General features: G+C 36.9%; 1 protein-coding gene across 1 annotated transcript; it reads left to right on the top strand.

Annotated features, from left to right (window-relative positions):
• The first annotated feature begins 3,288 nt into the window (after window positions 1–3,288).
• LOC121368846 (cadherin-23-like) lies at window positions 3,289–37,616 on the top strand. Its single transcript, XM_041493595.1, has 20 exons — window positions 3,289–3,346; window positions 7,250–7,381; window positions 7,904–8,140; window positions 8,999–9,228; window positions 10,922–11,096; window positions 12,137–12,702; window positions 13,808–13,904; window positions 15,027–15,271; window positions 16,095–16,215; window positions 16,982–18,590; window positions 20,196–20,484; window positions 21,931–22,629; window positions 23,408–23,660; window positions 25,221–25,545; window positions 26,401–26,552; window positions 31,216–31,393; window positions 32,423–32,493; window positions 32,961–33,034; window positions 34,541–34,682; window positions 36,177–37,616. The coding sequence occupies exons 1-20, from the start codon at window positions 3,289–3,291 to the stop codon at window positions 36,269–36,271; spliced, it is 5,748 nt and encodes a 1,915-aa protein (XP_041349529.1). The 3' UTR covers window positions 36,272–37,616.
• The last annotated feature ends 34,473 nt before the right edge of the window (window positions 37,617–72,089 follow it).

Genomic DNA, 72,089 nt, shown 5'->3' on the forward strand with positions numbered 1-72,089 from the left:
CACTGCACATCAGGCGAACGCTTTAACACCTACCGGAATACGAACCCAGTATAATGAATGAATGTATGAATAATAGATGAATGAATAATGGATGAATGAATGAATGACACCGGTCTGTACAAGTATTCAACCAAATGACACGACTGGTACATCAAAGGACGTGGTATGTGCTGTCCTGTCTATTGGATGGTGCATATAAAAGATCCTTTGCTGCTAATCGAAAAGAGAAGCCCATAAAGTGGCGACAGTGGATTTCCTCTCTATATATCTGTGTGGTTCTTAACCATATGTCTGACGTCATATAAACATAAGAATTTGGCTTAAAAGTAATGACATTGTTTTCTTTATCTGGAATGTTATTAACGTTTACTACAGTAGCCACTGCCTTTTAAAAAAACATCTACCCGTAATATCATCATAATTAAGACATAAAGATTATTTTGTGAATCTGCAAATTTACCAGTTTCTAACCTTAAAGACGCTACATATGATGTTGTGATGAAAACCAATGACGACAAAAAAAATGTCTAGCAACAGTGTTTTGTGCCATTCCAAACTTAAACATATCAATCGCTCGAAGACGTTCATCTTCTGAACGGTGTGGCATTACATTAATGATGATCATATATGTACAATAGTATATTTCTGAATGATGAGACTACATACAATCGTTTTGTGGTCCAATGATAAGAAAAATAACGCCAAACAGGAGCACGTGACCCGAAATGCGGGGAATGATAAACTATGCGCATGAAGCGTGAATAGCACGTGCTATTTTAAAAATAAAGTATAGCACGTGCAGTTGACAGAACGCCTCCGGAAGATCGAAGGGAATGGTTACATCAGGGCTCGAACTTAACGACGGCACCGACGGCAACTGCCGTAGCTGCGATATTAATTGCCGTAGGTCAGGGGCTTTACAGATGGCAGTTTTTTTGCCGCTTGGTGAGAAGTGTTGCCGTCATTTGAAGGGATTCATTTTGGTTTTCATATTTGTTATAAAAGTTACTGGTTTAAAACTGCCGTAGTGAGGCTCAAAATTGCCGTCGTTGAACATTTTACCTATGGTAGAAAACATTTCAAAATTGCCGTAGTTAATAAAATTCGAGCTCTGTTATGACAGCGTCAGACTACCAACTGCTAGCAAAACGTTGACCAACTCGACGGTTGCCTTAAAATTGCCTCAACTCCAGACTTACGACGGGTGCGCTCAGATTAAAAACGAATGGGTTATACGACGAGAATCTGCTGGCAGTTGGTAGTCTGATACTAGCATTACACGATAATTTCCAGAAATGTTCATCACCAGATGAAATTCTATATACATTTATTTGATACACACGAACCTTTTGCCACGAGTATATATATTACCACCAGAGGAATCGTCATTAAACACGCAAATTGGTATTGTACATTCTTGTGAAATAGCTTTTCTTTCTTGGCATGTAAATACGTTTTTTTAATTTTTTTAATTTTTTAATTTTTTTTTACAAACACTGACTAATTATAGGTATAATGTGTCCTCCATCATGGTAATTTGCTAAATAAACAACCAAACACTATTCGACACTACTTACGCAGCACACACTATACGTCTTGTAGTTTAAATTTAATTTTCTTAAAAAAATATTTAGCAGATCAAGGCCGTAAAGCCTTATTTGCTTTATATTCTAGGTGTAAAACTTTGAGTGAGAATTGTAAAACAATGCTAGACGTGTTAGGTACGTATGTCACCAGTATTTTATGTTATGCATGTGAAGTATGGGTTTTTAATAAAGGTAGTAAGGTAGAAAGGTTGCATTTAGAATTTTGTAAAAGGTTATTAGGTGTGAAGAAATCTACTTGTAATAGTATATTTTGAACTTGGAAGAATTCCAATTCAATATACTATATACGTCTTTTCGCATGGTAAAATACTGGTTTAAATTTTTTTTGTACTAATTAAAACCCGTATTTGTTATTAGACGAAGCAGTATTTATTAAGTTTATTTAATACTTCATCGAAGTGTATTTTATACAAGCATGTTGTTGGTAATTTGTGTTGACAGTATTATTTACAAATATATATATATTCCTAAACAAAAGCGTATTGTGCTAACTTAACTTAGGTTATTAATATACGTGTTGGCTGTGGAAACGGGAAGATATCGGAATATAGAAAGAACAAAAAGAATTTGTATTTGTTGTAATCTGAATTAAATTGAGGACAAATATATTTTGTTTTGTTAAAATGCCGTAGACATCAGTGGCGGATCCAGAAAATCCATTTAGAGGGGGCCCCAATGACACGAGGCGGAAATTAATATATAATAAAATTATAACTGTCGTAGAATTTAGGGGGGGGGGGGGGGGGGCCTGCCCCCTCAGACCCGCCTCTGGATATGTCAATTTAAGAAGTAAATATATCAACGTTTTACAGAAAAAAGACCGTCAGCCTATAAAGTTATCTTATATCTTGCTATTAAGTGTTGAAAATATTAAAGAACTAAATCAACTTAGTAAATATATATTTGAATGTTACAAAATACGAGCCACGTTATGTATATTATGATTAATCAGGATGATTAATTTAAATGTCTATGTATATATGCATATACTTATACTTATGTATGTGCATTTATGTGTATTTCGGGACGAGACGTAGCCCAGTGGTACAGCACTCGCTCGATGCGCGGTCGGTGTGGGATCGATCCCCGTCGGTGGGTCCATTGGGCTATTTCCTGTTCCAGCCAGTGCACCACGACTGGTATGTCAAAGGTCGTGGTATGTACTACCCTATCTGTGAGATTGTGCATATAAAAAGATCCCTTGCTGCTAATCGAAAAGAGTAGCCCATGAAGTGACGACAGCGGATTTCCTCTCTCAAAATCTGTGTGGTCCTTAACCATATGTCTGACACCATATAACCGTAAATAATGTGTTGAGTGCGTCGTTAAAAAACATTTCTTTCTTTCTTTTTATGTGTATTTCATAATGTGTTCTCCTTCACTACACTATATTGTGCAGTGATTGTAAGTAAGGTATGTGTTTTTGTACCGATGAACTGTAAAGCTCCAGGTCAAAAAGAATTGAATTGACAATTCACAGTTAACTACCGTATTGTTTCTAACATTGTGTACAGGTATGCAGCGAAAATTTCTTCGAGGCACATTATTGTAGAAAAAGTAACGGGAAAGAATTTGATTTTAAAAATAATTCTTGGAATAAATAAATGTATTTGTGTCTTAATTCGTGTGCTTCCTTGTAGATCTTGATTGAATACCTGCAAGAGAAGCCCCACAATCCGGAATGAGGAGTGTCATACTCCTCGGAGCAGTTCTGGGATTCATGGTTCTACAAACAGAGGGTCAGTATCTGCATTTGAAATCTTTTAAATTTACCATAATCTGTAAACAGTTCATCTCAAGTAAATGTACATACTTTCACCAGCCCGGAACAGACGGTTTAGCCAAATTAGTGGTATATGTCGCTAGTGTATTTGTCACTCCACCCATTAATTTGTCTGTCCATCCATCCGTCCGTCTCTTCCACCCTATGTTCCTCTTCGTGTTCTCTCTCTCTCTCTCTCTCTCTCTCTCTCTCTCTCTCTCTCTCTCTCTCTCTCTCTCTCTCTCTCTCTCTCTCTCTCTCTCTCTCTCTCCTCTCTATATATATATATATATATATATATATATATATATATCCATCCATCCATCCATATCTGTCTGTATGTCTGTGTGTATGTCTATATAATATGTATGCGTATTTGATCGTTTTTTCAGCATACCTCTCTCTCAGTACATCTGTTTCTCTATTTCTGTCTTTATGCCTATGATTCTCTCTAGTTCTATACACCCCCACCCCATCATTTATTTGGTTTATTCGTATAATCGTATTAGTGCATAGATTGTTGTTTCATTATTTAATAGTACTATCTGAAGACCAATCCCATACATAATATAAAATATGTTTTCAAAATGGTATTTAACTTTACCAAGACGAACGTTTCATGTTGATATGGGCAACACGTTAGCGAGCTCTGTCAAGACTTTCGATCCACTACTCATGTGGGAGAGAGAAAAAAATCTTCTTTAAATATTTTGATCGGATTGTGTCTGTAACCTCTTGAAATTGTCACTGATAAAGGGAGGCCAATCGGAATTCGACACTCGATACCCGCTTAATGACTCCCAAGTATGTACACACCCACTCCACTCACCCCTAAGGGTATGACCGAATTTTCTTCTTCCATTCTCCTAGAGTCAGGTCAGGTCAGGTCATAGGTCTTTACGTGCACATTCAGAGCAAGCTGTTATAGCGCACGCCTGTCCTGGGCACAAGAGCTGGCCTCGGTCGGCTCCTCCGTCCAGGACAAGGCATACGACTGGCTGCTCCTAGGTGATGACCAGGTCACCAATGCCATATATCCAGTAAAAAACCAGCGCGATGGAACTCGATTAAACTGTGACATATAGTTAACCTGACAATCAGGTGTCTGTGCCAGCTACAAGTGAAACGACTGTAAATAACTTTTAGTCGAAAAAGATGTTAAAATATGCTTAAAACCTGGTGTTTGAGGATATGTAAGAAATAGAATAATTCATCCGTGTCCGTTAGATACCATTATCTCACAACTCTTTGTTTAAAAACGTATCAAACTCGCTTTGGCTCGTTATACACATTTTAAAACAACTCGTTGTGAAATAAATGGTATCTAACGGCCACTCATGTATTATTCTCTATGACCCTGAAACTACATAATGCAAAATAACCTAAATAGGAACCAAAGGTATGAATGCTACACCACCTCACCCAAAGTTTTAACTACAGTAATTAAAAGTGTCAACTTTCATAGCTCATTTGCAAGATAACAGGATATTGTTACAACCACCGTTAATTCCGCATATAATTGTAGTGCCTAAAGTACTGTCGGAAATAGAATAAAAATGATTTTCGTCGATTATTTCTTTCATATTAAACAAGTAAATATTTTGTAAATACCCATTCAATGATACTTTACCTAATTTAGCATTTACTTGTTTGGGCTCTCATTGATGTACAAGGTAGTGTTTACTCTTGAAATTAAACTAAATATGTCAGTAACAGGTGATTTGTGACCTTTATTGGAACAGACTATAACACATTTTGATGGATATGTGTCCATTTCATTTACCCTTAAACAAACGTTTAATTTAAAACTGCAAGTTAACGGATTATTTTGAATTGCAGCATAAATTATTAATTATGACAAGCATATTTATTGAATATAAATTCAATATAAGTACATTAGAAATATACACAATCTTGCAACAATTTAAAGGTGCTATATAATGCGAGCTATGATAAAGATTCTCCAATAAAAAAGTATTTTCTACCAGTAGATAAAATTATTTCCTATAATCATTTATGGGCATATTATTAAAGGTGTCTTCTTTAAATGTTAAATCAAAAGTTAATTAAATAAAAATAAATAGATAAATAAAAAAAAGATGATTTGCTATAGCTGTCATTGGGTAATATTGACATAGCACCTTTAATGCCAGTATAATGGATCGTTATAATGGCTCTTGACAGTTTTGCTCAAAAGTTACTTATAAATGACTACAAATATTTAGTTTTGGAGAGGGATAGGGGCAAACCATCATCAGAAACAGTCCCTCGCATATTGTAACAGCAATGAAATTGACACATGTTGACCAAAATTTGTTATAGTCTGTTCCAATTAAGTGCACAAATCACCTGTTTACTGACATTTTTCTTTTAATTTCAAGAGTAAACACCACCTTGAACATCAATGAACGCATAAACAAGTAAATGCTAAATTAGGTAGACTATCATTAAATAGATATTTATAAAAAATTTACTTGTCAGTTTAATATGTAAGAAATAATCGACGAAAATCATTTTGATTCTATTTCCGACAGTACTTTAGTTTTACAGCGCCTTATATATCTTTCAAGCACAAGATTACTTGACACACTGTTGCTGGATCAAGCGCAATTGCTTGCATTTATTGTCTTGTTAAAACTATAGTGTATGATAGCAACCACTGTTGCATTTATCACCAGTGACAGGACTGACAGTATTAATTGCTTTGTTAAAAGTCTGGGTCACTTTGAACTTTGATACAGCCGAGATGCTATTTGGTTGAGTACCACCATTAATAATTCTAGATAACTAAGTGGTATATCCAGAACAGTATACTTGAATTTTAATGATATCTATATATCTATATTTATCTATATATCTATCTTTCTATCTATCTATCTATCTATATCTATATCTATCTATATCTATATATCTATATCTATATCTATATCTATAATTATAATATATATATGTTTGTATCTTTTAACGACACCACTAGAGCACGTTGATTTATTAATAATCGACTATTGGATGTCAAACATTTGGAAATTTCGACATATAGTCTTAGAGAGGAAACCCACCTCTTAATGATATATAACTATAAGCAAGAAAACAAATTCAAAGCAAAAAAAAAGAAGAGAAGATTAATGATAAAAATAAACAGTGGTTTGAACTACTGTACTACTCATTCACATCATCAGAGGGCGGGATGTTGCCCAGTGGTACAGCGCTCGCCTGATGCGCGATCGATCTAGGATCGATTCCCGTCGGTAGGCCCATTGGGCTATTTCTCCAGCCAATGCTCCACAACTGGTGTAATAAAGGCTGTGGTATGTACTATCCTGTCTGTGGGATGATGCATATAAAAGATCCCTTGCTGCTAGTCGAAAAGAGTAGCCCATGAAGTGGCGACAGCGGGTTTCCTCTCTCAATATTTGTGTGGTCCTTAACCATATGTCCGACGCCATATAACCGTAAACAAAATGTGTTGAGTGCATCGTTAAATGAAACATTTCCTTCCTTCACATCATCAGAGACAGCAACTGCATGTTAGGGTTTGTTTGCACTTAACACTGGACGTAACCTTTAAACAGCTAAAGATTACGATCCTAAGCACTGCTACTTGCGATACAAGTGAAAAACATGTAGGCACCGTCTACATAGCTAGCAAGTCTGTACCCTCCATTTCAAATACCATTCCCACGGGCCCAGGGCCGGATTTAGACTTAGGGGGCCCGGGGCACTTCAGGTTCGGGGGCCCCTCAATATAGAAATTAAAGAAATGTTTTGTTTAACTGGATACCAGTTAGGAAACGATCCTATAGGTCAGCCCATCCCAGGTTAGCGCTCTGCCGCTGACCTACGTTTGCATGTCTAAATATATTACACTCTCTGTTCACAGGAGCCGCGCCCGTTATTAGTGGCACGTACACGGCGTCTATGAACGAGGAGGAAGTTGTTGGAACCACTGTACCGTTTACCTTCACCGCCACTGATGCTGATGCCGGAGATATTTTGACGTATGCCTTGTCAGGTATGTTTCACTTTGAAAACAGGAACAGGTGAAATAGATCGATGGAGGAATGTTTAGTTAAAGCCTCAAATAACAATTTTAATACTTAACATGGTCTGTCGCCTTCTGTGACATACTGTTCATTGTTCCGTATTGGCCCTGATAATTTCTCTGTTTAAAAATATGTCCACATTTCACTGTATCTCCACAGTGTTGAACTGTAGACAAGATTTGTGGCAGCCTACCACAGCAATTTCCGACCTAAATACTGCGATAAAAACGATTCCCTATCTTTAGCTATAGAAGCATAGGTATTGTCAAAAATTGCTATGTTCCCATCACGTTTTACCTATGCAAAGCCCCCCACCGCCAAAAAACAACAACAACAAAACAATCCAACCCCCTCCCCCCTCCCACCCCGAAAGATAATAAATAAAAATAAAAGTAAAGAAAGAAAGTAGAGAAGAATAGATTAAGAAACAAAAGAAGAAAGAATGTGAATGTCTCGGATCATATACTAATGAACTCAATGTGTGATTTCAGGAGTGGACTCCGGTAAATTCGCCATCGACGGGTCTGGCGTTATAACAATATCGTCAGTCCTCAACTATGAGTCACAGACATCGTTCAGCATCACGCTGGAGGTGACCGACACGATCGCCACCACAACCACCGTCACCCAGGTCCTTACACTCACCCTGGTCGACATCAACGACAACTCACCAGTCTGCACTCCCAGCGTCATCTACTCCGGCGCCATCGCAGAAAACAACGGAGCAAGTGAGTTATCGCCCGTTGTCGCCCCTACAGTGTTGAAGTCATTGACGCGGTTTCTAGTATAGGCTTGCAAGCTTACTTAAACTCTATTAATGTGCGTATATCCACCTAGGGCCCCAACCTCTGGATACGTCAGGGCATTAGGGGGAGGGGTAAGTTTGAGGAGAGCGGAATTTGGAATACCAGAAAAAAAGTATATATATATTTGACTGCTAAGCCAAAAACAATGCAGATGATTCGAGCCATGTTCACGGGCTGCCAAAAATAAAGTGTTTCGGAACAAGCTGAAAGTCACCAGGGTCGTAAAACGTGTGATTCGTATTGAACATACAGAACGCTCTAGTTGCCACCATATTAATTTTTGAGATTTCTTGTTTGTTTTTTTCAAATCATATAATTAACAATTGCATTGCATTGCTTGTGTCTGAAAACCTATGTTTATACACTTTCCTTGCATTTATACTACATCTGGTTGCAACGATAATAGATAATGGCGGCCATTTTGGACGACACCTTAAATTCACGAGTTAGCTCTTCTTGGAATATCATACTCTGGGGTAACTTTTCTGAAAATTTCAGCTTATTACCAGATTGTTCCATGTTTGACCTAATGCTACTGGCCTAAACGTCTAAACGGACCCAGCATTTTGGATGCATAAAACTATTCATATTTGTTAGTACAGGGGAGGGTAAGTGGGTCAGATGGTGGTGTGCGAAGTTTTAAAAAGATTTGGGTCATTATATGCTCCCTCGCAAAATACATTAAAAAAGAAAAGTTTCTTGGAGCAGGGGTGTTCGACGCTCACTCCCCTAAAACACGCAACTGACAATCAGGAAATGAACGATCACACCTTGTTTCAGATGAAATCGCTACAACAATATCGTGTGCCGACGCTGACGGATCCAGCCCAAACAACGCCGTCACCATTTCCATACAGACTCCACCTGCAGAGTTTACGATGTCTGGGAACGATGTCGTCACAACTGGAACAGCTACCAACTACGAAGCTACACCGGCTTACACACTTATCATACACGCCGTAGACGGGGGAGGAACCCCAAACACTGGAACAGTCACGGTGTACATACAGGTACAGATCAGAGAGTAAAAAGAAAAAAGACAAAAAAAAAAAAGACAAACCCAACAACAAACAAACAACAACAAAAACTGTCTGCCAAGTCCGCACATTTTCAGACTAGTAATGCTAGCTCAGACTACCAACTGCCAACACAAAGTTGGCCTACTTCTTTTACGACTTCTACGACTGTCCAGTTGCTAGTCTAAGCTCTCTTACAACTCGCTTCTCGTCGTATTAGTTGTTAGTCTGAACGCACCCGTCGTAAGTCGGGAGTTAGGGGAAAATACAACGCAACCGTCGAGGTTGCCAACTTTCTCTCGGGTATGCGTTAATCGGCAGGTGTATGCCAATCATTACCATAACCCACTGCTGCTAATCAGTGTATAGCATGTGACAACAGCGTGTTTCCTCTACAGCTCGTGTGACCGGCCTCGGTGGCGTCGTGGTAGGCCATCGGTCTACAGGCTGGTAGGTACTGGGTTCGTATCCCAGTCGAGGCATGGGATTTGCAATCCAGATACCGACTCCAAACCCTGAGTGAGTGCTCCGCAAGGCTCAATGGGTAGGTGTAAACCACTTGCACCGACCAGTGATCCATAACTGGTTCAACAAAGGCCATGGTTTGTGCTATCATGCCTGTGGGAAGCGCAAATAAAGGATCCCTTGCCATGTAGTGGCGACAGCGGGTTTCCTCTCAAAACCTGTGTGGTCCTTAACCATATGTCTGACGCCATATAACCGTAAATAAAATGTGTTGAGTGCGTCGTTAAATAAAACATTTCTTTCTTTCTTTTTTTCTACAGCTCGTTGGACTAAGTGTTTCCCTAATGATATGCTTGTCTCCTCGTAACTCTTGAATAAACATTGCAGGCTTACTAAGTCGATGTTATTCTGAACGACAAAGCCGTATCTCTGTACAATGTAGAGTCGAATGGCCGTTTTGCAAACTAGTTGTTGATTCCATGAATCTCTATCTAGTGCCTCGTCTACAGGAGAACAGCCACTCCCGAAAACAGAAAAGAACAAAACTTTATTTGAAGTCAGATGACATAAAATGACACATGAACAAATAGCTTGCTCTGAATGTACATGTTAAACTCTGACCCGAGAGCTACTACTGCTTGTACAATACATATACAGCCCTACGTAATAAATAAATGAACAAATAAATGGATTAGCATGGAGATTTAAATGTTTTTAAAACATAGCCAATAAATTTACAGATATTATTTAGTAACTCAACATTCGTACTACAAATGAACTCACGGTATTTAACAATATTTGGTCTAATAAAGAAATACTTTGGTATGTAGATGCATCTTGCTTTATTGAGAAAAAAAATGCATTGAAACAAATAGTGATGTTCATCACCAACGACATCTTCATCACATAAACAACATTTATGTTAATTTTTAAGAATATTCTCCCACCTTCCGACTCCTGAACAAATAAATCTTTCTTGCACCGCCACAAAGAGGATTGCCACTCTGAGACTAGTTTACTAAACCAAAACCAGCACAGAACAGAGCTAATTGCAATAAATATAGCTGTGATGACATGCACTCATGAATCACCCTCAAAACAGTGATGATATCAGGTGTTCGCGAAAGGCGAGCATATCCTGTCCCACCGGTGGCACCCGCCATTAGTACTGCCACCAGAGATGAAAAAGTGAACAATAATTATCTTTTTTTCTGTTTTATAGATACAGCCAGTAAATGAGTTTACTCCCGGTTGGGGAACCTTCACCCCAGTCGGCTCGACCCACAACATTAACGAAGATTCCCCGCCTGGCACCTCCGTCGTTACAGTAGTTGCTACAGATTCAGATACCGGGAGCGATGGCACCGTCAGCTATTCCCTGGTGTCAACCGTGACAGGTATTGCCTTGTTATCACTAACATGGCCGCAATATTTTGAATTTATGATGCAACCATGCTTCCTGTTACCTAATAACCTCTACACGATAATTCGAATGTCACTGCCTGATAACACCCCCGTTGCTAGCATGATAACTTTGGCGTTGCTATGTGCTATCAGCTCACTAGGAAATGAATTCTGCGCATGGAGGATGTTTGCTCAATATTTAGGTGGGTCGTTTCCTCATTTTTCAAACATCCATTTACAGCAATAATTGTTTAATATAACATTTACACTTCCCGTAACATCAAATTATGTCTTATTTTTGAATTTTCCATTCTTCGCTCCCATGCGGAACTAGCCAGCGTTTTCTATTAAACATTTTGAATCAACAAAGCAAGTCTCTTCCTGCAAAGAATCTTTACATTGGAACAGCTGTTGACGTCACAGTCAATAGCAGCCAGTAATTTCGATTTTCTTCGGGTCACATATAAACTTTATTTTAACAGAAAAAGGTACAAAAATTATAATGTTGTGACACTACAGACTTTGAAATATAATCAAAGTAGTTTACTTAAAATTTGGAAACATAACGTTTTGGCTGGCTATGCCATTCCCAAGATGCTTTCGGGCACCTGCTATTATCCGACTTCCGGTAGTAATTTCTATACCGCTTTTGACTAAAACATATTACAAAAATAAAACTTAAAAGGGGTTGCATGATAAAACAAATATCAGGTTACTACGTTTTGATATCGTGGTTATTTGGCTCGGTTCTATAAAGGTGCAACAGGCTCGCCGAAGCTCGCCTGTTACACCGTTATCTAAACCTCGCCAAATAATAGGCTATTTCTCGTTCCAGCCAGTGCACGACGACTGGTATATCAAAGGTCGTGATATGTGCTATCCTATCTGTCGACCGCGTATCAGGCGAACGCTTTACCACTGGGCTACGTCCCGCCCACTTAATTCTTATAGATGTATATTCATTTATTAACAACATGCATGCAACTAACTATATATGATAGCGATGGTGTATTTGAATATTTGAATATTGCAGACGGAGGCTCATCCGTTGCTGGTATATTTAGCGTCGACGCCATATCTGGACAACTGACAACCATCACAAATATCGACCGAGAGACCCCGGTAGCCTTCTACACCGTCACCGCCAGGGCCTCCGATGGCGGAACACCTCCGAAGACCATCGATACAGTGCTTACGATAAACATAAACGACATCAACGACAACGCGCCAGTCTTTGGATCCACCAGCTACTCCGTGTCACTTCTGGAAACAGCCACTACAGCCGGAGCCAGCATCATAACCGTTGCCGCCACAGACAGTGATATCACTGCTGCAACTTTGACATACGTCATAGAGTTAGGTAACACCGGCAACAGGTTCGAGTTTGATGGAACGACCGCCGGTCTCCTGAAGCTGAAGGCGGGAGTGGCAATAGACCTGGACACTGGCACAGACCCCAGTTTCTACACACTGAGGGTCATAGTTAAGGACGGAGCGACGCCAGAGAAGACAGGGACTTCGTACGTGACGATCACGGTGAACGCAGTGAATGAAGCGCCGCCTGTGATAGGGGCCGTGACTCCAGCCTCACCAATTTCTGTAAGTGGCATATCCTAATAGAATAAATAGAGGATATTTCATGATTTTGTCAAATATGATTTATATCTCATCGAGTGAAGGTTGCAATCATAACTCACGAGTCGCGCTTGCGCGACGAGTATGATATGATTGCGAACATCACGAGATGAGATATAAATCATATTTGACAACAACAAAAACCATGAAATTTTCCATTTATTATATAACTTTTGGCAATTTACCTTTATTTTTAAAATGCCACCAGCAAAATAGTTCCGGTTTTTTTACAGTAAAAATAACACTTTCTATAGTGACGATAACACGTTTTAGAGTGAAATGGTGAAATGTTTACTCTAAAATGTGTTAGCCTCACTGATTGACTGATAACACTTTTTATTTCACTGATATTTTAAGATATTTCACTGAATGTTATATAATAAGAATAAGAAACGTATCAGTGACAAAATGAGATAACGTAAATGTGTAATTTATACAGTATAGATATTAGGCAATTTGAATGAATACATGTATATATGAACTAACGCAGTTTGTTACTTATATGGTTAAAATATCTTGGTATATATCAAAGTAATACAACTCAATTGGCGTTACGCCATGTGGGACGTAACACTTCGACGTCATCGAATGGCGTACTACAACCTAACAGGAATGTCAACCAAACGAGTTGAGTGATATAAATTAAGATCGACTATAGGTAGTAAATAGGATATTAAACTCGCCACCATTTCTTATCATGTTTATGTCCCTCGTAAAATAATTTTCATTGTCACTAACAATTTTCAAGTTAAACCGCAACAACAACCAAAAATACCCACCCGCCCCACAAAAACCCCGAAACCTCCTCCTCAACCTCCCCCCCCCCCAAAACAAATCCAAAAAAAGCCCAACAACAATAACAACAACAACAACACCAACACCAAAACAAAGAAACAAACAACCTTCCAAAAAATTCACACCACCCCCCCCCCCCCAAGAACCCCCCAAACCGACAACAAAAAACAACAAAAACAAAACAAAACAAAAAGCAAACAAAGAAACAACCAAAAATCAAGAAGCATGTATATTATGTTGACCATTAGTTCCATAAGACGCTGATCTGTTGCAGGTGAACGAAGACATCGGTATCGGGACGGTGATCGCCACGGTGCCGGCTACTGACACAGACTCGCTTTCCGGGGACACCATAACGTTCACCATCACCGGTAATTTATATGTTAACCATTGTATCCCGTCGTTTGAAGGGTTGGGTATAGACCATTTGTGGTGTGCTTTCATTAAAACACCTTTTTACGCACGTCTGTCATTGGCACAGTCTCTGACTTCGCCAGAGAGTTCTACTGCCCTCGGCAGGTTTGAAGGGTTTTAAATGGATCCAAAATATACCAGCCATTATGTGAATTTGGCACACACACCCCAAAACCCCCCCACAAAAAACCCAAAAAAAACCCACTAAACAAATTCTAATCATATTCAAGTTTGAGTTAGTAAAGTTCAAAATTAATAAATATTTTATTCAGCTTTCTAGATCTCCTTTAAGGTTTATCAAGAGGGCGGAACGTAGCCCATTGACAAAACACTCGCTCGATTCGCGGTCGGTCTGGGATCGATCCCCGTCGGTGGGCCCATTGGGCTATTTCTTACTCTAGCCAGTGCACCATGACTGGTGTATCAAAGGTCGTGATATGTGCTATCCTATCTGTGGGATGGTGCATATAAAAGATCCCTTGCTACTAATGGAACATTTTTGTGGGTTTCCTCGCTAAGACTCTATATCAAAATGACCTAATGTTTGACATCCAATAGCCGATGATGAATAGGTCAATGTGTCGTTAAACAAAACAAACAAACTTAAGGTTTAACGGTTCTAAAATATATCAAATGTAAAAACGCTTAAACGATATACAAAAAATATTCTTCTGTATATTTGCATAAGAATGAAAATAACAAGCATTTTTTGAGTAATATGAAGAAGGAAAACAAATCAAATTATATAATGAATGAAAGAATGAATGAATGAATGTTTAACGACACCCCAGCACGAAAAATACATCGGCTATTGGGTGTCAAACTATGGTTATTCAAACAAATAAAGTAATGATCAACATCAATATAAAAATTCAAGATTTAAATAAAAAAAACTGTGCAAAAAATACAAAATTCACAGATACATACTGACTTTTACTCAAAACCTTAATTTTATCCAGAAGAAAACAGGGGGATTTGTGCTGTATTGGCCATTCTCAAAGAGAATGTTACACCCCTGCACCACGGTGAGGTTACAGCACGCGCAGGGTCAAATTATATAATTTGTGCCTTTATTTCAGCGGGTAATACGAACTCTGATTTTGTTATTGATCCAAACACTGGGATCGTTCGCAACCAAAACCAACTAAACTATGAAGTAACCCCAACAACGTACACACTGACGGTCACTGCTACAGACAGTGGCGGGTTAACCGACACCGTAAACATCGTCGTCAACGTGCAGGACGTCAACGAGGCCTCACCGACCTGCCCGACTTACTACGTCTCCGCCACCGTCGTCGAACCAGCCACAGTTGGAGATGTGGTATGTGTGTAAAGGAAAGGAATATAAATAAACCTATACATGTATATGAAAATATATGCTAATTTGTATACAAAGTGGCTACAACGTTTAGAATTTGGCTAATAAAACTTTGTTTAAATTAGCAACTTTGTCCTAATTTTTAAATGAAATACTCTACATATTTGAAAATTGGCTAAGTCCTGTCATGGGTTAACTGAATATAACAATGATGATGGTGATGAGGTCAATGGAGATGTGACCACGATGACGATGACTATTATTATTTTTCCTGTTGTGTGTGTGCGTGTGTGTGTGTATGTATTATGTGTGTGCATGTGTATCATGTATGTCACTGTATGTCCGTGTGTGTGTGTGCCTGTGTGTGTGTGTGTGTGTGTGTGTGTGTGTGTGTGTGTGTATGTATGTATGTATGTGTGTGTGTGTGTGTATGTATGTATGTATGTATGTGTGTGTGTGTGTGTGTGTATATACGTGTGTGTGTGTGCACGCGCACACTCATGTGTATGTGCGTGTCTACATATTTGTATATATAGGTTTAATTACGTGTGTGAATGTTACATGTTTTATTTAATTTCCGTGCTTAAATTAAATTAAAGTCAAAGCACGCGCTTCTGGGCACCCATGCATACTTAAGTTATTTAGGATGGCTATTCAAGACAAGAGTTAATCATTAGTTACTGTGTGGTTGGTAGGAATCTGAAAAAAAAAGAGTGTAGTTACCTTACATCTCTCCAATGCGCCGACACCGGGATGCGATCCCAGGCCCATCAGCCTTATAGGTGTAGTATTTTTAGTTTAATACTTTTTTTTTCGTTTGACCCAGGTGACGACACTAGCCTGCACGGACGCCGATACGGCAGACACGTTAACGTTTACCATAACGACTGGTGACACCAGTGTCTTCTCAATGAGTTCCGCAACAAAGAAACTCACACTGCTTACCAGTAAGTATCAGAGTTATCACTCACCGGGTCCATTGTACACACGTATTACATTTTTTTTTTTTATCACATGACCTCTTACGTCCCTTTAGTTTGTAAGATTACATCCCCCTTAAAACACCCCAAACAAAACAAAAGATTCAAACAATAACAACAAACTATCAACGAACAACAAAACAAGACCAAAAAAGTTTTTGTTTTATTTTTAATTAAGAAAAAAGAAAAGAAAAGGAAAACCTACACACAGCCAAATAACAATTTAAAAAATCACACAAGAATGTAGGATTATAGTATTACCGAATAAGCCAGATCCTACCTCTCTTACTAAAGAGCAAAATGACATCAACTTATAACTCGTAATATTACAGTATCAAGCTATATAATGAACTTATAGTATGTCCCACTGGGAATGCCGTTTGTCATGCTAGCGAAATGATTACAAGTTATTTATTTCTGAGCAGATTTTTTAAATTGGACACAAAAATATTTTAATTTTTTTTTTGTTATATCCAAAACCTTTACTTGTCTTCTTACGTAAAAAAAAAAACCCTGAAATTATTTACCCCCCCCCCCCCCCCCCCCCCCCCCCCCCCCCCCCCCCCCCCCCCCCCCCCCCCCCCCCCCCCCCCCCCCCCCCATTTTTTGTAGGAACTATAAATACATTATCATTTGTATCTATATAGCATGCTGTATTTTCTCAAGTCGTTGTCACTACTATTTCTTTCGATCACAACGCGTCTCTTCATGTGTTCAAATTCCATTTTCGCAGCTCTGGACTACGAAGGAACCAAAAACTACCAACTCACCATCGAAGTGAAAGACTCCACTGCAACCATCCGAACAGCAACAGTGACGGTCACCGTACTTGTCTCCCCTTTCAACGAATCCCCACCGACCTTCACCTCTGCCCCTTACTCCGTATCAGTCGCCGAGAATATCGCCGTCGGGACCTCGGTTCAGCAAATCACCGCCAGCGACACAGACCAAGGTTTGCTCCACGGAACACTTCGTTACAGCATCACCGGAGGAAACGGTCTCGGTCACTTCACCATCGACAGCAATGGCCTCGTAACGACTGCACAGAGTCTGAACAGGGAGACGACATCAACGTACACTCTCGACATCTCCGTCGCCGACGATGTTACCGGAGCAGCCGAGGAGCACATCGTCACGACGACGGTGACGGTGACGGTGACCGACGTCAACGACAACGTCCCAGTGTTCAGTCCCGTGTTTTACACGGCGAGTCACGTGGAAACTACACCAGCGGCAACTCCTCTGGTTACAGTCACTGCCACAGACGGAGATGCTGGCGCAAACGCCATTCTTGTGTACTCGGTTTCATCGGGAGACATAGATAACATTTTCGAAATGTCTGGAACGAATCTACAGCTTCAGGCGGGAAAGTCGATGAACTACTTAACGAGACAGATCCACGATCTGGTTATAGAGGTCACAGACCAGGGTGCAACACCTCTTAAAGCTCAAGCCAGAATCGTCATCAACGTTCTTTCCGTGAACGCCAATCCTCCAGTGTTTGCTGGAGGAAGTGTGACTCTACCGGCGATAAGCGAAACCACGGCCATCGGAACAACAGTCTACCAAGCAGTCGCTACGGACAGCGACGGCGGCGCTAACGGGGCCATCACCTACTCCATCTACAGCGGTAACGTCCCGGCAGACTCCTACGCCATCGAAAGCAGCACAGGAAAAATCATCGTTTGGTCTCTACTGGATTTCGACACTCCGCCGGTCTCCTACACTTTGATAATCAAGGCCGAAGATGGCGGTGGAAAGAACGACACCATGTCGGTGATTATCCCCCTGAAAGACGAGAACGACAACGTCCCCAACTTTGGCGCGTCCATATTTAACGTGAACGTTGACGAAAACGTGGCCGTCGCCACAAATCTCGCTCCCGCCATCGCGGCGACCGACGGCGATTCAGGAGTCAACGGTCAAATCGCCTACTCTTTGGTCGGTGGCGACGGGACGTCGACGTTTTCCATCGACGCCACGACTGGCGTGATCGCGACCACGGTCGCAGTGGATTACGAGAGCAAGAAGCTCTACTCGCTGATTGTGCAGGCGGTGGATGCCGGAACTCCCGCCAACTCGGCCACGTGCCTCGTGCTGATAACCGTCAACGATTTGAACGACAACGCTCCCGTGTTCACGCCAGTGAACGTGACGATATCGGTGACGGAAGCAGCAACGGTCGGTACGTCCATCATCACGGTGGTTGCCAACGACGTCGATTCAGCAGGAAATCAGAATAACGCTATCACGTATGCATTGACCGATGCGTTTTTCCAAATCAACCCATCGACAGGGGAGATAACTACTACTGCAGCGTTGAATCGAGAGTCCATACCGAGGTAAAGATCACTGTTTTGTACCACTGTCAGTAGCGTCTGAAGCAATTAAAAGTTGATACGGTCATGGAAGCAATGTATATGATGAGATCTATACTATGCGAGTGCCATAGGAACAGAGAGAGAAAAAACCCGTTCCTGGCCCAGAGAGTGGTACAACCATGGCCGTACCACTTCCGACGCCGCTGATTATGGGTTATAGGTGTGGATGTTGGTACAAACAATTACATGTTTTATCAGACAACTTTTTTACCACCCGGTTTCGCCATAAAATTCGGTCCGTGGCTTGTGTACAGCTATTAAGATACAATTTCAGAATATTCACGAACTCTGGTATGATGTACCTCCTAAAATCAAACATTTAACATTTTAACCAGGTCACAGACTTTAGGTTCTGTTAGGTGGCCTTTATAATTAAGTTTTATGCACTTCCCACACAGACAGGATAGCACATACCACGACCTTTAATATACCGTTTGTGGAGCACTGGTTTGTATGTATGGGGGGGGGGGGGGAGATCCCAATCAGCGAATAGATCCACCAAGTGGATTCGATCCTACGACCCATGCATCACAGGTGAGCATTGTACTAGATCCTGTCCCCTTTGGTAAAGACTGCCTAGCGATACCATGACTGTTAGTATATTTGTGAATACTTTAGGTGTCCTGTTTTATAAGTTTCACCCTCTCCTTAAAAAAACATTGTGTTAGGTGTTGTTTATTAAAACAACTCTTTCACTTCCACCTTTTGTTTCTGTGGGCCCATTGGGCTATTTCTCTATTCCAGCCAGTGCATTACAACGGATATATCCTGTCTGTGGAATGGAATGAATGAATGAATGTTTAACGACACCCCAGCACGAAAAATACATCGGCTATTGGGTGTCAAACTATGGTAATGCAAATAAATAAAGTGATGATCAACATCAACATAAAAATTCAAGGTTTAAACAAAAACAGTGTAAAGAACTGTGCAAAAATACAAATACAAATATCACAGAATTTTACGGACACCGAATTTTACTCTAAACTTCAATTTGTGCTGTATTGGCCATTCTCAAAGAGAATGTTACACCCCTGCACCACGGTGAGGTTACAGCACGCGCAGGGGTGTCTGTGGAATGGAGCATATAAAAGACCCCAAGCTACTAATGGAAAAAAAGTAGCGTGTTGTTTTTTTTTACATCTAATAGCCGATGATTAATAAATCAATGTGCTCTAGTGGTGTTAAACAAAACAAACTTTAATTTTAACTAACCCAAACATAGTTTAATTCTTGCATGTAGTCTTCAGAGGAAACCCGATACATTTTTCCATTAGCGGCAAGGAATTTTCTTATAAGCGCGTCTCCATGAGCTTGACAGCACATACCACGGCTTTTGGTGTATCAATTAAGGGACAGGTTTGGACGGAAATAAAAAGGGGATTCGATCCTTCGACCCAAGCACTTCAAACGAGCATTCTAATAGATCATGCTCCTTTCATCTGTCTCATGCATGTTACCGTAGTATACTCGTGAATACTAAAAATTGTACTCCTCTGCATCCGCTCTTGTGTTAATAGGTGTTGTTTATTAAACACTTCGTACACTTCCTCCTTTTAATTCCAGCCACTATCTGACGGTGACAGCTTACGACCGCACTCTTGGGGGAGCTGGGTCGCTCACAGGGACGTCGGTGGTGACGGTTGACCTCAGTGACGTCAACGACAACGCCCCAGTGGTCTCGGGAACCCCGTACGACCTGAGCATCTCGGAGTCGCTGAGTCCAGTTAGCGTCGTCACCACCATCGCGGCGTCGGACGCAGACGCCGGCGACAACGCCAGGCTGAACTTCACCATAACAAACGGAAACACGAATAACGACTTCACCATTGAAATGAATTCTGGGATAATACAGGTTGATTTATTTATTAACTACTTCCAAACGCGTATGCAGGGGTGGGTGGGTACCGGGAGTCGAACACCTACTCTGCCTTGCTCAAAGTGATTATTTTAAATATATGTACATGTATATTGAAGAAGAAGTTTGCTTTGTTTAACGACACCACTTGAGCACATTAATTTGTTAATCATCGGCTATTGGATGTCAAACACATGGTCAGTTTTGACACAGTCATAGAGATGAAACCCGCTACATTTTTCCATTAGTACCAAGGGATCTTTTGTATGCACCATCCCACAGACAGGATAGCACATACCACGGCCTTTGATAGACCAGTCGTGGTGCACTGGCTGAGAAATAGCCCAATGGGCCCACCGATGGGGATGGATCCCAGACTGACCGCGCATCAATTTACCACTGGGCTACATCCTGCCTACATGTATAATGTATCATGTTTACAGATGTTGTGTTATACTGTATTGACCTCCCCCGCCCCCTGTCAAATATTCTTTTAAAGGCACTTTCTTTTACACCTAAGAAACCTTTTGCTAATAATTTAAGACAGAGAGAAAAAAACAAGAGTCAAAAGTAACATACCTAATTAACATGTAGGAATTCAAAGAAAAGCTCTCAGGGGTAGGGGTTTTTTTTAGTGTTTTTTTTTTTTACAATGAGTTTTGGTAAAATGTGTTATAGTGTCAGTTTTAACTGTATCGTCATTCAGAAAGAAATGAAAGAAAGAAAGAAATGTTTTATTTGACGACGCACTCAACACATTTTAGTATCGTCATTCAGAAGATTTGTTTTACATTGATGTTTTACATGTGTTTGTGTGTGCGAGTACGTGTTTGAACTACTGAATGCAAAGTCTGGCTTATATTATTACACCGAATCACAAGCGTACGAAACAGGTGGCGGGGGTGGGGGTGGTCAAGGGCAACTGCCCCCCTACCCCCCCCCCCCCCTAGTGCTGGAGCAAAAGTTCAAATTCGGAGGAAAATTATGTAGATATAACCTGAGACTTTTTTACCATGTATTTCCATCATTCTACCGTCAAAATTAGTTGTAAACCATGAAAAATGCTTATTTATTTATTTGCAACTCTATATAGCTGTTTGGTAGTAATGCTAATATGAATAAACGTTGTTATACAGATTCGGACATTTTCGTTTAATTCGGGCAAAAGTCAGCCTGCTCCTCCCACCCCACCCCTACAAACATGGGAGCCCGTACGCCTATGCACAGAATGTTGCTGAAGTCTGATGCTGATGGTACATATAAAAGATCCCTTGCTGCTAATCGAAAATAGTAGCCATACAGTGGCGACAGCGGGTTTCCTCCCTCAATATCTGTGTGGTCCTTAACCATATGTCCGACGCCATATAACCGTAAATAAAATGTGTTGAGTGCGTCGTTAAATAAACCATTTCCATTTTATATGATGCTCTTGTAATCTCACAGGTGGCCAATGCTCTGGACCGCGAAACCACTGCAGGCTACTTACTGGAAATCACCGTCACCGATTACGGAACACCGCCAAAGAGTGTCACAGTCACGTGCACTGTCACCATCCTCGACGCCAACGACAACACCCCTGCCTTCAGCCAACCCTCCTACAACTTCAGCATCGCCGAGAACGTCCCCCTGAACTCGTCCGCAGGTTTCCTGGCGGCTACCGATATCGACACTGGAGTAAACGGCGCACTGACCTTCGACTTTGTCACCTTCTGGGTTGGCGATTCCAGTCACTTCCTACTGAATCCGGCATCTGGCGAGATCATCAGCAACAGTAACCTGGACAGGGAGACCTTCAGCGTGTATGAGATCTGGTGTCGAGTGTCTGACGGCGGGACACCCAAACTGTCATCGGAAGTCAACGTCACCATCCACATCAATGATCTCAACGACAACAACCCGCTGTTCAGCGCCAACCTCTACACCGGCACAGTCGCCGAGAACAGCGCCGTCGGCACGACGATTCTCACCATGACGGTCATAGATCTCGACGTGGGCGTCAACGCCGCCATCACGCTGTCCATCAACACGACGGGAACGTCGGGAACGAACGCAGACACCTTCCTGGCGATTAATTCAGCAACAGGGGAGATAACTGTGAAAGCGAATATAGACAGGGAGGTTTATTCGTCATTTGTATTTGAGGTAAATGTAACAGTTTGTGTTATTTGTAATCAGGGCCGTACCCTCCGGGGGCGGGGGGGGGGGGGTAGGCTATTACCCCCCCCCCCCCCCCCCGAGAATCTCAGAAAATCTCCAGAAAATAGCATACACATATCAGGGTTTAATTTGTATAGCGTTTCATTTGTTTATAAAAAGTATTGCCCCCCCCCCCCACCCCACCCCATAGGATTTTGGTCAGGGTACGGCCCTTTTAATGAAAATGTACACCTTCCAGGCAATTAACTCAGCAACAGAGAAGATAACTGTAAAAGCGAATATGGACAGGGAGGTTTACTCATTGTTTGTATTTGAGGTAGACAGGTTTATGTTTTAGTAATAAAATGTATATATGATACTGTTAGATAAAATATACTGTACTATACATTGTAATTGGTTGATACCATAATGTTTATTACTCATTTAAAATGAAGCTAATTCTTATTTGTGAGGGTTATCTACCAAGCACAAAAGCGAACGCGACCCATTGAAAAATTCCAAATCGGTCAAGCCTTCTTTACGATTCTATTATTTTTAGTTTTTGTTTGTTTGTTTGGGGTTGTTTTTTTTTTTTTTTTTTTTTTTTAATATTCAAATGTACACTGACAAGGGTATACACATATTTTTTTAATTATTGTTATTATTATTATTATTATATTATTATTATTATTATTTGCTATTATCATTTTAATTGTTTTGAGGGTGTTGGTGGTGGTGATAAAAGGAATAATAAACGGACTGATATATTTCGATGTTGTTGTAGGTGATAGCAGTTGACGCCGGAACATCTCCACGCAGCTCATCAACGTCCGTTTCTATTGACGTTACCGACGTCAACGACAACACGCCAGTGTTCAGTCCCGTATTCTACAACACCGAGATCGCCTACACCGGGGAGTGCGACAACAGCATCACTACAGTGACGGCCACAGACGCGGACAGCGGGAGTAACGGGCAGGTGGACTACTACCTGGTACAGAGCACCTACCAGTACCTGTTCTCAATCGACTCTGCAGGTAATCATTATTACATGTGGCCATGCATTTGATTTGTCATGTTTGTTTTTTTCACAGGTGGGACTATAAATACAGGGCCATGTCTGGCGGTAAAGGGTGTCCTCCCATTTTGCCTACAACCCACTTTGCCTACACTCAGTTTGCTTACACTCGGTATGAAAAGCTGACATCCCCAGTTAAAAGTGGAACATTCCATATATGGTCCCTGTGTATAAAATAACATAACAAAATAATATAACAAACACATATTTTATTATAAAAACGATTAACATTACACAACAAAAACGATTAAACTATTAAAATGATCCAAAAATGTTAAACATATATTTCGTATAAAGTTCAGTCATATTTACAACTGCATTTTTAGCAAGTGGCTGGCAGCGTCTAAAAACTCTAAAGGAGTTGTGTGGCCTTGCTGAAGCTGATCCTTCAACCTCATAAGGCGTGTATTAACATCACGATACACCCTTTACCGTTGTACTGGAGCTGCCCCACGGTCAAGTTGGACCAGTGTTCTTTTGTTTTTATCTTCAAGAGCCGTCAGTTTATTTATGAACTCATAAATGTTAGGGTGAGCTTTTGCAAGAGAACAGTTCAGCTTGAAATGCCAACCTTCAAGCAACTGAGCTCCATTTACATTACTTATGTTCATTGTAATATTAATTGTTTATATAATACTGTGTTTATATGTTGGTTTGAGACACAAAATAATAGGGATTGTCCCACTATTAACTGGGGATGTCACTTTTTTATACTGTAGGCAAACTGAGAGTAGGCATACTGGGTTGTAGGCAAAATGAGTGTAGGCAAAGTGGGTTGTAGGCAAAATGAGTGTAGGCAAAGTGGGTTGTAGGCAAAATGAGTGTAGGCAAAGTGGAATGTAGGCAAAATAAGTGTAGGCAAAGTGGATTGTAGGCAAAATGAGTGTAGGCAAAGTGGATTGTAGGCAGAATGGGAGTGAACCCGGTAAAGAAGGGTAGATTCGTTTTTAATGGCATTTTTCCTTCATCAAATGTATTCGTTTTTAGTTTAGAAGTGTCCTTTTTAGTTTAAAAGTGTCCTTTTTAATGTCAAAATGGCATTTTTAGTTTAAAAGTGTGTTCAGTCTTTTGGGGTTAGAGGCCGTTTTGAATAGCTGAAGTAAGTTAAAGTTTGTTTTGTTAAACGACAGTTCTAGAACACATTGATTTATTCATCATCGGCTATTGGATGTCAATCATTAAATGGTTGATATCCAATAGCCGATACTGAATAAATCTGGTATAAAAATGGTACACCAGAAGCTGTGGTACGTACTGTCATGTCTATAAGAAAGTGCATATAAAAGGTTCTTTGCTACTTTATCAAAAGGAGTAGACTATGCAGCTGCAGCTGGTTTCCTGTTTCTCCATTGTCGAAATATCCACATGTTATATAACAAATAGCCGTAGTTTAAAATAAACTGAGATGTACTAAGCAACTACTCTTCCAAATAGCCGATGTATGTTTCGTGCTGGATTGTCGTTAAACATTCATTCATTCATTCATTCTATTCTTCCATTTTTTTTGTCTCTAAAACAGGAGTATTTTCTCTGCGCTATACGGCAACAGCTAACTTCAAATACACCATCGAGGCTGGCGCTAGGGATAACGGCGTCGCCGTCAGTACCGCCACCACGTCGGCGACTGTCAGAATCGACACGTTCGACCCCAACACGGTGATCGTCTCTTTCCGCCTCACCATCAGCAAGACTGATTTCCAAAGCCAGCAGACGACATTCCTGGACCAGGTCCAGACGCTCATCAGAGCCAAGTACCCGAACGCCGTCGTGCGTCTGTGGTGTATCGAAGAGAGATCCGGCACGGCCACGACTCCGTCGGGAAGACGACGTCTGCTACAGACAAGGTAAATATCAAGTCAGTGATTTATCAAAACTTAATAAATAAAGAGCATATCAGTATGGCCATGTCACGGTGGCAATGTCTTGAGATCGTGGACTGACAACGACGAATTTCATTTCAGTCGGTATATATTTACATGTATGTAAGTATGTATGTATGTATGTATGTATGTATGTATGTATGTATGTATGTATGTATATCAAAGGCCGTGGTATATACTGTCCACGCTGTTGGAAATTGTAGGTACAAGATCCCATGCTACCAATGGAAAAAGCGAGGTTTCTTTGAAGACTACATGCGGACATTTTCAAGTGTTTGACATTCTTAAATCGATGATTAATGAACACTAGTGGCTTCGTTAAACAGCATCAAAAATAAAGTAATATATGTATATAATATAAGATAAAAATAGAATGATTCGTATAAATCATGTACATGGTGAAAAGGTATCGGGTTAGCACATTTTGTATCATATTTGCCTGAATTTGATGTTTTGCTCCAGCACGTGTGTGTGTGGGGGGGGGGGGGGGGGGGGCAGTTGCCACCCCCTGCCCACCTGTCTCGTACGCTTATGATTATAGAGGAGAAATATTTAGAATGGGAAAGGAGAGGGACAAGGATAATGTGCAGGACCTTTTTAATGACCATTGATGCTAGCAATCGATTTTAGTATTGTTGCGATATTGATCAAAAGAGGGAGGAGGGAGAAACACACTTATTCTTTTCTGCCTGGTAGTTTTGCCTCATTGTCCCTTGTGGACACTTGGTTTAAATAAAGTTTCATTCTATAGGTGATGTGAATATTATTACTTTCCTTTGCACCTAGTATTATAATATTCAAAACGTATTGATACTGCAGTGCTCCTGTTACGGTTCACGTGTACACTGTCGCGGATAACACGACAGATTCGGCGGCAAACATTAACCAAGGGAAGACAATCCTTACTTCCGGTGAAACACTGACATTCCTTACGACAGATCCTAATGGTTCTCCGTCATCGGCTATCACAGGTACGTAATTACGCATAACTCATCACAGGGACGTACTCGTCACGTGTCATAAGCGAGTTAAAATACAAATTTCATACAAGTTAAAAAATTAATATCATTGTCAAGTTACCTCTGCCATGTAGTATGTGTAAATATAACAACTTAAATTACTGGTGATTGTCGCCAGAACCACAGTCATAAATATGCGTCTTTCTGTATTATAATATCAAATAATACACATTTTCTGTATTATAATATCAAAGAATACACAGTTTCTGTACTATAATATCAAATAATACACATTTTCTGTATTATAATATCAAAACATACATATTTACTGTATTATAATATCAACAAATACACATTTTTCTGTATATAAAAGAATATACATCTTCTGTATTAAAATCTCAATCAATACACATTTTTGTATTATAATATCAAAGAATAATGTATCAAAGAATATAACTCTTCTGTGTCATAATCTCAAAGAATACACATTTTCTATATTATGATATCAAATAATACATATTTTCTGTATTATGATATTGAAGAATATACATTTTCTGTATTATGATATCAAATAATACACATTTTCTGTCTTATAATATATAAAATATATATAAAAAATACATATTTACTGTATTATAATATCAACAAATACATATGTTTCTGTATAATATCAAACAATATACACCTTCTGTATAAAAAAAGTCAAATGATACATATTTTCTGTATTATAATATCAAGGAATACACATTTTCTATGTTACAGTATCAAAGAATAAATATTGTCTGTATCACAGAATGAAAGAATATAAATCTTCTGTATGAAAATGTCAAGAAATAAACATTTTGTGCATTATAATATCAAAGAATACTTTTTTTTATATCAAATAATACATATTTTCTGTATTATGATATCGAAGAATACACATTTTCTATATTATGATATCAAAGAATACACATTTTCTGTATTATAATATTAAAGAATATTCATCTTCGGTATTAAAATGACAAAGAATCAACATTTTCTATATTATAATACCACATAATACACATTTACTGTATTATAAATATAAAAGAATACACATTTACTGTATTATAATATCACAAATACACATTTTCTGAATTATAATGTCAAAGAATATACATCTTCGGTATTAAAATGACAAAGAATCAACATTTTCTATATTATAATACCACATAATACACATTTACTTTTTATAAATATAAAAGAATACGCATTTACTGTATTATAATATTAACAAATACACATTTTCTGTATTATAATATCAAAGAATATAATCTTCTCTATTCAAATGTCAAGAAATAGACATTTTGTGTATTATAATATAAAATAATATACATATTTTGTATTAAAATATGAAACAATACACATTTTGTGTATTATAATATCAACGAATATACATATGTATTAAAATGTAAAGGAATACACATTTTCTGTATTATAATATCAAAGAATACACATTTTCTATATTATAATATCACAGAATACACATTTTGTATATTATAATTCAAAGAATATATACCTTCTGCATTGAAATGACAAAGAATACACATTTTCTGTATTATAATATCAAAGAATACACATTTACTGTATTATAATGTCAAACAATACACATTTTCTGTATTATAACATCAAAGAATACATATTTTCAGTGTTATACTATCAAAGAATACACATGTTCTGTATTATTATATCAAAGAATACACATTTTCTGTATTATGATATCAAAGAATATACATATGTGTAAAAATTACAAAGAATCAACATTTTCTATATTATAATATTATAAGTTGTAGAAGCGTCACGAGGGATTTATGGATTTGTATACCCTCTGTATGTTGTTGTACCCTGAGCCGAAGGCCAGGAATACAAGAGTATACAGATGGTATAAAAATCCATAAACCCCTAGTAATGCCGACCTGTTTAATTACAAGATTTTCTTCAAACACATCCAGGTGCATTAATAATGTTAAAGAATAATAATAAAAATAAATAAATTCAATAGTAATGTCATGTACTAAGTTTAGTGTTATTGCAAGGAGATGTAAAGCGACGCCACTGGAATACTGTCGTCATTCAAATTCAAAATTAGCTGTATTATTACATTGCTTCGCCACATTAAAATGCTCACTTTTGTTCAATTTCATTTTCCGAGTGGTTGGTAAATCGTTTGACAGCCATGTTTTATTTACGTTGGTAACAGACGAACTTTTGCATGGCGCATTAATACAATAACAATAGTCTGATGTTACAGGTGGGGTATAAGAGACTCCACCCACGCGAGATATAAGATTTTTTTCCCAAGGCTAAATAACCAATGAAATTCGAGTATTTTACATGAAGGCGAGATAAAAAAACCCCACAAAAACATACATCTTTTGTATTAAAATGACAACGCATGAACATTTTCTATATTGTAATATCAAAGAATACACATTTACTGTATTATAATATACAAAAATACACATTTTCTGTGTTACTGTATCAAAGAATATACATCTTCTGTATTAAAATGTCAAAGAATACACATTTCTGTATTATAATATCAAGGAATACACATTTTCTGTGTTTGTAATACCAAAGAATAAATATTTTCTGTATTACAATATCCAAAAATATACATCTTTTGTATTAAAATATTAAAGAATACAAATAGTATGTATTATACTTTCCAAGAATACACATTTTGTGTATTATAATATCAAAGAATACACATTTTCTATATTTTGATATCAAAGAATATACATATGTAAACAAATGACAAAGAATCAAGATCTTTATTATAATATCAAAGAATATACATCTGTATTAAAAAGACAAAGAATAAACATTTTTATAATATAATATCAAAGAATACACGTTTACTGTATTATATAACATTAAATATACATCTTCTGTCGTACAATGTCAAAAAATACACATTTTCTATTTTATAATATCAAATACATCTTCTGTCGTACAATGTAAAATGAAAAAATACACATTTTCTATTTTATAATATCAAAAATACTATACATATCAAAGAATATTTTCCGTATTATAATATCAAAGAATACACATTTTTCTGTATTATAACATTTCTGTATTAAAAAGAATACACATTTTTCTGTTTTATAGTATCAATATCAAAATATTCATCTTCTGTGTTAAAATTTAAAAACAATTCACATCTTCTTTGCTCACAATATCAAAGAATAGCTATTTACTTTGCTGTAATATAGAAAAATATATATGATCTAGGTTACAATATCAATGAATATATGTTACAGAATGCAGGTCTCAAATAATACACATATTGTATCTTGTAGTATGAAATAATACACATATTGTATCTTGTAGTATGAAATAATACACATATTGTATCTTGTAGTATGAAATAATACACATATTGTATCTTGTAGTATGAAATAATACACATATTGTATCTTGTAGTATGAAATAATGTACATGTTCTAGATTACAATATTAAAGAATGTTTGTTTTCTTTGTAGCAATATACACAATACAGATCTCGATTACAATATAAAAACTACACATCTTCTCTGTTACAGTTTCAATTAATACACAGCTTCTATATTACAGTATCAAGGAATACACATATATGTTTCAGTATCAAAGGATACACCTCTTCCATATTACAATATCACATACTACACATATTTCATGTTATTGTAACAGACCAGTCGTTAGAGTGGTAGTCCTCCTGCAGACTGGTCAGTGAGGATGTTTCGTCTTGGAGAGTGGCAGTCCCCTTATAAACAAAACACATGACCATTGTTGCAGTCTCGACCTTGTCCAAACATCCATTAGACTCTGATTTGTGCAGAAAATGTTGATTATGACAACGGGTTTGTCGTTCAGTGTCAATATTTTCGAAGCTATCATAGGACTACGATATCGTAAAACCATTGTAAGTTATAACATATGTCGTAGTGACGTCGATGGTTTTACGATATCGTAGCGCTAAGAGAGCTTCGAATGGGGCGGGACATAGCCCAGACGTAAAGCATTCGCTTGATGCGCGGTCGGTCTGGGATCCCCGTCGGTGGGCCCATTGGGCTATTTCTCACTCCAGCCAGTGCACCACGACTGGTATATCAAAGGCTATGGTATGAGTTATCCTGTCTGCGGGATGGTGCATATAAAAGATCCCTTGCTGCTAATGGAAAATAGTAGCCAATGAAGTGGTGACAGCGGGTTTCTACTCTCAATATCTGTGTGTTCCTTAACCATATGTCCGATGCCATATAACCGTAAATAAAATGTGTTGAGTGCATCGTTAAATAAAACATTCCCTTTCCTTCCTTGCTTCGAAAATCTGTAGCCAGATTACAATATCAAAAACTATACGTCTTCTACATTACAACCTCGAGTACTTATAGGATATTAAACGAGCTTCCATTTCATATTATGTTTATGTCCCGAGTGAAATAATTTTGACAATGATAATTATTTCACGAGGGACATACACATGATATGAAATAGTAGCGAGTTTAATATGCAATTTATTACCCATAATCGACTCGTTTAATTGAGGTTCCTGTAAGGGTGTAGTGCGCCAATCGATGACTTGGCGTTCAAGTGGGACGTATCACTTTGATATGTACCAAAATATGTTTTACCATATGTGTAATAATAAGGCTTTCTCTCTACACAGGCCCGGCGTGGGACTACTTCGGTATCGAGACTGTGAAGCAGTACTACCAGACGACGACCCCGTGGGCGCAGACGACCGAGGGGATCGCCATCCTGGCCGTGGTCGCCATCGTCGTCGCGTTCCTCATCGCAGTCGCCATCGTCATCGCCTGCTGGCTGTACAGGAAGAGGAAAACACGGTGCGTTACACAGGAACAAATTCTTTGAATTAAGCATCTTGATGATATGATCGTATATTGTCACATTATTTTTTTTTTCAACTTATTTTTCGTGCTTATATCCAAGCACGCTGTCCTGAGCACACATCTCAGCTATCTGGGCTGTCTGTTCAGGACAGTGGGTTAGTTGTTAGATGTTTGTGGTCAGTGAGAGAGAAGAGGGTGTAGTGGTCTTACACCTACCCATTGAGTCGTTAAAACTCGATCTGAGTTGGAGCCGGTACCGGGCTGCGAACACAGTACCTACCAGCCTTATGTCCGATGGCTTAACCACGACACCACCGAGGCCGTACCTAGCATAACAAATAACTTTGGAGCGATATAGTAAAGAATGAATGAATGTTTAACGACACCCCAACACGAAAAATACATCGGCTATTGGGTGTCAAACTATGGTAATGCAAAGAAATAAAGTGATGATCAACATCAATATAAGAATTCAAGATTGAAATAAAAACAGTGTAAAGAGCTGTGCAAAAATACAAATATCACAGATAGATACTGACTTTTACTCAAAATTTCAATTTTGTGCTGTATTGGCCATTCTCAAAGAGAATGTTACACCCCTGCACCACGGTGAGGTTACAGCACGCGCAGGGGAATATAGTAAAGAAGCATGGCACAGCGATAGAGGGTCTCTTTCAGTGAGAGGGAAAAGGTCACTTTTAAACTTAAAAGGGTATTTTTAAGGATTTGTCTAGCCTGCCCACTACAGTATGGCCCTACATCCGTTTTAAGGGAGAGCAGTGACCGATATTGGCAGAAGATGGTCACGATTGACTCAATGGTAACCTTGGGAATACTTCCTAGTAGTCTTTAAATTCTGAAACATTTAAAATAAGCTTTTTAAAAATCATTTAAAATGTAATTTACGTAGATTAAAATTTGAGCTGCAACTTTGTAATAGTGCAATATTTAGCTACTAGTTATGTTGTCTTTGTGCACCTGTACTGAGGTAACATTAAGGTTTAGCTGTTGTTGTTTTTTCAGACCACAGAGCGCAACGGCCCGAGCTCTAACAAAAGAGAAAAATTCACCTCCATATTTTACAACGCCTAAAGGTGAGGACTTTTTGCATGCTAATTTAAATTGCAATAGATTATGTACATTTATTTTCTGCACCAAACTTCAAATGAATAAATAAATATAAGTAAATAAATAAATACATAAATAAAATGAAATGAAATGAAATTAATTAATATCTGAAATGAAAATGTTTCTAATATAACGACTTAACGTAAATATTATAATTATAGTCGTCCTAATGTTTATAATAGCCAAAATTGGATTTTATATTTAAATAATTTCGCACATTTATTCTGATGAAAAATCCTGTTTAATTGCTTCAAACATTAGGACGACCAGAAATATATTGGATGTTCAAACATTGATTCCATTAAGAAGAACATTTGATTCATTATGTAAATTGAATCGTTAGATGGAAACGGGTAACAACAACTAAAAACAAAAATCGATTTTGGATTCTTTCTTAATTGAATGGTTGTCATTATTTTTCAATTTATTTCAGCAACAATACCGGACGCCGACAAGAAACATCCACTACCAGCCGTTGTGGCTTTGCCTATGCCAAGTGGCAGAAAAGTAAAGCCATTTTGATCATACCATTTAAAAAAACCATATTTCACTTGTTCCCTATCATTGGCGTAGCCAATATGTGTGTGGGGTTTGGGGTGGGGTGGGGGAATGGTACCTCTTTTCCCCACTACATTTAATAGTTGTTTTGTTCTGTTCTGTTCTGTTCTCTTCTCTTCTTATCTGTCTGTCTGTCACGACACATAAAGAGTATGGATGCCATCAATCTAATGTAGGTAGTCTCCAACATAAAATTCTGGGTACGCCAATGTTCGGTGTGTGGTCATTTGGTTTAACAAGAAGCACATAAACAAGCCAAGAAAACGTTATTGTGTTTTTTCTGATGTTTTGCTGAATACACGATTTAGTTGGATCTTGTAGCACACAGTTACTATATTCAGTTTCATTGATCTTAACATAAACCTTTGAAATATTAATTGTATGGGTAGACGTTTTAAAGTGTTTTTATTTTAACACTAGAATTTCAATTAAATACCATTGTTAAAGGGACATTCCTGAGTTTGCTGCAATTTTTAAGATGTTAACGACTAACAAAGACTTTTTAACAATTGTAATTACATATCAAATATATTTTTCTGCATAAAATATTAGTGGCTGTATATTAAACATGTTTCTGATCGTTCCACTATTTGTACTAGGTTAAATTTCATTTTATTTCACAAAATATTTTTTTCGTACATACGAAATTATTTATGAAGTTTCGGCTTATTACAAATATTAAGACGACCAGAAACACATTGAATGTACAGACACTGATATTCTAAACAAGAAAATATATTTAATGTGTAAGTTTAATAGTAGAAATATTTTATTTTTCGGAAACATCTTACAATGCAGCAAACTCAGGAATGTCCCTTTAAAATTAGCCACTTACTCAATCAAATAACATCCGGCTGGGTCAAAATTCAAGGTTCACCTAACTTTTGATAGAGCAGTTAATACCACAAGTACTGCCATTGGTGATAAATGTGACAGTAATTTAATTTCATCTGGGTAAAAGATATAAACAATTTTATTTCATCTAGTACCACTGTGTCAAGTAGCCTTGTGCTTGAAACATGTATGGGCTACCTGTGGAAATAAGTACTACAATTTTGTGCGAAACTAGGAGTGTTGTTAAAACATTCGGTTATATCGAAAAGTGACCCACGAAAGGTACCAATTTCTTCAGTTAATATTTTGAGGAGAGGTTGTAGTACTGATAGTTTAGTTGATATATTGCATATAGTAGTTTTAACCACAAACGTTAACACGGTCACCTATTGGATTTTACTTGGTATAGTACAACATAAAGTGACCATCTATTCATTTTGTGTGTGATGGTAAAACTTAAGTTGTGACAGTAAAACAGGATTAACGTTCGCAAATGCCATAATTATGGTCAATTACAACATAGTTATGTCCTAATTTGACTCTGTTAGTACAACTGTGAGTGAATTTTAATTTCATTATTCTTTGAATACATCGTTCCACTTTTTTGTTTGTTCTGTGCAGCCGAAACCCGTTATACCAGGCAAACGAGACTTTTTGGCAGGAGTTACTCCCCCTAGTGACACAAGGATTCCCTCCCCTGTTGAAACAACGGGCAGCAGTATGGCGATGAATCGTCACTTCAATGGAACAGCTGTTGATCCAGGTATGTTATTGTAATTAAAGGTACATGTTCCACTGTAATTTTCGTAATTAAAGGTACTTGTTCCACTTTGTTCAGTATTTACACTGCATGTTCTGAATGACCTTTATTATGAAAACACATTTTGCCATAACATGAATATTACAATACAATAGATATGTGAATGAAACCCACTTTTTAAAATTTGTTTCTCATTCATTTACTCCCTATCCGGGTCGATCTAGTATTTGATCAATGAGATCGTGGCTTGGAGCAAATTTACTTTTATTGTACTTGGATGGTGACTTCTTAACAGGCAGACAGTCAGACAGACAGACAGACAGTTTATTAAAGTCTCATCTCATTACAACAGAATAAAATGCAGCATATACATACAATCAGTATAAATAATACAATTGTAATGAGTCACTCTCTACTGAGTTATGACAGGCAATACGCTAAAAGTATTTTAGAACAATATAGTACAGCACAAATAAAACAATAATATACATACAGTTAAAATATTATACATGAATCATCACTTGGTATATAAAAGGGATTTTCATTGTTTAAGAATGCTATGACAGGTTTTGGCAGCTAATATACATATATCCGGACAGGACAAGATAAAACACTTTCTCTATGTCTGTACAGACATAGGCGACGTTCTTTTCCTGGTCAATAACAGTAATAACAATATGAATAAATCTTAAAATCTCAACCAGTTTCGGTAAGACAAACTTTAAAGTGGCAGACCCTAGTTTTTAAACACTATGGCATATTTCACTATTAGAGCCGTTTTGTTAAATTTAAATAAGACATTACTTAGATTTTATTATTTAGATTATCCATGTCCGTACATCCTACATGTTTCTGGTCATCCTGTTGTTTCTAACACCACAAAATACATTCTTCATATTTTTAAAAATGCATGTACCTCTGAGAAGTAAGAGTTATGAAGACGAGCTCTAGTCTACTTTTTAAGGGTATTTGTCTGTTTTACAGGTTTATAAATTAAAAAATAGGCTGTTTTCAAGGGTTGAAACTAGGGTCTGCGACTTTAATGAGATTTTGTTTCAGTTTAGTGGTTACGATGATAATGATGATATTCTTCTTACAGACCGGCCTCGGTGGCGTCGTGGTAGGCCATCGGTCTACAGGCTGGTAGGTACTGGGTTCGGATCCCAGTCGAGGCATGGGATTTTTAATCCAGATACCGACTCCAAACCCTGAGTGAGTGCTCCGCAAGGCTCAATGGGTAGGTGTGAACCACTTGCACTGACCAGTGATCCATAACTGGTTCAACAAAGGCCATGGTTTGTGCTATCCTGCCTGTGGGAAGCGCAAATAAAAGATCCCTTGCTGCTAATCGGAAGAGTAGCCCATGTAGTGGCGACAGCGGGTTTCCTCTCAAAATCTGTGTGGTCCTTAACCATATGTCTGACGCCATATAACCGTAAATAAAATGTGTTGAGTGCGTCGTTAAATAAAACATTTCTTTCTTTTTTCTTCTTACAGCGACCGGAAAGGTTTACGAATACAACACGGAAACCAACGAACGAAGATGGTTGGAAACAGAGGCAGGAAAAGCGGTGAAAGTTACCCATCACTAGTAATGGAAATTAAAACAAACGAGATTCCTTAATAAAACAGTTCACTCAGATAACGATGTCAGACGATAGCAACTACATGAAATGGTTGATACGTAACATGATTTTATTTCTGTGGATGTCAGATTGGAAACGAAAACAAATATGGGCAGAAATAACTATATATTTTTTATATATTGCAGATTCGCTATGAACCATCATACGTGTCAACTTTATTTGTTTTGTTGATTTGCAGGGATATTTATTATACTTACTGTTGTAAATATATGTAGCATACGCCAGGGGTCGAAACACTATCATCCCGACCTGGTTTTGTTTGACCGTGGGCTGGGAAATATTTTATCTGTCAGCAATTATGTTTCGTTGATATTCACACATTACTTTGAGTCAATAATGTTTGGTCTGGAAGGTTTTGATTTTTGATCACTAACTGACAATGTTATGAATCATGATTTAAGAAAAACAAGTTGTTTCACTTGTTAAAGACAATGCACAAATCTGACAAAACGTCTTAACCCTATTTTTGCCTGTAAACTTAAATCTACGACTGAAAATCGTTTTATAAAATTGCAAAAAGTACAAATAATTTAGTTCAAAATTCGTGTTTATAATGTTTTTATAACGCTTTGGTTGGGGGCGCTTATTGGAGAAGGGCGATTAATACGTCGAATACTGTAAATTGGTTTCTTTTATCTTTATCACGATCAATCTTAGACAAATTGCTTATTTTCTCAACCACAATCAATAAATACTTCAATAATGGATCCATGGTATGATTTTTAAAATTATATTTAAGAACAGTCGCTCTTACGGAAGAGCATTAGGGCCAAGCGAAAAAACGTTTTATTGTTTTAGAGTTGTCAACTAGACATTTCGAGATATAAACTCGAAATTTCAAGTTACTATCTCGGAATTTTTAGTTAACAACTCGAAAAAACAAAAACCTTTTTTTTTTGGCATGGCGCTAATGCTCTTCCGTACTGTCTTTCTGGGGGAAAGTTATTTTTATTGTTTTTGTTTACATTATTATTAACGCAAGCAAACAGTGCTGAAGTCTACTAGCTCATTACTGGTCAGTTAGAGCACTATTACTTAATAATTTATGAATGTTATTTATTTCACTAGATGTTACTTTATTACATGCATTTTGTTTGGTTAGTTTCTGTCCCAAATATAGCAACAGAAACACCTTTTGGTCTTTATTTATTTATTATTATTGCACAGTGCCATAATTATAGATTTGAATGTTCTGTAACTATTTCCCATTGCAATGCCTGTGATACATTGAGTCTATACATTCACACTCGAGAGTTTCAAACATATTTTTATCATTTATTTTAATATTTGTGTATACACATAATTTGTTTTATTATGTATATGGTAAATAAAATTTCGATTGAGAGTTTTGTTTAATTTACCAGTACAGTCAAATCTAACAATTCGCCAAATGTTTTAATTAGCCAACAGCCTAGATAATTTTATACCATTTCATTATAGAACATCACCATTAGTAACTACTCAGTAAATATTTATAATGTATGTTAGGAGCGGATCCACATGGGTTGTTGTTGGTGCGCAACCCCTCCTCCTAACTTCGAAGTACACCGGCCACGAAAATCCGGTATTTTATGGATAAATGTAATGGATTTTTTTTTTTTAAATGGGGGGGGGGGGGGGGGGGGTGCAGTAAGATCTTTGTCGGCTGAGGTTTCTAGAAAAAAACATCCACATATGAGATATAATGCATGTTAGTAAACTTTGGAATATGACAGTCTGTAGGTCCCTTTTTTAAAGTTGCACCCCCTATGTAGAAATATATCCGACCCTACATATCTGAGTAACACTGCTGAAGACTGGGCTGTGAGAGAAATATGCAGTAAAATTGGAAATTGTGAGATATGTTTAAATCCACTGTTGATATTTTACAGACAATTTTAACTTTTTGAAATTTGATTCGCAACAGAATAACTATAAAACAACTGCACACATTATATCTTAGGCGTTGGACGTAGCCAGCAACGTGACTGAAGTACCATTATTAAATAATAATAATAATCATAAAATCCGACTGTACTAAAACGAATCACCTGGTAACGTGATGACACTGTATTAGTGTGAATTTTCCAGAGAATTGATCGGGAAAAAAGTTTATTTTGTTTAAAGACACCACTAGAGCACTTGGATTTATTTATCTTCGGTTATAATTATTGGATGTCAAATAGTGGGTAATTTTGACATATATAGTTTTACAGTGGAAACCCGCTAGATTTTTCTATCCGATTCCTGAAGCTCCAAAGTGCACTTGGCAGGGAGGGAACTCTTACTACCCTGCACTACACAATCAGGCTAACCTCAATGGTGTAACTGGTCGTAGTCCAGTGCCCAAGCGCGTGTACAGGAAAAAACAGAAAGAAAGAAAGAAATGTTTTATTTAACGACGCACTCAACACATTTTATTTACTGTTATATGGCGTCAGACACATGGTAAAGGACCACACAGATATTGACAGAGGAAACCCGATGTCGCCACTTCTTGGGCTACTCTTTTGGATTAGCAGCAAGGGATCTTTTATATGCACCATCCCACAAACAGGGTAGCACATACCACGGCCTTTGATATACCAGTCGTGGTGCACTGTCTGGAACGAGAAATAGCCCAATGGGCCCACCGACGGGCATCGATCCCAGACCGACCGTGCATCAAGCAAGCGCTTTAGACCTACCACTGGGCTACGTCCCGCCCCCTCGTGTACAGGAAGTTATTGTGTGTGTGTGTGTGTGGGGGGTTCTAGACTGTCGATAAAAGTTTTCAAGGGGGTTCAGGTCATGCTTCCCCAGAAATTCTATTGAAAAAAGAAAGAAAATGTGCTTTGAGAAAGTGGTTATTTCAACCTCCGACCCCCTCCCCTACAGACGTGTCTGGAAGCGTCTGCAGCTAACAATGAGTGCTCCACGACTGTTATCTCAAACGTGAAAATAATATATAGGTGGATTTAGGCTCTCTGGGTGGATGGATGGATGGATGGATGAATGGATTGATGGGTGGATGAATAGATGGATGATGGATGGATGGGTGGATGGATGGATGGATGGTTGGATGGATGGATGGACGGATGGATGGGCAAGTAGTGGCTGGGTGAGTATTGTTATGGGATGTATGACTGACTATTTGATGGGTAAATAGATAGACAGATAGATAGAATGGGGGTAAATAGTTTTTACAGAGTTGGTCTGGGAGTGGCAGTCATCTTTGTAGCGGTGCAAGAAGGATAAAATCTCCAGTAAAGTATCTTATTGGGAGTGGCTGTCCTCCTAGTACATTTGTTGTACTAACCCATACCCCTAGTTGGCAGTCGGTATAAACAGCGTCGTGTGTGGCTGGATAAAGTTGGACCGCTGATCATAGTATCGTATCGGCGAGTAGCGCGAAAACAGATACTTATTTAAACAACGGGGTCCGTGAAGCGCAAAAAATAACTTAAGAGTCCAGCCAGGCAGATTATCATGGACAATCCGTCACGGTGTAATAATAAAATGTACACCGCCTGTGTGACAAGTACACAAACACAACAGAACATGGACAGTCGGTACAAACATTTTCTCTATTCGCTATATTCCAAACGGCCACCCATCTACATTTTTACCTGTATGTAGTTGACAACAGACTTCATTATTTCTTCATTTGGAATGATATGACGGATGAATGAACATATTAAATAACGTAGTTGTTTGTTAAATGATGTCTTTGGGTAGCTTTTCTCCTCTCTCTCTCTCTCTCTCTCTCTCTCTCTCTCTCTCTCTCTCTCTCTCTCTCTCTCTCTCTCTCTCTCTCTCTCTCTCTCTCTTAATTCCAGTTCTTGTCACAAAGGACTGTCACTCCCAGACTAGTTTACAAAATCAAAACTAGAACCGGACAGAACTCATTGGAATAAGCACAGCTGTGGTGATATGCACTCATGAATCACTGTCATAACAGTGATGGCTTCAGGTATACGCGAAAGATGAGCATATCCTTCCCAACCAGTGGTACCCGTCACTGGATTTTGGGGACACTTTAAAGTCCGGGGGATGGGTATGCACCCAGCAATTTCCGTAGATCTGCGCATAAAATTGCAAATTCAACCAACACGTGACAACCCAAACTTTCTAGACCTTATCTGGAATAAAGTAAACGAGTGTATTCGTGATCAGTTGAAGAATTTTCTTTATTGTCGCACCAACCCCCACCCCCAAGAAAAATCCAAATACAAACATCTACAATGAATGAACAGAAACGAACAAAGTAGGACGTGTATCAGCACTTGATTTGAATGAATGAATGATTGTTTAACGAAACCCCAGAACGAAAATACATCGACTATTGGATGTCAAACTATGGTAAAGGCAACACTATGCACTTGATTTGTCACTTGTTAAATGTTCCTCGTCTAGTAAAGTCTTGATCTGTGTTCCAGCTCGTTAGTGTGTTGAGTTCTTAATATCATTGTGCATATAAAATGGTGGCAGCGGTGGGATTCGAATCCACACCGCCAAGGAAGAAATTAATTTTCAATCAGAAGAATCTTTAATCGATGGATCTTCAAAGGGACATTCCTGAAAAATAAAATATTTCTACGATTAAACTTACATATTAAATACATTTTCTTGTTTAGAATGTCAGTGTCTGTATATTCAGTGTGTTTCTGGTCGTCTTAATATTTGTATGAAGCTCAAACTGGATTTTGTCTTCAAATAATTTCGTACGTACGAAAAAATTATATTTTGAGAAATAAAATAAAATTTAACCTAGTACAAATATTAGAACGATCAGAAACACGTTTAAGATCGTTCCACTAATAATTTATGCAAAAAATATATTTCATGTGTAATTACAATCGTTAAATAGTCTCAGTCGATAAAATCTTAAACATTGCAGCAAACTCAGGAATGTCCCTTTAAGAAAATGGTTGTTAATACGACTTATGTTTTTATTCACAACATGGGCTTTCCTTGTAAATGAGATAATGGGAAAACAAAAAGTTTAAAAATATTAATATATAAAGAACAAAAACGTATATTACAATACACTGAAATAAATAAATACGGGAACACTTGGTATTGTAGATCAAATTCCAGTCACTATTAGGCTAATCATGTTTGTATAACATTCAAGACGTAATGAATTTCACTAATGTGAGATTGAATGTCAATAACAAGGTTATCTTCCTGGCACTATAGACATACCGACAGACACATTCTTTATTTACGTCTCACCTTGTGTACATATTAAAATAAAAACATAAGTTCAACAGTAATAATGCAATAATATAGCAATACAAGTACACAAGCCAATCCTATGGAGCTATGAGAGACTTTAAAACTATTAAAAGACTATCAGAAATATTCAAAAACTATTGTATTTACAAAAACAAATTTACATAAATAAAGCCCATAATATATATATATATAAACATCTTTGGCGAAGTCCAACTAAAATTACTGGCTTGGATGAAAGTTTGGTTTCAGTCACTGTTTGCTGTTAAGGGGCGGGATTTAGCTCAGTCAGTTGAGTGGTCGTCTGAGGTACTTGTGTCGCAGGATCGAATTACCTCAGTGGATCCATTCAACTGACTGGGTTTTTGTCTCGTTCCAACCATGATTGGTCAAAGGCTGTGGTATGTGCTTTCCTGTTTGTGGGAAAATGCATATGAAAGATCCCTTGTTGCATTAGGACACATGTAGCGGGTTACCTCTGATGACTACGAGTCAGAATTACCAAATGTTTGACATCCAATAGCCGATGATTAATTAATCAATGTGCTCTAGTTGTGTCGTTAAAGAAAACAAATAAACTATCTCTCTCTCTGTCTGAGTCTCTCTCTCTCTCTCTCTCTCTCTCTCTCTCTCTCTCTCTCTCTCTCTCTCTCTCTCTCTCTCTCTCTCTCTCTCTCTCTTTCCTGTTGCGTTCCCGTCATTATTACTTCTATATTACAGCCTTTTGGAAGACCTATCTTAATTACTGATCACATCTATAACAAACAACACTCACATATGTTACAAATTAGAATACGTATTCAATGCATATACATTTATTATCGACAAATGTATTGTTATTCTAGTGTGTGGTCCATCTGTTCTGCTCATTTCAATAATTTTTAGCATGACCTCTTTTGACCAAGCCAACCCAAGCAAATGCCCACAACAGATGTTTAAAATATGAGCAATTTATCTGACGCGTGTAACACTTACATAACGGATTTTCTCGGATCAGTCGGTATAAAGTTCAGCACACTACCGCTTATATAAGTTCATAAAATGGCAATTCCGCCTGGGATATTGTTGTTAGCATGTATCTTGCACTCATCTATTGCAGTTGTCGTTTTCAATTAAGACGCAGTAATGTATAAATAATAAGGCTTCCGTTGCAAGTATGAACCCCAGGGAAATATTGTTATACGTAATCACGAATGCTTTATTTCACAGTTTGTATGAGTTTAGTGTAACAAAACATTAATTGATAATAATTATAGTGAGAAATGAAACTAGCGAAGTGGAATAATAAAATAATATGTATTTAAATTAACTAGGATATATTTCATCAAACGAATAATTTATGAAAACAAAGTAAAACAAAATAAAATGTAAAAAAATTATTATAATTAAAAAACAAATAAAAAAAAATATAAAAAAGAAAGAAAAAAGAATAAGAATAAGAATAAGAATAGAATAGAATAGAATAGAATAGAATAGAATAGAATAGAATAGAATAGAAGGATGAATGGATAGATAAATGTTTTTAAATAAAAAGAACGAAAAGAATCAACAACTAAATAAACATGAGAATAAGTATGTGTGGACACAACTTTGTGTGACATATTTTATTAATTTAATGAAACATATTTGTGCATGTACTGTAAGGCGATGAATCAGGGCACCTAAACCCTGACACCGTCACAATAGTCTGCGGGGAATAAATAAACAAATAAACACACACATACACACGCACACACACACACACACACACACACACACACACATATATATATATATATATATATATATATATATATATCCTTGCTGTATCTGTCTCTTTTTCATACATACACACATATATATACACACACACACACACACACACACACATGTATTCAATAATTATTTGAATTCAAATTCAGAAAGAAGATCGAATACTGCTGATTGAAAAATTTCATATTTTTTATAAATCTTAAATGAAGAAATAAGATATCGATTTCAACATAGATGCACAATAGAACACTCAATCTACCATAAAACCCCCAAAACAACAACAACAACAACAAAATCTCTGTTTAAAACAATAAATGGGTGCTGAATCTTCCACTGTTTCGAAAAACAAAACAAAAAAGAAGTAAAGAAAAAGAAAGAAAAAACGAAGAAAAAACCCAAACAAAAAACCCAGACAAAAAACAAACAAACAATACATCCAAAGCATGTGTCTGCAGATAAATTTGTATATATACAAACTTTGTTAACTGACCACCTCTATTAAACAACTATTTGTATGGAATGGTCGCCGTAATATTTTAAAAGAAAATGTAATAACTATAGTAGGCCTACATGCTGACCCATCGATGTGTGTCTCTATTGCTGGTGGCTGCGTATGGGTTTTGTTTTAATTAAATTTTGTTGGTTATGTTTTGTTTATTTTGTTTTATTTGTTTACTTATTTATTAATTTATTGTTATTAAATATTTGTTGTTAGTATCGGTTTGTTTTGTATACTGAACAGGTGTTTGACAAGGGTCGTCGATTCTAAATTATTCCCAAACGCGCCTATTTCTTTCATACGTAGTTACTTATACGTTTTACACCTGTAATTAGTTTAAAAGGACGCACGGTTTTGCTAATTGATTTCCGTGATGAGATAATTCTTCAACTGTCGACGTGCAAAATTAATTCTGAATGAACACCGCTGGCGTATTCATCCGCGTCAGTGATAAGCCATGTAGATCGTTAACTAATTCCAGTGCGTAAGTTTATAGGTGTGCTGCTTTAATAGGTTGAAAGGAAAGTAATATGGCGGATCGCTTCTTGAGCTCTAGTCTTAATTACAAAGCTTATTTTTGGCAGATTCGATGGTCGCTCTGCCTACTAGTAGGCCCGTGGTGTACAATAGTGAGAAATGTTTACAGATGTTTAATTTTGGTGACCCTTGTAAGACCCCCACTTATCAGTAGACACAAATTGTTCTTTTATATTGACATTAACAACCGACAAGAGCCGAACACTAGGTAGATATATAGACCGGTTCAAAAGGTGCGACTTGAAGCAACGATCGATCGATTTGTCCCGTTGTCCGGCCGTCTGTTTACTCATATCGAAAAGAGGTTAAAGGACGTCAGCCCTGGACACAAATTGCAGTGTCACTAGAGCTCTTCGCTCAGGATAGAAATGGAATACTCTCATGACAGAATTCTCTCATGATTTCAATGAATGAATGAATGAATGTTTAACGACACCCCAGCACGACAAACACATCGGCCATTGGGTGTCAACCTATGGTAATGCAAACAAATAAGGTGATGATCAACATCAATATAAAAATTCAAGATATAAATAAAAACAGTGTAAAGAATTGTGCAAAAATACAAATACAAATATCACAGATAGAAAGAAAGAAAGAAGTGTTTTATTTAACGACGCACTCAACACATTTTATTTTACGGTTATATGGCGTCAGACATATGGTTAAGGACCACACAGATTTTGAGAGGAAACCCGCTGTCGCCACTACATGGGCTACTCTTCCGATTGGCAGCAAGGGATCTTTTATTTGCGCTTCCCACAGGCAGGATAGCACAAACCATGGCCTTTGTTGAACCAGTTATGGATCACTGGTCGGTGCAAGTGGTTTACACCTACCCATTGAGCCTTGCGGAGCACTCACTCAGGGTTTGGAGTCGGTATCTGGATTAAAAATCCCATGCCTCGACTGGGATACGAACCCAGAACCTACCAGCCTGTAGACCGATGGCCTGCCACGACGCCACCGAGGCCGGTATAATATCACAGATAGATACTGACCTTTACTCGAAACTTCAATTTGTGCTGTATTGGCCATTCTCAAAGAAAATGTTACACCCCTGCACCACGGTGAGGTTACAGCACGCGCAGGGGATCTCATGATTTGAATGCTAAAACAAGTTAAATGTTAATGGGGTTTTTGGTTGTTTGTATCCCCCATCAAACCTAATTAGTATGTACCTGTTTAATAACGGATGCATATCAACGTGATTGTCATATTGTATTATTTTGTGTACATAATACACCATTGTGTTCAACATTTTATGTTGTAAACTGTTTTGCTAAAAGGTATACGGACATACACTGAATATAACTGAAATTCAATTAAACTAAGTTGCGGAGAAAGTTTATTAGAAATAACCAGAAACAGACACATTCGCGTCAGAGGGATTACTTCGCTTTCTAGAAAAACAAGAAGGAATAATTGTTGTTTTTAATTTGTCAGGAGAATTTTCGTTGTTGACACACATTAAAAATTCTATAGTAAGACCTCTACATTTTTTGTTGAAAATATCAAATACGATTTCAACTTTATACACACTTTAAAAAAATGCTCACTGATTTTGAGCTTGCTCCATACCCTCCCTTTGGTACGACTCTGGACCCGCTATTAGCATGTTCTATTATCTATTACTACTACTATTATTATTCGTAAACTTCAGACAAATCGAAACACGTTCTACATATAGTTACTACAACTCAGAACATGACAACGGACCTTTAGCATATAACATTATGTTGATATTATTTTATAAAACTCCCTGTCTGATTCATGACAAACTGGTAGCCGTTTGTAAACCCTAATCTCTAGACTTTTACCCGCTCCTTGTTTGTTAAACTGTCGGTACAAAACCCCTCTGGATATTATTAACAATAATCTTGCATTGTGCGGGTACTGAATGCTGCGAGAGCTGGGTCACAAAAACAAGTAGGTACGTGTTGATGGGATAATGTGCTGTGGCCTCTTTATACCGAGAAACATTCATAAATGTAAAATATCTAAACTGAAGTGTTTTGCCAAATTCCAAAAATTCGACGTCAATTATTTGTGGTATTTTTCAGCTTACCCCAAAAACAAATAAATAAAGTTAAATAAAATCGTAGTTTTCAGAAACTGTGCAAATAATTTAATAACCATCCCAAGGAATGCATACCCATTTAAGTTTTATCTGTGTCAAAAGAATACGTATGTATGTCCACACATGTTCAAGATGTCCACACGGATACCAGAGAGGAAGCCACTTAGAATCGACCATACTACTCCATTCCTGGAAATCAGTTCAGGCTACATTAAAATCAAGATCAAGGAAGGGGAAAACTCTATTAATGTGCCCATATACACTGAAGGTTCACGCACGTCCATCCTGGGCACGCGTTCTGATTTGCGCCAGATTTCCTGCCTAGAACAGGATCAAGGCAAGCCAAATACTTAAAGTACGCAGTTAGTTTGGATTGAATGAGTGCGGTTCAAATCTGGACAGGAACAATTGCAATGATTTCTGTAACATGTTCAAACAAACGCACAGTCTAATGGTATGGGCTCTAATTCGGACCAGAAAAAAATTGTAAGTCAATGCCAAACTTCAAAATAATAATATTAATTTGTGTAAAATAATTCACGGGTCAGAAATCCAACACAGAAACAAGGAAAACTTATAGTTCAGGCAGTCCCTCTTGAAAAATCGTTACATAAGACTGCTCAAATTCCATTGACTGAACTCAAGCCCACTTACTTTTCTGATATAAGAGGAGTGACCCGGTCATTTGTGGAACTAAAATCTCAAGCGATAAGTACTGCTAAATCTATATGTAACAGTACATGGGTTGACAATGACTTAACGCGGCTGACGAAAACCCGTTCAATATAGCGATTCGGAGTGTTACACCATTGTAAAACCAAGGTCAGATTTGAGATGGTAATTTTAGACTAATTCACGTCGAGGATGAGAACATACCGAGTCATTTTCCCCGTTGTCATTGCCAGCCAACAACGAGATCAAATGTCAAATTGGAAATTATGTGCCCGCCATTTGCTGTAATTAATAATTGCTAAAAGGAAGCGTCGGCGTTTGGGATAGAATGGCGCGCGTGGCGTCTGCGGTCGTCATGCATACCACCTGGTTGAAAGTGAGAAAGATACTTGTGGTGGAGAGAGAGAGAGAGAGAGAGAGAGAGAGAGAGAGAGAGAGAGAGAGAGAGAGAGAGAGAGAGAGAGAGAGAGAGAGAGAGAGAGAGAGAGAGAGAGAGAGAGAGAGAGAGAGAGAGAGTGTGTGTTATATATATATATATATATATATATATATATAAAACAAAAAAGTAACACAAACATTAATTTATGATACAAAATGATCAGTATTATTGCCACGATTTAAACATGAAAAAAAGAAACTAAGAAGAAAAACAATTTTTTTTTAAAGGAACATTCCTGAGTTTGCTGCATTGTAAGATGTTTCCGACTAATAAAATATTTCTACGATTAAACTTACATATTAAATATATTTTCTGGTTTAGAATATGAGTGTCTGTACATTCAATATGTTTCTGGTCGACTAAATATTTGTAAGAAGCCCAAACTGGATTTTGTCTTCAAATAATTTCGTACGTACGAAAAAATTACATTTTTGGAAATAAAATGAAATTTAACCAAGTACAAATATTAGAACGACCAGAAACACGTTTAATATACAGCCACTAATATTTTTATGCAGAAAAATATTTTTTATATGTAATAACAATCGTTAAAAACTCTTTGTTAGTTGATAACATCTTAAAAAGTGCAGCAAACTCTTTAAAAAGAAGAAAGGAAAGAAGGAAAGAAAAAAAAGGAGAAGAAATATTACAACTATTTCCCAAGAAACGGGAAAAGGGAGGAAAACTAAAGTAATGTTAAATTTATGTGGCAGATCATGATTAACATTATTCGAAAAAAGATGCTATACATGCATTAAAAAGTAAATACTACTAGTTTAATTTTTTTAAAGTTTAAAATAGTATGTATCTGCAGATTGTGTGTGTGCTTTTCACTGACAAGTATATTATGTCTGTTAAACGTTTGCGTACATCTATTTTATTATAATTATTTAATTGCTTTCCCTTTAAATAAAGAAAAATGTTTATAAAAATTAATACACCAATTTTCGTATACAATATATAGATAATAACTATTGAATTTAATTATAAATTGAACACGACACTTGTAATTGTCGTACTTTCGTGAAACAAATTTAAGCCTCACAACCAAAAGGACGAAACGCTTATCGTCCGGTGTAAGTACCGTTACATGCACGATGTTAGATAATTTCGATCCCTCCCGCGACCTGTAACTGGCAGTATTGTTGCTGAACACGGGGTGTAGGTAAAGATGACACGGGTCACCGTGACCTGACATGGCACTTGGTCAGCGTGGTCTGTTCTTTACGTAAGCGTAACGCGCGCGTGTCAAATTAGGCTGTCGGGCGCCTGGATACCTAGCCTAAATAATTAGAGGGGTTGAGGGGGGGGGGGGGGGGGGGTAGTAAAAATATATCAGAGTACAGTAATATAGGATCTTTTTCATTCTCCAACTAGAAAAAGCGAACATTTAAAAAACTAAACAGACAACTTTTGTTTTGTTGCTGTCTTTGTTTTTGGTGGGGTTAAAAAAAAAAGGGGGGGGGGGGTTGGCGCGTGTGTGTGTAAGGGGTGGTGATGCGTTTAAGTGAGTCACCTGACAATTGCCCATCCCCTACTATGTATGGTCCTATCAGTATTTATAGCCGCAATCCGACCTAAAACACAGTTTGCAGCAGGTACAGTCAAAACTGTTGTAAAAAAAGAAACCTAAGAGAAAATAAAAACTGTGCATTATAAGACATCAATTTTAATTATTAAAAAGTTGCATTTAAAGCATTAATTTTTATTATTAAAAAGTTGCACTATAAGACATTAGATTTGAATATTAAAAAGTTGCATTATAAAACATTAATTTCGATTATTAAAAGTTTGTAATATAAGACACTAATTTTGATTATAAAAATATTGCATTATAAGACATTAATATCGATTATTAAAAGTTTGTAATATAAGACATTAATATCGATTATTAAAAATTTGTAATATAAGACATTAATATCGATTATTAAAAGTTTGTAATATAAGACATTAATATCGATTATTAAAAGTTTGTAATATAAGACATTAATATCGATTATTAAAAGTTTGTAATATAAGACATTAATATCGATTATTAAAAGTTTGTAATATAAGACATTAATTTCGATTATTAAAAGTTTGTAATATAAGACATTAATTTCGATTATTAAAAGTTTGTAATATAAGACACTAATTTTGATTATAAAAATATTGCATTATAAGACATTAATATCGATTATTAAAAGTTTGTAATATAAGACATTAATATCGATTATTAAAAGTTTGTAATATAAGACATTAATTTCGATTATTAAAAGTTTGTAATATAAGACATTAATTTTGATTATAAAAATATTGCATTATAAGACATTAATATCGATTATTAACAAGTTACATTTAAAACATTAATTTTGATTATTAAAAAGTTGCATTTATGATATTAATTTTGCTCATTGAAAATTTGATTGTTAAAATGTTGCACTATAAGACATCAAGTTTGATTATTACGAAGTTGCTTTGATTATGAAAACCATTTTATTATAAGACATTAAAATTGATTATTAAAAAGTCGCATTATGAGACAATGATGTTGATTATAAAAAAATTCATGACAAAACATTAATTTTGATTCTCCAAAAGTTACATTATAAATATTAATTTTGATTATTAAAATGTTGCATTGTAAGACATTGAATTTGACTGCTTACTTACTACAAGTCGATTTGTGCAATCTCGCTGTAGGAAAGAAATATTTATGTCGAAAAATTACTCTTTCACCATCACGGTTTCATGTATATTCTCTAAAATTAACAAAAATCTCATGAAGACTTATTTTTCAAGAAAAAAATATATATCTTAGAATTTTTTTTTGTAATTACAGAGACAGCCATTATAACATATTTCCCCACTAACAGAACCTTTTAAACAACTAAAATTACATATAAAATAATTTGTGTTTTAAAATGTTTTATCCTATAACTTACCCATGTGATACTTTTAGTGTATTAACCCGGTTAATAATGGTATGGAAATTTGCAAGGTCTCTAGGTAATGTGTTGTTGTGGATGGGTCATTTGCTTGCAAGCCAACAAGACCTGTGTACCTGGGCGCAACGTTTTCAAAGATTTAGTTAAAATGCGTGACGTCAAACTAATTTGTGCTAATCGTGATGACGTCATATTACCGATGGCGGCGACTTTAGTACTGTGACTTACTAAAATTTTAATTAAAATGTTATTTTAGAAGTGTTATATGATAAATAGAATTCACTACTCGTATTTTTTAATATGTAAAATATGAACCTCATCTAGTTAATCGGTATTTCTCTCGGCAGAGCCTCGACAAATACCGATTAACATATTAAAAAATACTCTTGACGAATCCTCTATATATCATTGTCTATATATCCATGTGCTTGCCGTCGTCATAATGGTTGTAGTGTTATGTCCCTAAATATATTTTCTTACATACAAAGTTATTATGATGTGTAATTCAGTTTGTGTCATTACAAATATTATGAAACCACAGTACATCACTGAATACTGTAAACCGTGACAAAAATGCGTGCGTATAAATTTCGCGTCGTTCGCGTCCAACCTTATGTCGCGAAATTAATATGCACGCACTATTTTCAGTTTGAAGTGTGCTTAAAGTAATTTGTTTTATTTTGAAATATTTTATTGAGAATAACATTCACAAAAAGATTCACTTAACAGGCACAGCCTATACACGAGCTCTCCTTGATGGCGACTAATCGTTAATTGTTTTATGTTTCTTAATCAATGGCGACTAATCGTTTATTGTTTTATCTACCAAAGGGTGTTAACAGTTAACAACTGAAGCTGTGAGTTGTGATTCTAATACAGGTGAGGTGGGTATGGCCTAATCCCCACTATAGACTTTGTACCAGGCACAATGGCTTGATGTTGGATAACAGAATATTGATTTACAGATAGTAACTATATAACAATTACAGTGAGCTGTCTTTATCCACTTTTTTTTTACCTGTCAACGGTCGTTCGCGAAAATGTACACGTCGCAAACATGCGCTAAGGTATACATTCGCGAAAAAAACACGTCGCAATATTAATACGGTTTACAGTATACAGACACTGATATTCTGAGCACGAACAAATCAATTAATGTGTAATTTTAGTCAAAAACATATGTTAAAAGTAGCAAATGCAGTCTAATTTCTTTAATTGTATGTATTATGGTTTCCTACAAATGTTTGTATCTTTATTTATTTATTTATTTATTTATATTATTTATTCATTCATGTAATTAGGTAGAACAATATTTAGTCACTTGATTAGCTATTCATTTCAATGTTTTACAGTATGTATTGGGGCGGGACGTAGCCCAGTGGTACAGCGCTCGCTTGATGTGCGATCGGTCTGGGATCGATCCCCGTCGGTGGAACCGTTGGGCTATTTCTGGCTCCAGCCAGTGCACCACGACTGGTATATCAAAGGTCACGGTATGTCTTATTCTGTCTATGGGATGGTGCATATAAAAGATCCCTTGCTGCTAATCGAAAAGAGTAGCCCATGAAGTGGCGACAGCGGGTTTCCTCTCACAGTATATGTGTGGTCCTTAACCATATGTCCGACGCCATATAACCGTAAATAAAATGTGTTGAGTGCGTCGTTAAATAAAACATTTCCTTCCTTCGAGTATGTATTAATAATTTATGTCTTACTTAGTGAAATAGTAATAGCTCTGTATTTTAATTTTTAATGAATGAATGAATGTTTAACGACACCCCAGCACGAAAAATACATCGGCTATTGGGTGTCAAACTATGGTAATGCAACAAATAAAGTGATGATCAACATCAACATAAAAATTCAAGACTTAAATAAAAACACAGTGTAAAGAACTGTGCAAAAATACAAATATCACTGATAGATACTGACTTTTACTCAAAACTTGAATTGTATCCCGAAGAAAACAAGGGGATTTGTGCTGTATTGGCCATTCTCAAAGAGAATGTTACACCCCTGCACCATGGTGAGGTTACAGCACGCGCAGGGGTTTAATTTTTAAATATTTGCGATAAAACCCTAAATTTAATTTTCGTAAATAATACATAAATTATATAACCACATATATATCTTTCCAAGTGGAGTTGTTTAATTTATAATATAATATACACACACGCAGGCTGAATGCAAGCAGGAAAAAAAACCCGTTGTTTCAAAAACATTTAAAATTAATTTGCCAAATTTACAGATATATATATATATATATATATATATAAATAAATAATAGGATACAAACTGAATAATTTTGAATAACTTAATGAAAGCTAAATTAATATTTGCACTAATTTTGTGGTTCATCACATTACATTATACACATTATAGACAACCAAAACACAATATCAGTTGTTATGAACACTAAAATGAACACGTTAATGTTGAAGAACGAATGGCAATGCAGTGACTATTTTCTCTTGCTCTGTGCTAATTGTCTCCACAAATCTCTATCATGCGTCATTCAGTTTCCAACGACCAAATTGGTAAACTGCCAAATGAATCGTATGTACTTATTACCCAGACATGCGAATCAGATCATGTTTCGAGGTGTATTAACACCTGATATATATCCATTTGTTTACTTTCTATTAACTGGCTTTCTTTGTACATACTTTCGTGTTTCTTTCATGATCTCTTTCACAACTGTACACCAAAAATACAGACTTACAGGCTTGGTCTGAGAAAGGGTTGGGGGCGTGTCCCATACTTAACTGCCTGTTCCGTATGAAGGAATAAATAAAAGGTCATTTTTTCTTTGATCTCTTATCGTTTTGTATTTTTGGTTAATTTGATCCCGGAAAAGTCAAACACAAATTTTTATCTAACAAAGTGCGCTTCTGTAAATCAATAGCCTTAAAGAGGCCGTGGGCTTGGCACCAATTAAATGTTTGATGTTTCCAATGCGTTGACCCGCTAACGGGTCAAGCGAACACAAACGTGTAAACATATGCTTGGTGTTGGTTCATTAACGCCGAGATTCGTATGTTACGATAGCTTACAATGAACGCGAGGCAGTTATGGCCAATAGGTCAATGAGAGGTCATTATGCGAATACCCGAGCTGGTGTCCAGCTGCGCGACAAGCCCACCCATGTGATCTTTTGGCACGCGCCATGACGTCATCCTTTGACGCCATGTTTTTAATGACAAGAGCATTGCGTATTAAAATGGCCGGGTAATATTATGTCGTCTGTATTGTCAGGAGAAAATTAGATTTAGTTAAATTATCTCGGGATACTTTCTGAGACAACATCTTTCACCTGCAATTACAATATATTACAATTAAAATTACAATATATCTGCAGCATGCTACATCCCAGTTTTAGTCCAATTAATGATCAATGCGCATATATATTTTGTGAGAGACACTAGTAAATTTGACTTATAAAAGTCGAGCACAGAGTTACTGATCATTAAATGTTCTAATCAGATCCCAAAATTCACTGTTTGCTTGCTGACAATTTGACATAATCGATAATTCCTGGCAGACCACTTTATGAAAATGTATATTTACCTAATCCTAATAATGGGACTTAAACCATTATTAGTTTTAATCCATTGGGTCTTTGTTGGTGTTTTATTTTAGCTCGGTTCTGTTCTATATAGTTTTAATTCAGTAAATTACGGCAGTCAAAATGATGTAATGGCCAATAAAAGATTTTCTAGGTTATTATATTATGTAATTGTTCATATTTCCCCATATGCCGTCGCCTAACGGCCTGTGTGTAATACAGTTCTGTTCTGTTCTATTCTGTTATGTTCTGTTCTGCTGTCCTCCTATAGACGAGGCACTAGACAGAGACTCGTGGAATCATACAACTATTTTGCCAAATATCTTTTCGACTTCGTCTTGTGCAGAGATACGGTCTTGATCACGGATAACGATTTTGTCGTTTGGATTTCGTATCTATGTACAAGATAGGGATTGTCCAGAAATGATCCCAAAGAGGAAGGGGTAGTCTATGTAGCGACAGAATTTTCTCTTCTCTAATTATTTGAACTATATCGTGCAAGCGGTACCTTCGAAAACGTCACAAAGCATGTTTGCAAAAATAGTAAACCACAATTGGCAGACTTTTCTTAATTACGTTTTGATTAGTCGAAGTTTGTTGGGAGGTTAAAAAAAAAGAAAGAAAAAAAGAAAGAAAAAGCGATCCATATTTTCAAGCTGAATTTTGAACGTATACAATAATAACCATTGAACTTGTGTTGCACAAAACCAGTTTATATTATGCAAATGAATGAATGAATGAATATTTAACGACACCCAGCACGAAAAATACATCGGCTATTGGGTGTCAAACTATGGTAAATGAATAAATGAATGTTTAACGACACCCCAGCACGAAAAATACATCGGCTATTGGGTGTTAGACTATGGTGAAGGGAAAACTAAAGTGATGAGCAACATCAATATAAAAATTTAACAGTTAAATAAAAACACAGTGTAAAGAACTGTGCCAAAAAAGTACAAATACAACATGTATTACAGATATATAAAATTAAAATTTAGAATAAAAGTCAGTATCACGTAAAAATTGTAGTAAACATTTTGGATGGAATCGAAACGATTCCATCACATTTCGTTGTCCAAATATATCTTCTCTAGTGTATTTAAGATGAGCACACTCCACCAAAATATGGCGCACCATCAGAGTACACTGACAGTGCATACACTGCGGTGGAGGATCCTTCTTTAAGGTAAATGAATGGGTCAAGTAAGTATTTTCGTTATGTATTAATGATAAAATTTACATGTTTAATACTTCACATACTCAGACTGTGACGTCATTAAAAATTTGAGTCTAGACCCTAATTGTTATAATCACGAGCCAAAGTCTGAGACGGACCTCAATTTGTGGCGGTGCAGGAAGGATGTCTTGTCTAGTAATGGGTCTCCTCGGGAGTGGCTGTCCTCCTATAGACGAGAAATTCATGGAATCCACTATTTTATCAAATACCTATTCGACTCTTCTTGTGCAGAAATACGGTCTTGTTCGCGGATAATGGTTTTGTCGTTCGGATTTTGTATCTCTGTACAAGATAGAGGAGTGTCCAGAAATGATCCCAAAGAGATAGGGGTAGTCTATGTAGCGACAGAATTTTCTCATCTCCAATTATTTGAAGCACGTGTGGTAGAGCACTCACCAAATGCGCGACCACCTACATGATGGAACAACATTATTAAATTTAACATGGTAAGCGATCTCGCGTGTGTCCTGTCGTTGGTGAGTAAAGTCGATGTAACAACCTTGGAACTAGCCGAACAATAACCTATGTGGCAGTAACTAGTTCACTTTCGTGTTTTGTCCTAAACAGTTCATTTGTCGCCCTGTATAATAATAACCCCACAGGATATTTCTGTGGCCACATTATAACCCTAAAGGACTTTGTCAACACGACGGCACGCCATGTTACATACAAACAATGTGAGCAATTTACCATGTTGTTACGGGATACAATGTCAGGGGGAATGTCATTCATATCTGCGATTCTCGCCCTCAGGGTGCAATATGTGTTTAGGAAGGTATCAGTTTACTATCAAGTGTTGCCATGGAATCCAATATTCAGCCATGTAACCTGTAAATACTAAAATGCAGTTGTTACGCGCTAACTAAATTAATTTGTACTCGATGTTTCAGCAGAATCCATCTACCTTTATGGGGGGTGGGGGGGGGGGACGACAATTCTATCAGATGTCTACGTAATGTCCAGCTTTTCTTAAGATTAGTAATTTAATATTAAACCGTATTTCTGACGGTCTGTGATTTCCTATCTGTGGGAAAGTGCATATAAAATAATCCCATGCTACATTAAGAAAATGTAGCAGGTTTCCTCTGATGACTATGTATCAGAATTACCAAATGTTTGACATCCAATAGCCGATGATTAATTAATCAATGTCCTCTAGTGGTGTCGTTACACAATTAAAAAAAACCCTTTCTTCTCTTACTTACTATCATCTCTCCCAGTTTCTTTTATCTCTTTTTCTCGGTCGTATCTCTTTCTCTGTCTCTCCGTCTCTTTCTCGGTGTGTGTGTGTGCGTGCGTGTGTGTGTGTGTGTGTGTGTGTGTGTGTGTGTGTGTGTGTGTGTGTGTGTGTGTGTGTGTCTGTCTCTGCCTCTGTCTCTCTGTCTCTCAGTGTATTATTTATATTATATTATTTATATTTGTATAAATGTTTTTCTTTTTGTCTGTCGTTCACATAGGCGCACGGGCGCCCATTGTTGTGGTGGTGGTGAAGGTGGAGGTGGGGGACAGATTGACCTTTATTCATATTAGCATTACTGCCAAACAACTACATAGGGTAGAAAAACAAATCACTACTCATTTTAAAAAGTTTTAGGCAGTCTCATTTTGCCCGAATTTGTGGGGGCGAGCAATTGCCCCTGTCTCGTACGCTTATTGTCTTTTTCTGTACTTGTTTGTCTTTTTTTCTGTCAGTATTTTTCTCTGGCTGTCTTTCTTTCCTGTGTTTCTGTCGTTTTGTCTGTCTTTCTGTATTTTTTTCCCCTGCGCGTGCTGTAACCTCACCGTGGTGCAGGGGTGTAACATTCTCCTTGAGAATGGCCAATACAGCACAAATTGAAGTTTAGAGTAAAAGTCAGTATCTATCTGTGATATTTGTATTTGTATTTTTGCACAGGTTTTTTTTACACTGTTTTTATTTATATCTTGAATTTTTCTGTTGATGTTGATCATCACCTTATTTGTTTCCATTACCATAGTTTGACACCCAATAGCCGATGTATTTTTCGTGCTGGGGTGTCGTTAAACATACATTCATTCATTCATTCATTCATTCATTCTGCATTTCTCCCTACCTCTGTCTTTCTTACCATTCCTTTAACTCCCCCATTTTCTCACTTTCACTGTCTCTGTTTAAACTTGTCAGTACACGATTCTGCCCCCCCCCCCCCCCCCCCACCCCCTAACAAATTAAATCTAAAGTCCAACACAAACCGTGCCGCTCTACATTCTCACGAAAGATGCCTAGCTCGTTCTTTAATCAGGTGGGCGGTACCGTCGGCTTGGCTTCCAAAAGAACGCATGTCGCCGATAGCTGGGAACGGGCAGGTAATTTGTCGACGGCGACGACACCTCTCCCGAAGTGTGAGCGACATAACCCGGGCATTGACGACGCCAAATCAACAATCACACGCGTGAGCAACGTGTGTGTGAACTCTGACCGAACACTCCCGACAGTGCCTGAACAAGACCGAGTAATCTCGCCCCCAATGATGATGGTTATTTCCAAGATTTGTTTTGCACCATTGCTTACGCGCTATCTGAAAAATGTACGGCGGTATTTCTTCAATGTTTTACAGCGTCAGTCAGAAGAAATAGGGATTTAAAATAGGTTTTTGTTTGTATTTGTGGAAGGTTTAGAAAAAAAAGAAAAAAAGAGAAAAACAATTAAGGGTGGTTTTTTTTCAGATTTGAAATCAAGGATTATGATTTAAATGATGATCATGTTGAGGATCAGACAACGTGATCGTACGCTAAGTTACTTTGAAGACACACGATGCAGAATGAGTAGGGGAGGGATATAGCTTTAATATAAGTAGTACGATCGCCAGAGGTGTGATGGTTGACCCTGCATGGACTCGTTTCTTTTACCACCCCAACTCATACTCCACGACTGGTATTTCAATTCAACTTATTTTCGTGCTTATATCCAATTAAGGTTCAAACATGCTGGGCACACACCTCAGTTATCTGGGCTGTTTGTCCAGGATAGTAAGTTAGTGGTTAGCGAGAGACCGGTTGTTTTATTCATGGGGAATGCATATTTATATAGAAGTATAAGGAATCTCTTTTCAGAGCTTTTTCGCTGTGGTGTTGAGGGTTTCTGTCATACTTTAGACCAAGGATAGGACTGGTATGTGCATGTTGGTGTGTTATTGAACCATATATTATAGAAACTCATTTTGATCTCACCCTAAATATATTCAAGTACCCCGGCTTAAAGCAAAATCACTGGACTGCCCTTCTCACGCGTTGGCCCATATGCCCTTTTGCCCCCAAACATATCCTGGATCCGCTCCTGTGAATCCTACTATGTGCAAATTACTAATATATGTTCATCTAATTGTGAGAAAACTAACCGATGTTAGAGGGGTATGTCTAAAGGGGTGGAAGGAATCGTTGTCTTTATCGTTATGAATTGGATTAAAAGGATTCAGAAAATCTTTAAAATACCGAAATTGAGGAAATAATATTTAAAAGTCGTCCAAACGACGGACTAATGTTTTGCACCCCTCAGGTTGGAGTGACCGAGGTGTAGACCGACCGCGCCCCTCAAAACCAACGTCTGCTGGTGTAACTTGGTTCGTAGAATACGTTCACCACTGTGGATACCACAAAGTATATTTTATTTTTAACAATAAGGAAAAAATACATCTTGAAAAAAAAACAAATTACAATAGACCACGGCAAAAACAAATGCCTCAGAGAATAAAAAGCTCCACGGCAATCTCCACGGCATTGCAGGGGTTGCATTCCAAACAGTGTCCTACGATTGGTATGTGAACGCCTGTGGTATGTGATGTCCTGTCTATGAGAAAATACATATAAAATACCCCTTTCTGCTAATGGAAATACGTAACGGGTTTTCGTTGATGATGTCAGAATTACCAAATGCGTGAGGGACAAGTCGATGATTAATAAACCATTGTCCTTAGCGGGTGCAGTTAAACAAAAGAAACTAACTTTCTTCTAAATTAAAGAAACACTGCCAGATGATTGTAAGAAGAAGAAGAAGAAGAAAAAGAAGAAGAAATACATCAGGGATGTTTAACTTCAGTCCAGAGGCGGTGTCTATTTCAGTCGGTAGAGCACTCATCTGCGGTGCTTTCGTCACAGGATCGAACCTCCTCGCTTGGGTTTTCCCATTCCAACCAGTTCCATATCAGTGGGAAAGCACTTTAACGAGATCCCTTGCTACTAATGGAAAAATGTATCGGGTTTCTTCTGAAGACTACGAGTAAAAGTTACCAAATGTTTGACATTCAATAGCTGACGATTATAAATCAGTTAGATCTAGTGGTGTCGTTAAACAAACACAAAACACAATAGACACTCCAGTCATGTCATTATTTGATTAGCAGCTATTATGGGTGAAACAATATTGTAATTACACCGATTGCGCCATATGACCAGACCCTTAGATGATGGCTTTACAAAACAATATTAAAAACCACGGACCAAAAACGCTGCCATATTCCGTCACACTATAGAATGACAAATCTCTCATTGGCACTTTCTCATAGTCGATAAACAATGATTGCAATGTGGGCTTCTGGCGAGAATCGATCCCATGACTTATCACTCTTCGGGAGGGCGCATCTAACTTTCTCACTTATGAATAATAAAACCTGGCCGTTCTAACCATTGTCTGTAAGTAAGTCTGTGTCCACATGGTTGGTAGCCCATTGTCTGCGAATGCGCGTGTTTGTACTTGAAACACCAGACCACGACTGGACGCACAGTCATAGTAATAGGAATACTGTCTGGTGACCCGTGGTTAGTCCAGAAACAAGAGACCGGTTCACTCGCAGCGGCGTCCCCTAACCAACGAGCACATTATGTGAGGCTTGGACCCGACAATCGCTTGGGATGTTACGTCACCTATTTCATAACCCTTCTTGTCGAATAGAAACTAATTGAGTGCGAAGCAGGCCAGCGTTATTTACTTATTACCTTCGCGGCTTACACAACCGCCAACAGCACGTGCATTCGTTGGGTTTTTACCTCGAAACCTAGCGCTTAGAGCTTGCTTAAGACATTTTTTTTTCAGTATCCACTATTAATGCAAGGTTAATAAATTTATAATTACAATTCCATCCATTAAATCGACAAGAATCCATACTTTGAAAGTATTGATGAATTTTTGCGTAGTTGTCAAGGAAAAACTGGCCACATCCCAAACACCTTATTCCCTGCTAGTCCGGCGACCAATCAGATGATTCGACTCTTACTAGCGGGCTCACAGTTCAACAAGTGTCACTCGGAGTGACCACTGGTCAGATATATCATCGGCAGATTGACGAGTAGTCGGTGCAGTGTCGACAGGCCGTAAAACATAAAAATCTACAGGTATGTGCATTTTGCATCTATTACCGACCATCACCTGTTTCCGGTGTTATGCTACTTTTATCTAATGTCTACGTAATTGCGAGAGTACTTGAAACGCTAATAATTGTTACGTAGGTCTTGTATTACGCGCTCGTGTACGTTACGTAAGGCATTCAGACAGGGGTGGTGGTTTTGTTTTACATCACCCCATCGAATAACAGGTTGGGTCATTGTTATATCACAGTATTTGCCTTTGTTCCCGTCTACCTATGTAAGTATTCTTACGAAGCGCAATTTCCAGCCGTTGCACAACAACAAACAAACTTGGTTTCATTTCGTGAACGGAATCACATTCACCGCTGTCGTTAAGGAACTATGTGGTGGTGGATGTTGTTGTTGTCATTTTACTTTTGTTTATTTTAGATTGTGTAATTATTATTATTTATTTATTTGTGTTGTAATCTTGTTATGATTGTCTTGGTAATGTTTCCAAAGCGTAATACTAATTTCTGTTCGAAATTTTTTAAAGTTACATGATAGTTTTACTAATAAAATGAAATGTTTGTGATTATTTTATTTCATTTATTCGTTTGCATACTCTAAAAATAAGTTTTTTAGAAGACAAAAAAAAAAGTCGATTCGTGTAATATTTTTACGCGTTTTTCCTTTTCTTTTCCTATTATAAAACTGCGTCACGGAACTTACTTGATACACGTTAAATCATCAACAAAAACATTATAAATCAAAATATTCAATTTTCTTTTTCCGGATTGTATCTTCATAATGAAATAATAATACATATTTGTGACGAGCGTTTCTTATAATAATTAAAATAAGAACCAAGCCCAACAATATCAAACATGAAAAATGTATTAAATGAATTTATTAAAAAAATCATATTTTTGTCTTACAAAATTTATATAAAATCATATGTCAATTATCTTAAGTTGTCCTAATATGTTTATTCAAACACCAAAAACACAATGTGTCTAATTTTTCTTGTGAATTTTTTTTATCGAAGCAATATTTAATGCTATTTTATAGAAAGGAAAACTAGTTACAACCTTAACAAATTTTCAAATGTGAAATTTGAATAATTAATTAGTCAAAAAAACTGTATATGTTGTGCGTCCATATGAGGTTCCATTTTGATATTCAGATTTAATATGCAGAGTTCCGTTAGTCATGCATGGTGTAATGTAGAATACCTTCATTGCTATAAGAATACGCGTACAACATTTTATTTTCTTAAATACTTGTTCTGATTTTATTAAAATCAATTATTTTTAATTTACTTCTGAATTAAAATATTTATTTATTTATTTAACCACATGCGCACACAATATAGTTCATAAAATTTCAATATACTTGTATTTAAATATCCAATTTGTAGATATGGTTGTTACATGTATAAAATTAAAAAGATAACTGAAATTTCTACATTATGTCAAGTTACTGCGTTAAAATTAATAAGACCACTCTTTTGATAACAATCATAAACATGTATTTTAAAGCATAAACGAATCGAATGCTTTCTATCGTTGGGATCGTTATGTACAAATATATTGTTACTATAATACCCATTGCGCTTCTTATAGACCCCCACCCACACATGTTATTCACTTCCAGGTCACCAAAAATGTGACCTTTGGCGGAATTCTCTATCCCACTTAGCGAAATAATAAGACGCCCACCTATACCCCCCGCCATTACCCCCGCCTTTTAAACACCCTATGATTTTGACCCTGTTCTTTGCAATGGGCGTAATTCAATAATTAAATTAAACTGAGACTGATCTTAGCGGACACTGTTTAAAATATTATGTCTTTTATTGAGACGTGTTCTACACAGGCAGGTTTATATCCAGTAAGTATATGACTGCGTATAGTTCATCGTGCATATGCCATTAAGACAGCTAAGACTGTTTTATTTGTTATTCAAATCTTTGCTAAAGAATTTGATATTCATTAAATTGCAGTTTGAAAGAGATCAATATAATACTTCTTGTTTCACACAGCCGTCGGAAGATGCCACCCAATGTAGGTAGGGGGCTATTAACATTATTCAAGATTTCGAGATTTATTAAACAACACTCAGACATATTACAATGTGTAACAAACGGACATTTTTAAATACATAATTAGCATACACGACAAGAACAGGCTTCAACATAGTAGTATCTATAGTTAACATAGAGCCTTTTAAATGAAAGGAACGCATGTTTTGGCCACCTCAAGTTCAGAGTTGGAGTGGGACGATATCGTCACATATCCATCCGTTTCCGACATCTTTGTATAATTGTTTGTGGATTTTCTAATTTCATATACAGAAATACAAATTTATTGTCGTTGAGATCGCGACCATTGGATACATAATTATAATTAATAAATGTAGTTTATTTGTGTTTGTGTAGAAACTGTTTATATTATACATATTTCTTTTATTAATACACAATAACGTTATCATTATTTTAGATATATTTTCTTCGACATTATACAGTGTAAAACTTATATACCACTTGCCCATTATTAGTTGGTGTTTTTTTACATTACCCAATTTTGAGTATTATGATTAATATTGCAAATTATTAATGGTTTTCTTTCGACATAAGTTTAGGAACAATAGTTTGTTAATATCATTTAATGAGAATTGTGTAGCCAGTTTGAATACAAAGATACATAACTGGCGGCTAATTTGGTATTGAAGTAAGCCAGAAGATGCGAGTGTTGTCTTTAAGAGTTAATTTTTGTTAATCCGCAAACAGTAGACGTAAAATTATTCTTAAAAAAACCCCGCGAAAACCACGGCTATGAAAAACAAAAATATAATTCCCCGTAATCAGTTGGTACCAATCAGTAGCCGAATTAACTCTACGGTGCTGCGAAATATTCTTTAGATGGTTTGTAATGAACTGAAGATTAGCATACCAAGGTAAGAAACTAGCGATGTCGTCAACAAAGGCCCGCGACAAAATCTATATAATATACCCAAAACAAACACTTTCTAGTTGTATAGTTTTAATTGCCAAAATTGTTTGGATTGACCTATTCTTGGAGATAATTTGATCTTAATTTTTCAGTAGATCCAAACAAACTCGTTCATAGCAATCTACTTAACATACGCAAAGTTAATGAAGAGTAAAAAAGACCATTTGATAATTCGTTTCATATTATGTGAACAACTGCACGGCTTTAGATTGCATCAAAGTCGACGTGATAAATGTTGTGTCCAAAACACATCTGCCCAAAATCATGTCTAAATTGACCATAAACATGCTGACCTCAGAATATTTCACATCAAAACCACTGAAATGTTAAATTTAATTATATAGATGAAAATAACTTAAAATACATTTCTGTCAGCTCCACAGCAGCTGTTAATGACAGTACTGAACTAAACCGGCCTTCATGCATTCAGAAAAGACAAAAGTCCCCGCTGTGTCCAAATTAGTTACATGTTGTTTTGTACTAGTACTTGTCATTTTGTTCTTAGCGAGATAATTTTGGATAATAACAATAAAAAAATGTTATAATATTTTAGTTATTAGAAAGTTCCTTCCGATGAATTACATATTTTGTTGGTCTTTCTCGACACTTGCAACTTGTTATTTAACAAATAGCCATCAGAAGTATTGTATTTTGAACTATTAAAATATTAGACAAAAAGTTACATCATTTTGGATGATAATATAGTTTATAATTCTTTGAAATAACATTTTCTGTTTGCCATTCTAATACGTTTATACACATATTTATCTGGTCGTATCTTTCAATACAAATGTATGCAGATTTAGTCTTATCAAAGTAGGCCGTACTTATTCAATCAGATACAACTCCAAAACCTCTGTAAGTTTGAATGTATCCATCGTAATATAAGACAACTCCACGGTGATAGTAAATTGCAAGTTTTTCAAATATTTTATTTTGTTTATATTTGTACCATATGTCTACATATTTAACTGGCAATATTAATTTAATAGCATGGACGCAAACATTTTGAAAATATTTATAAATGCGCGGTCAGTCTAGGATGGACCCCTGTCGGTGGGCCCGTTGGACTGTTTCTCGTTCAAGTCAGTACTCCACAACTAGTGTAACAAAGACCGTGGTATGTACTATCCTGTCTGTGGGATGCTGCATTTACAATACCTCTTGCTGCTAATCGGAAAGTGAGGGTCGATCGGCAAAGGGTTTCCTCTCCCATTATATCTGTGTGGTCCTTAACCGTTTGTCCGGCGCCATATAACCATAATTAAAATGTGTTAAATAAAACGCATTCTTTCCTTATTTAAAAAAAAATAAAAATTTAGATAAAATTTGTAAAACTGTCAACAACACGGTGACGCCCCCACACGACTGAAAGGTGATACTAATGCGCAGACATATTAAGACATCTCCATTGAACTTTCGTCTCTTTCCGCGTCTACAATAGACCTACCATTATTGTTTACATGTATAATTTGACGCGCGGATATCTATATACCCACTGTATAATAATATATAACACTTATGTCCAGTGAACTTTGCGTGAACTCTTTTGAGTGTGGGGTCAGATTAAACTCAGACGAGGGAGTGGACTTGTGGGTACTTGATTATCGTCGTAAGTCACGTGTTGTCGAGAGTAGCGTGCTCTTTGTTTCACAGGCCATGCAGAGAGATAGTGAAATGAGTCAAATATGTACCCGGAAACTGTTAATATTTCTTGTTGAACACGTGGTTTTGTAAAGTTTCTGCTTAGCGAACACGTGGTTTGGTTCACCAGAGAATATGACAGATGGATATGATACATGGACAATATTTAAATTAACCAGACTAAACTTATGTGGTGATTAACCAGACTAAACTTATGTGGTGTTTTTGTCTGTTATGATATACCTTTACGCAAAACCAAAATCTGTTATTTGAATCATATATTTTATATATATTATATTATATTCAAAACCGGATTCAACTTTGTTCTATTAGAATTTTAACGTGTTTACTCAAACTGAATGTACACCATAAGAAAACCTACTTACTCGTATCTTTTAGTCCTATCATATCTGTTAAAGTCAACAATTATCTTCGAATTGTATTTGGATCTGGACATTTACTCACAATTAAAAACATTTCTTTATTCGTGTTTCATTTAGACCTGAATGAAAACATGAAACTTCATTCATGCTTTTCATTTTCTTTAAAGCTTAATTCAAAGACAAAGTTAACTTAAGTCTTTAAGTTCTATCAAAATAGTATTAAAAGCAAAACAATAAATATTTGGGAAGGTGGGGTTGGGGGTGGGTATAAAGAAAACAAAAACCCAAATTTCTGTATGTAAAACAAGTTCTATCAAAATAGTATTAAAAGCAAAACAATAAATATTTGGGAAGGTGGGGTTGGGGGTGGGTATAAAGTAAACAAAAACCCAAATGTCTGTATGTACAACAAGTTCTATCAAAATAGTATTAAAAGCAAAACAATAAATATTTGGGAAGGTGGGGTTGGGGGTGGGTATAAAGAAATAAAAAAAACCAAATTTCTGTATGTACAACAAGTTCTATCAAAATAGTATTAAAAGCAAAACAATAAATATTTGGGAAGGTGGGGTTGGGGGTGGGTATAAAGTAAACAAAAACCCAAACTTCTGCATGTAAAACAATTATGAATTGCACCATTGAATCTAATTGCATAGTGAAAATCATGATATAACGTTTAAATACTGAATATGACTACTAGAAGTATTAATAGTATATATAATATTTGTCTTGCGTTTGAAACTGCATTAAGACAAACTACGAAACATTTATAGCAGCAGATGAAAAAAGAAGTATATACGCATGCTCACATAAATACCTCAAGTAAAAAAATGGACAAATATTTTGGAAAGTAACACGTCTGCTATAACAAAAAATGGAGGGAAATAAACACCGTACTAAAACAACTTTAAAACATTCTTTTACTACTGAATTTTATGTTAGTACGCCGTGCATATGTAAATCGACCATAACAGGTTTCATGTACAAGTGTAGAAAAGAAAGATGAAAAACAATTTCTGAATTTTCTTCTCTTCAGCCTTGTTTGATAACCGTTTAAAAATACTTATATATATATTATTACGTCAATAATAGCATTTACAAATGATGACCTTTTTATTGTTAAAAATGGCAACAATATTCGTGGGTTTAATATAATTAGTTTTGATTTTATTTGGCATTAGTAAAATATTTCATAGGATGGATAGGACTGATTGTAACTTTAAACATACGCGTACGGGCTCCCATCTTTGTAGGGGGTGTAAGTTTAAGCACAGGCGTACGCGATCCCATTTTTGTGGGGGAGGGGGGGGGGGGGGCAGGCTGAGTTTTCCCCCAATTAAACGAAAATGCCCGAATCTGGATAAGTTACTCGTATTAGCATTACTACCAAACGGCTATATAGGGTTGAAAACGAATCATTACGCATGTTACATGATTACAATTTACAACTAATACTGTGGGTAGAATGATGAGAATACATGGTAAAAAGTTCTCAGGCAAGCTCGTTTTGCCCGAATATCTCTATCTTTCTTGCCCAAATTTGAGGACTGTGTCCAGGCCCCTGAAAGTGACAGAACCTAGTTTTTAAAGGCTAAGGCGTATGTTTCACTGTTAGATTATCCATTTCCGTACATTCGAAGTGGTTTTGGCCATTGTGGTGTGTCTAATGGAACAAAATACATTGTTTTCATTTTTTTTTTTAAAATAACGCACGTGCGTCTGAGAAGTAATGGTTATGGAGACGGGTTCTAGTCTATTTTTAAGGGTATTTCACGGTGTCAACGTCACACACTCTTGTTTCACTTTGTTGTAACTTTACCCAAATGTGTTACAGGTTTGTAGATTTAACTAAACTTAGTGTCCGTTTTTACGTGTTGAAACTAGTGTCTGCGACTTTTAAGGTTCAACAAGTGTAATTACTTTGAATGTGTTTGAGTGATATAAGGAGCATGGAGGGGCTAGGTCGGACTTTTACTACACTGGCATTAAGAGACTCACACCGGACTGCCCTGTGGGTATCCTCACACTCTTTACCCTTCCCACACGGCCCGTGTTGACCATCATGCTTCGGTTACTTCCCAGTAAGAAAGTAAACATAACCTGTACTCCGGCGAGAAACGTACATTATTGGAGATAAGGCTAAAACACGCATGGTCGCTTTACAAGACAAATGGCTCAAACTCGCGTTCGGACAGCCCACACAAAAACACTCCTCAAAAGGAACAGCATTTTAATATTGTGTTTCGACCTCGGACAGCCCTAATACAAAACGCTCCTCACAAGCTAAAAACCGTTTTAATATTGTCCCCGTCCGTTTTGCTTTACAATGAGCAACGCTTGTTGTGAGTGTTTTTCAAAATTTCAATATTATCGTCGCTTCTGCTTGTGACCTATCTGGCCTCTTTGTGACCCCAACACAGGATAGACAAGCCCTGAAATCGCGTTACTCGTTGAGGACATATTATATTGTTAAGAGAGAAAACGCCGATTAAAATTCTTCGAGAGATTATATGCTGCAGTGACCTTGGTGGTGACTAAGCTAATAGCAGGAAAGGAGTGATTTAAAAACAAATTAATTACACCCCAGCACATTGTCTTACTAGCGGTTATTTAGAGGTCTGACATAATTGTATGTTAATTACGACACGTGATCCAGGGAACATTAATTACGACGTTGGCTTTAGAGAACGAATATGAGAGAGGAAACGAAACCCATTGCTGCCATGCATGATACTATTACCTAAACCTAGCTTGAATGTCCTCTAGGCATATTTTGTTTATACATGCATGTGACGACAAATGACATACGAGCTAATTAGCGCCCAGAGGTATTTATATGTACTTTTCTATCCAGAACAGTGGGTACCACGGTTTTTGATATACCAGTGCACTCGCTAAAACGGGGAATAACATGATGGATCCAAGCTGATGGGCAGATCCAGGGACCCATCGCAGATCAAACAGAAACTCTACCACCAAACTCCGTCCATCCGTCTCTTTATCTTTTAAATACGGGATCTAGCTCAGCTGGTACAGCGCTCGCCTGAGTTGCTTGCGTTATAGGATCGAATCACCTCAGTGGACCCATTCTCTGATTGGTTTTGTCCCCCTTCCCAACCAATGCACCACGGCTGGTATATCAAACGCCGTGATATGTGCTGTCCTTAATTAGAATCGGACGTAAAAAATGGGTGGGTTTTTAATTTTGAATTTAGCCCGCCTTGGATTAGTGGTGTCCTGTCTGTGGAAAGTGCATATAAAACTTTATTAATAGATCTTTTGCTGCAAATGGAAAACTGTATCGGGTTTCCTCCAAGACCACATGTCAAAATTACCAAATGTTTGACATCTAATAACTGATGATTAATAAATCAATGTACTCTAGTGGTATTGTTAAACAAAACTAATTGAAACTTTTGTCCCTGTTTTGCGCTTTGTCTTTCTCTGCGTACATCTGTCTACTATCGCTGTTTGTTTGCATGTTACACGTTCTTACAACAATAACACAGTCCGGAAAGCATAACGTAACCAGTCATCCGAGCCGGCCAGTTTCTAGTGTCGGGAAGTAGAAAACCGAGCATATCAACTGCTCCCTCTGGTGTGTTACGCAAACGACTCGTCTGATAACACGACTGGTTTACACTCGTTATGCAAATCGTGACGTAACCGTGACCCGAATTAACGTAATATGAACATATATTATGCTTTGGGTGACACATTTGTTTATAAACACGTAAGCCTTATGTATGAAGATTACGCCACAGGCTGTAACATACCTATGGGGTAATATGTCTTATGTACCGGTGATTGCGTCACAGACACTTTGTCCCGGTAGCTTGAGGTCATAGTAAGAACATTATATTTATAAATTATGCTGAATGTGATACGGTTTAATGTAAATATTATTTTACTGTTTAACTTTGATTAACTCTTTTAATTACAGTTATTAAACAAATAAATACCCCCCCCCCCCCCAAAAAAAAAAAAAAAACCCCAAAACAAACACAATTTTTTTTTCTTCTAATATTTCACCTTATTGTAATGGTCAACTGGATTTAAAAAGAGAGATCCTTTGAAGTTCAAAGATTAGTTTAACATTACAATTAGATTTTATTTGAGATTATACTTATTAGAGAGCTGCACAAAATATACTAGTCACTCTTACTTTTGTAAAAGTAATGTACTTTTTGTTGGTTTCAATTTTTAATAATACTAACTTACATAATAATATATTTTCTTACATACACGTTGGTGATAATATCATTCGTAATATTTTATAACACACCTATACATGTGATACACATTTAAAGACATACGACTGGCTGCTCCTAGGTGACGACCAGGTCGCGACAACCATCCAATGAAAAAGGTATAATAAAAATCGATTACTCTGACCTAAACCTAAAATCGATTTGTCTGTGACGAATAAGCTAACTTCAATCACTAGAGTAGTAAATATGTTTTAGTTGGAAAATACTTTAAATTTATTTTAAACCTAGTTTTATGATGGTTTGTAAGTACAAAAATAAACAAACTTCATTCGTGTCCGATAGTTACCATTTATTTTACAACTCGTTGTTTAAAAACGTATCTAACTTGCTTGAATCGCTAGTTCGATACGTTTTAAAACGACTCGTTTTAAGATAAATGGTGCCTAAACGGCCACTCGTGTATTATTCTCTGTATAATATATTATAACAATGTACGTTAACTAAAATAACAGGAATACGCGTATACTGGACATAAATACTAGTATTTCCACAAATAACCACTGTCACATATTACTAACAAAGTTGCAGTACTTCTCGACCTAGAACCCGGAAGCGGGTCATTGTGTACGAGGCAATGATAAGAAATGTTTGCTTATATTTGAACAATAACATAACGAACATGATAAAAATTATAAGAATAATTTGCAGAATAATCTCCACCATAAAATCCCGTGAAGTACACTAAATCTGAATAATGTATTTGAGATGTAAAAACCAAATAAATAGAATATGCTCTTGTGCAATACATGGGCCCATTGGGCTATTTCTCATTCGAGCCAGTGCACCACGACTGGTATATCAAAGGCTGTGGTATGCACTAGCCTGTCTGTGGGATGGTGCATATTAAAACAAAACCTTGCTGCTAATTGAAAAAGAATAGTCCATGAAGTGGCGACAGCGGGTTTCCTCTCTCAATATATGTGTGGTCCTTAACCATATAACCGTAAATAAAATGTGCTGAGTGCGTCGTTAAATAAAAAATTTCCTTCCTTCTTATGCAACACTTTACATAATATATTGAATTTTGTTGAGAAATCAAATTGCAATTACTTTTTTTTCAAAGTTAAAAATAATATATTTATTGATGCCTCTGAATATAATGTTATGTAATATATTGAGAGCGTGAGTGCTCTAACTGTTTTTTACAACTTAAATTATGAAAGTAGGCCACCCCTACTTTTTTTTTTTTTTTTTTTTGGGGGGGGGGGGGGGGGGGGGTGTGTGTGTAAAAATTTAATATTCATTGCGCAATTGTAGCTTTATTTTAGCTTAAAATAAATATTTGTGTAACGACACCTCAACAAATAATTCCATCTGGTATAAATGTTTTGCGAATTATTAAATAAAAACTCGTTGCCGCGTCATAAGCTATTCCTTCTAGTAACAGCAAATAAAGTAAGTCTACCGAGGGTATTGATAGTTAATCCTATCCAGGAGCGAGACGTAGCCCATTGGTAAAGCGCTCGCTTGATGAAAAATAACCCTAAAGCATTTTACAAAAAATTTAGTAAATCTAAAAAAGACCATAACTGTGATATAACAATAGACACATTTATGAATCACTTTAAAAACCTAGCTTGTTCTACACAAAACGATGATACATAAGGGACTAACGACTGCACTAATCAAAATAACCAAGCCATATACGAAGAATTAGATAAGCGTATTACCGAACATGAGATCCTATATGTGTTAAGCAAAGCTAAGCGTAACAAAAGCCCCGGCATTGATGGCCTATTATATGAGTTGTTCGCTGAATGTAAAGATATAATGCTGCCTATACTATGTAAACTTTTTAATGTTATTTTAGACTCTGGCATCTTTCCAGAAAATTGGTGCAATGGCACAATTATTCCTGTGTTTAAAATGGGTGATAAAAATGATGTAAATAATTATAGAGTTATCACGCTCATGAGCCACTTATCAAAATTGTTCACAACAATTTTAAACAATAGATTATTGAATGCGAGTTCAACCTACAATATTATATCTGATGCTCAGTTTGGGTTTAAGCCCGGTTTTAGCACAGTTGACGCTATTTTTGCTCTGCAGAGTCTTATAACTATGACACTTGGCAGTAAGAAAAGCCTCTATTGTGCTTTCATTGACTTTAGTAAAGCATTTGATACAGTTGAGCATAAGGCATTGTGGATAAAAATTTATAAATTAGGATTAAATAGTAAGCTTGTAAATGTTGTAAAATCAATGTATGGTCAGATAAAATCATGTGTGAAATATCAGGGAAAT

The sequence above is a fragment of the Gigantopelta aegis genome, chromosome 3 (assembly GCF_016097555.1).
Source record: "Gigantopelta aegis isolate Gae_Host chromosome 3, Gae_host_genome, whole genome shotgun sequence".
Lineage (NCBI taxonomy): Eukaryota > Metazoa > Mollusca > Gastropoda > Neomphalida > Peltospiridae > Gigantopelta > Gigantopelta aegis.

Bases quoted from the DNA above. Each gene is read 5' to 3' on its own strand.
- LOC121368846 (XM_041493595.1), top strand. From the start codon at position 3,289: ATGAGGAGTGTCATACTCCTCGGAGCAGTTCTGGGATTCATGGTTCTA. The intron at 9,229-10,921 runs GTACAGATCAGA...TCTGTTTTATAG, and splicing joins CAGTCACGGTGTACATACAG to ATACAGCCAGTAAATGAGTT. The intron at 12,703-13,807 runs GTAAGTGGCATA...GATCTGTTGCAG, and splicing joins CTCCAGCCTCACCAATTTCT to GTGAACGAAGACATCGGTAT.